Source organism: Primulina eburnea, chromosome 10 (assembly GCF_022965805.1).
Source record: "Primulina eburnea isolate SZY01 chromosome 10, ASM2296580v1, whole genome shotgun sequence".
Taxonomy (NCBI): domain Eukaryota; kingdom Viridiplantae; phylum Streptophyta; class Magnoliopsida; order Lamiales; family Gesneriaceae; genus Primulina; species Primulina eburnea.
In genome coordinates this window covers 19,099,120-19,171,208 of record NC_133110.1, presented here as the reverse complement: position 1 = coordinate 19,171,208, position 72,089 = coordinate 19,099,120, and the positions used below count along the sequence as shown (strand labels likewise).

Genomic DNA, 72,089 nt, shown 5'->3' with positions numbered 1-72,089 from the left:
CGAGCATACTCCAATTGCTCCATTCTTAATTATCATCTCCTTGATAACAAGAACATCAGAACTCAAGTCTGATAGTACCAAACCAATCATGTTAAACGCCTAGCAACATCGCTTACAAGATTCCCTAGGTATCAAAAGATAGTGCCTGCAAGAACCATTCAATTATGGTTAGCGTACACTATGGTCCCTTCAACTCATATATCCCGACCGATTCGACAACCATTGGTATATCGAGAGTTGTCAATGAATCGATACTATGTGCCATGTCGTAGTTGCATCGATGGTGTAATCTATGAAACCCCTTTCATAATTACCACCATACTCTGATAAGAGATTTCGAACTACACAGACATGTGATCACATAGGATATCCATACCCGAAGGTAAGGTGAATCCCCGAGTACAATGCATCGACTCCTATATGTTTCGACAAAACACCCAACCTTGCCACCTGATAACCCCATGAGAGTCGGTAAATAAGTCAAAGTGTAATGCAAGCACATAGAATCTCAATGTTGTCCCGGGTCATAAGGACTAATGGTGTACAATCATAAACCAGGACGTTTCCACTCGAAAAGTGAGAACCACTTGGAAAGTCCTTTATGGAGGGTTGTTCAATGCACTCTACAAGGAGCACCTATCTGCATGTTCGGACATCACAATGTCCCCTACCAATGAAACATGGTACTCACATCGTAGATACTAGTCTCAAACTCGAGCAGCCTATATCATTCTTAGCGGCGGCTGAATCGACTAGGAACTGTTTAGAATATACAATATTCCAAATATGAGTTTCATGATACTCATCATATGAGCATCTCATATTCTTTCTATTATTTGTATATTCAAGGACTTTATCTATGCAACTAGCATGGGTATACAGATAAAGAAATGCCAAAACAATAATTTCAAATATTATTAAAATAGAGACTGTTATACATAGAGTTTCATTGTGAACACTCGACCAACACTTGGCTCGACGTATACCTACTCTAACAGTAAAGGCATCTGATGTTGAGGAGATTCAAATCCTTCTATCTGCTGATTGTCGGAAAATATAAGTTTCCGATCCCAAGAAGGAGCTGAAGCCAGAGGTGCAACTGTTGGTAGATATAGTAGCCAAAGGGCTTTTAGCAAAGGTTGGATCCTTTGCTACACTTACTCTTGGAAAAATTTCAAGCCAGGACATCTATTATGGCTGGACAGAAACTAAACTGGCAAGACATGATTTTCAACATCGTGAGGAATATGTTTCAATCGTCCAAGCAATCAAAGGGTTATGCGGTGTAGCTCAGCTATTTGCTGAAATAAAAGGGCTGGTGACTGATGATTCTGAAAAATCATCAAAACTAAAAATCTTCAATGCTAAGAATGTCGGGCCACCAATGCAGAAACTGGACATGTCTCCTGAGCAGTTCTTGAAGGTAAAGAAGGAGATTGGGACACAAGAGGCTCCCAAGTCAGTTCAGGAAAATAAGACTCTTCAGAAGAAGACAATCAAGCGCAAGTTGATTGTCAGTGAAACTGACTCTAAGAAGACTCCATCTCCCAAGATTATCAAGAAGCCAAGAACCTTGAAGACAAAACCTGCTGTTGCAGTTGGGACAATCCCAACTAAAAGACTGATGCAGTCGGGGCTCAACAGCCTATCAAGGCTATCCTTCTAAAAGATATTCCAACTAAATCCTCAACTGAGGATCAGTTACATCTGTCTGTTGTTCTACCAAATAAGAAGGTCACTGAATCTTGTAAAAAGAAGAAACTTGCTGGAATTGAGGCTCCATTGATCACTATTGCTGGCTACACTTCTCTACCTCTTGCCAGACCAAAGGGGCTAGTGATCAGAAAACAAATTGATGCGACTACTTCAGTGTTGAGCATTCCTCATGCTCTGACTGACTCAAAAGGCAAGGGCAAAATGCAAGAAGAGCCCATGCCAACCAATGCAATCCAAACGCACATTGATCTCATTTGGCAAGAGATTAATTAACTTTCAGAAAACAAGCTCAAGGCTTATAATTAATGGGTAAAGTTCATAACTGAATTCTTTGCCAAGCAGCTTCAGAAGAAGTCAAAACTGATGAAATTTGTTTATTTGGAGAATGTTGTTATGAAGGTAGTCAAGGCATCTACCATTGTTCAAGCTCTGGAGCGAAAGAACTATTTCTTCAATCAACTGAGAGCAAAGAAGCTACAGCAGATAGTTGCTCAACTACAACTGAACTATGATCCTACCAGTCCAACTGCATACAATGACAAAGCTGTGCATGACCAACTGGACACAGATCTTCTCTCGTTGCAAATAGAGATCAAAAATTGGGAAATGGATCAAGAACTGATCTTTCCAGCAGCCTCTCGAGATTTTTCATCAGAAGAGACAGCTGAACCATCAGTTCAAGAGCCTTCCACATCAGTTGCTCAACCAACATCATCTTTTGTACCTCTCTCTTCAACTGCTGATCCAAAGCTTTATTCTCAAGCTGAATTATCATTGGCCAATCTTGACGAGGTCATCAAATCAGTCACTTCTGATATTCAGCTGGAAACATCAAAATCAGTTGAAGATGTTGTCTTGAATGAGGAACAGCAGATCGGTCGATTGTTACTGAAGAACCATTAGATCCAATTTTTGTTGAAAAACCAGCTGATCAAGCTATTATTTTTGAAGAACCGGTCGAAAAGGCTATTTTTGGAGTAGTTGAAGAGCCGGTTCAGTCAGTTATTATGACTGAACATGCAGTTTTTGAACAAACTGAAGAGGCTCAGCTGCACTCAGTTACAACTGAAAAAGTGCCAGCTGAAGAGCCAGTTAATCAACCAACTGAAGAACCAGTTTTGGAACCAACTGAAGAACCTTCTAGTACTTTGGTTCTTCCAACTGTCTCTTCTCCTCCCCAGCCTCCACAGGAGCTTAGAACTGCAAATACTTCAAAAATGGTGACGCATGAAACCGAAGCAACTGACGGCACTTCGGTTGTTTTTACTTAACAGGAAAGGGTGCATATTTCAGAAACTTCCGGAGCCATGTCTCCTGGTATTTCAGATACTGATGTCCCTATTTGAAGAAATTCAGATTGTTCAGTCCAACCTCGTCAATATGATGAATTCTATTTCTGAAATACAGTCAACCCAGCTTGCACACTCATTGGAGCTTAACTCTAACAAGGATTTTTGAAGGATCGTTTGCTCAACATATTTGGGATGCTAAAAACAAAATATTCTCCAATGAGCTGCAATAGCTCGTGTTCTAAGAATATTAACACCAATTAATTAAATCGAGTTTGGTTAAAAATCAAGCAGAAAAAACTCGAAATAATCCTTCGTGAAGAAGACTGTTAACTTAGAAAGCATTCTATCTTATGTAAACTGAATAATCGAGAGAAGACAGATTAGTTTTTGCATTCTTCAGTTCAGTTATGGTGTCAATTGAACTGACGAATTCTCCAACTGATCAAAAAAGTTTGAAAGCAATAGTTAATCAGTTAAATACACGAGATATTTTTATGGATGTTCGGAGACTTCAACTGCTCCTACGTCACCCCTTCTACCGCCTCGGGTAGGATCCACTAGAAAACTTTGATTTATACAACTACTTGAATAAACCCACTCAGCTACGACTTACCCACTGCCTAAACTGAACTCTTAGACTTAGACTGAATGCGGAACCTTCCAGTCAACACTTCTTTAATGTCTATGTGAGAAAGACTATATATACAAGCTTAACGTCTTTGTGCAAGACTGTATTTGAGTGGTTGATAGTGTTTGTGTTTGTGAGAACTGAACAAGGATGTTCCCACACACTGAAGGAAATAGGCTTCTATTCTAAGCTGATATATCTATAAAGAGTTCGCTCGACTGGGTTGAATGCTTCTCTTAAGCTGATATGACTTTGAAGCGTGCCCTTTTATTTTTCTCTCTTGAGTTTTATATGTTTTTTAGTCTTCACTGATATTCTGTTTATATAGGCGGGAAAAATGTTCGTACAGTGAGACTCATTTATTGTATCCATTGCATTTGAATAGGCTTCTTGAACTTTGTGTCTCGTCTTTTTGATTGCCCTTCTGAAGCATTGTCTTTAATGCACTGATGCAACGTCCATTATTGTCCTTTGACTGGATAATGGCTTTGTACCTTTACGTACACCTGGATTCCACTTGAAAGAGTTTGTCTTCATCCATAACTGAAATATTCTAACTGATGCTTCGAACTGGTCAGTTGAACTGATCTTTCAGTTGGGTTGGTGAAATCAGTTGACACGTCAGTTGAACTGATTTCACACTCGTTCAATTGCACTGATCAGCTGTGTTTCTTCATATGTTGAACACTCCTTTGGCTGGCCAGGCTTCTGATGTTTTCCTGCTGAATCACCTAACAACTGGACAATCAGCTGGACTGCTCAATTGACGTAAACAGTTAGACTGATTCCTTTTGTGCGATCAGTTGGGTCTTTAGTTTTGCGATGTAAACATCTTGTGAGTGATCCTAGATGTTGTACACTAAGGTAGATCATTAGTAACACAATTAACAAGTTTTTTTATCATCAAAATCAAGATTGAGAACTTGAAAAGTTCCAACAAGTTTACCTCGAACAAATTAAATCAAATCAATCAGAGTGTGACTTCTCTCTTTCTCCAGATGGAAGAAATCAAGAAATAGACTGTCGACTAAATCTCATTTCCAACCTAAACCATTAGTTGGCAGACGCTTTGATTTTCTGGAGAATACAGTCACCAAAAGGATTGATATGCTGCAAAACATTGTGATGAATGTTGTATCAAATATCGCAGCAGATGTTCGAATTCTATCCAATTAAATTGATGTGCTTGACAAAAAGAGGGAAATAAGAGAGATAGAAGAGTTAAAAATCAGAAAGAAGAAGACAAAGGAAAGAATAAGAAATGACGATCAACTGACTTCAGTTATTGATTAAAGACTATGGCAGAAAATCTTTATTCTTTTATTCTTTGTACGAATCTGTACATAGATTAGTTTATGATTTTCTTTCTTTGTACGAATATGTACATTAGAAAAATTATTTTATCTACAATAAGTTCGAAGAATATTTTTGAGTTCAGTTGATCAGTTCATACTTTACAAGTTTTGTCAACATCAAAAAGAAGGAAATTGTTGGAAACTTAATTTCGGTTGTTTGACAAACTAAATGTTGAATTTATTGGACTAACTGATCAAGTAGCTTGAAGTAACTGAACTACATAAATCAACTGACAGTTGCCTAACTGAAGATTAATACGCAGTTTATCGAAGGCAACTGAAACCAGCTGAATAGAACTTACGATGACAATTGACTGATCAGTTGGAAACAGATCAGTTGATATATTCAGTTGTGAACTTACCAGCGAATCAGTTTAGCATTCAGCTGTACACGTCATCAGTTGTTGAAAAGGACATTCAACCGACCACAGTACAAATCAGACTGCAACTCGTAGTGGAACGCCGCATTTCAGAGCTTACAATGTACGAATACCAGAGGAATATTGACGTGGCAATCAACGGGTATAAAATTCAAATTATATTTAATGTTATCGTTGAAGAGAAGCCTATAAATAGTTGAGAAGGGCAGTTGAGGAAACAATCAATCTGTCTAATTTCTTAAGCTTGTTGTTACCCTGATGAAATTATCGCTCTTACTCAAGAATCAAAAAGCTCACATTTATCATATTTATTTATAGCATTTGAGCCTACTTTTCGAGCATATAAGCACAAAATGCTTTATTGTTTATTTGATTTTTAACTAGATTAGTTGTGCTAATTTCAGTCGAAGAACTGTGAGATATTCAGTAAACTAAGAGTTTCATTTTTGGCAGTGTTAAGTCCAAACTGAAGTGGGTCTATACAAATTTTGTATCGATCAAAGTCTTTTAGTGCATATCCTATCCTTGTGATAGAAGGGGTGACATATGAGTAATTAAAATCTCCAAAAATCCATAAATCTTTGTGTTATTACTTCAGTTATTTATTATATCTTTCAGTCAGTTCATTTCCGCAAGTGTTATCAGCTAAACTGATTGTCATTGACTGACAAGATTCCTAGTTTCAGTTTATCACAAAACTGATACTTCATTCGAAAAGATTCTATAATCGTGTGTGTTTATTCAACCCTCCTTCTAAATACATCTCAACCAATCATTCGATCCTAACATATTTGTTTATGGATGTTCGGAGACTTTAAATGCTCATACGTCACCCTTCTTCCTCTTGGAAGGATTCACTAGAAGACTTTGATTTATACAACACTTTGTACAAACCCATTCAGCTAGGACTTACACTACTGCCTAAACTGAACTCCTGGCACTCAAGATTGCCGGCAGCACCTCACAATCAGCATGTTGTTTAATGTCTCATATGCAAAGACCACAAACACATTGTTTTACGTCTTTATGTAAAGACTCACTCAACTAATCTTTGAAGTTCACTCTCTTGTATATGTGTGAGTGATTGTGTGTGAAGAATTTATCTTTTACAGTGTACACCTCAAATGTATCCTCACACAAGAGCTTGTTCTCTCAACTAGCTTATTTCTTCATGCTAACTGCCCATGCTTTGAATCCTCTTAAAAAGATCTTGTTTGATCTTCAATATATTGTATGTATAGGCTCTAACAATGATATATACGTTAGACACAAGAATATGATGGTTTGGAAAGTTTTTTTTTACTGTTTCTGCAATTGCAACGGTCAAATTCGTCTTGCTAGACAGTTTCCCGACTGGTCAACTCAACTGGTCATTCAGTTCAACTGGTCAGCAACTGGTCCAATTCAGTTCAGTTGGTCAACTGCTGGTTCAGTTCAGCTGGTCAGCAGCTGGTTCAGTTCAATTTCAGCTGATGTGCTGAAATCAGCCTAGCTGATTTCAGTTTGTGCAGAACCAGTAGCTTCATCGTTTTTATCAGCATCTTAAGCTTCGATTCAGACTTTGACTTCTGAAGATGATTTGTAGATCATCATCTTATCTTTCAACTCATACTGAATCGCTTTATTCCAATAACCGAGCTGAGAGATATGACAAAAATACCGCAGCTGCTCAAACCCAAACAATTGTTGTCTTTGTGTGATCCGTTACGATCAGTTTGACCTAAATAACATCCGAATTTGCCCAAATGATGTGAAGTACGACTTGTTCCAAGTTGGGTTTTCTGATCAGTCTAATTGGCGGATTTTCATTTGAATCATCCGATTGAGAGATATCATTAAAATACCGAAGCTTTCCAAAAATTCAGTTTGTGCAGAATTCAGTTTCAGCTTGCTTCTTGTCTTAATAATTTCACACTTGAGTAAATATGTTAGAAACACAACAACAAGTTTTGTTAACATCAAAATCAAGATTGCGAACATGAATGTTCCAACAAACTTCTTATTGACTCTTGAGACGCATTCTAGTGGACACGTGCATATTGAACTTCTCTGTTTATGGAAACAATTCCAAGATGAGCGTCATCTTAATAATCTTGGGATATTACTAAGAAAGACCTTGTTTGCCAATTTATAAGAAAATTAAATGGGAAGCATATCCTCAACTCATATAAGGTGTTGAAGCCGTTTCTGGACGTAAAACCAGAGGAAAATTGTGAGCCACAATCACACTATTGCCTATATGCATGTGTGTCATTATTGTTTTTACTGTTTATTCTGCTTACATCTGTGACTCATAGTTTTGTCATGATAACATATTATCCCTATAAAATCTCTCATCTTTCTCTCTATTTTCGCAGACAAAAAAGAATTAAAAACATGGCTGGATCCTCTGAACAAACATTGAAAAATATTTGTGTATTTTGTGGGCCAAGTCCTGGAAAAAATGAAGTGTTTGTAGACAGCGAATAATCTTGAAAAGATATTGGTTGAGAGAAAAATTCACTTGGTATATGGGCGAGGTAATATTAGGTTAATGGAATATGTTTCAACATCTGCTCATCTTAGAGGTAGTCAGATTTTGGGTATTATCATACAGCTTTAGCTGAAGGAAATATTACAAGTGTTTCGATTGGGGATGAATTAAAAGTTTCTTCTATGTATGAAAGAATCACCATAATGATTGAAAATTATGATGCTTTTATCGCATTACCAGGTAGTTTTGGTACATTAGAAGAAATTTTCCATACTGTTTCTTGGGCATAACTTAATATCCATAATAAACATGTGGGTTTATTGAATATCAATAATTATTATGAAAGTTTGTTGATATTTCTTGATAAAACTGTGGAACAGAATTTCATTTCAGAAAATTCACGACGGATTCTTATCTCTGCTTCGACTGCTGACCAATTAATTGATGATATGGAAGCTTTTGTTCATAAGCCTGATCCGATGATAACAAAGATCAATTGATCGAAATCAAGCAGTAAGAAAAGAAAGTTAGATCATTGATTCAAAAGTCGTGGATTGGTTTCAGTTTGTTATCTTCAATAAAATTCCAGATGATATCCCTTTCATTATGTACTCTTTATTTATAGTTATTATGACATTAGGGACAATGTCATATTCTGACTGGGGGAAAACAAAATTATAAAAAAAACTTTAAAAAAATAATAAAAAGTATATGAATATATATCATGTTTATTATCTTAAAACCATGTTTATTGTTTGTATCTTAGTAATTTTTGTAAAAATATCACACATTACATGTTTGAAAGGTTTAATTTAGAAAATGTATTAATCTATCTAAGGATGTTTAAATTTTTATTTGAAAGAAAGTCAATTTTAATATTCTGATCACTATAAAAATATGATTTATGAAATCTTTTTGAGTGACAAATCATTGTGTTAAGACTAGTTATTAGAATATATGTCCCAAGATATACCTGATAAGAGTGCTTAAAAGTTTAGACTCACACATATTTTGTAAGTGAGTGGAGAGGATTGAGAAAACAACTTTCGAGCCTTTATTGATCATGAGAGAGGCTATCCATTGTTTAGATCTTGAATTCTTATTTTTAAAAAATAGATATTTCTTGGAAAAAAAGAGAAAAAAAGTTTGTTGAAAATCTATGTAATTTTAAAGTCATATGCTACGACCCGCTTATCTATCATTAAAAAAATAGAAAGAGAGAATATATTGTACAAATTAAATAAATATGTGTTCAAGAGCATAAACTTAGTCTAATTCCATGATTTTATGTAAAAAAATCAGGAAAAAATATATATATATAATAAGAATAACTAGATTTTGAATCAATGAATTTCCTATCTTTTAATTAATTTGACTCGTTTTTCTGTCTGCATTCTGTAAACCATTTTCTGGGCATTTTTCTGTATTCCAACTCAATGGGAGAAATCATTCCCATAAATTGAAACATTTATTAACCTATGAGGATATGGAGTGATACTCTTAGAAATTTCTGAAGGTCATGTACATTTAATTAACTGAAAATAAGATTTGAATTGATCAGTTCAGATTATTTCATAAATTATAATTATGATTTTGATATAACTTTGACAATTTTCAACTTTAATTTAAACACTTAGATAGTTCTGATTGCATTTCTATCTAAATTAATCAATATGTTTTGTGTTGTTAGTAACGCTTAAATTGCTAGAGACTAGCAATAAGCTGGTTGGGGTGTGATAAACATAAAAAATTGTACATTAATTAAATGTTTTATAATATAAATTTAGAGTTTTTGTTTTATTAAATGTTTAAATATTATATGTTTTATTATAAATTGTATAAAATATATGATATTCTGTAATTATAAGTTTTGACTATTTTAGAGGTTCGATAAAAAAGAATAACATTGACTTTGCAAATAAGATTAAGATGATTATTGGACCTGTAGAAAGTTGGTTTTAATATCTACAATATTGGTGCAATCATGAGATAAAAATCTTCTCACAATTGGGATCAAATTAAACAACAAATAAAGTTACCAAATGAGTTGCAGTTTTACCATGCTCTAGCATTTTGACTAAATCTCTCAAATTACTTGGTCAAATGATAAAAAAAAAATACCACAATTCAAACAACTCAATTATCTACATATTTTGTTTTACGTGGAAAAGCAAACTCGGATGGGAAGATTTTCAAAAATAATGTGTATGATGACATAATTTCTTGGAACACCAATGAAGACTTATGTGTACAAAATAATATTTTATTTATGGTTATCTCCTCAAATTTGACTATAAATAGGGGTGCATTGTAATTTATTGAGATATCTCTCATTTTATGAACAAACTCTTGAGTTAATAATATTTCTCTCATTGTTTTTCTTTTATTTATTCATTTAAATATATTTAGCATGTTAGTTTCATATTCAAAGTTTTATACTTTGAATAATGAGTAGCTAAATTTCCAAAGTTGAGATGAAAAGGTGAAACTCTTTGTCTGATAATAAAGTTATTAAAAGGTAATAATCTATGTTTTATATTATTTAATCATTATTTATTATTTATGTTATATTTATTTTTTTAAGTATTATTATACTCTACTTATAAGTGAGAGTTTTGATTTATTGTTCCTATATGTTACACTAAATTCTTGAAACCATTTAAATATTAGTTTGGTATTATCATCCATTTAAAGTGGATGTCTTGATTTATTATATATAAATATATCATAATATAAATTTCTTAGTACTATTTAAATGTTTGTTTGGTTTTACCAACAATTTAAAGTGAGAATCTTGATTTAGTGTTTATAAAAATATATATAGCACAATAAATACTTGAAAATATTTATAAGTTTTGGTATATATTATATACTTATAAGATAATAATATATAACATAATATAAATATGATTATTTAATATATTGGAACCATTTTATTAATAAGATTTCAATAATGTTCATTAATATTAACTTTATTAAACTACCAAAGAGTAGATCCTCTAATCTCAACTACTTGAATTAAAATTTGAATAATTAAAAATTATCAATTAAAGATATAAACAATAAAAAAAATACATTGTAGTGACTTGTAATTACCTTATCTTCCTTGTGAATACGATATTCGGACTCACCGAATTATACTACTTGTGGACAATCTGCTCTTGGGAGTATAACAATCAAAGTCGCATCACTTTCATACAATGTAATTTCGAATTTTCCATGGATTTATTTGGTTATGGCTTCGGCTATTGCTTTAAAAAAATCAGTAGCAGTAAAGCAGTAGATGTTTCACTAATGATCTACAACCATAATTGCGGACTATTCCACTTGATTAGTGATAATCACATGGACAATTTGAGATATGGTTATTCAGTGCATCATCAAATGATTCCCTATCTGTATGAATGAATATCTTTATTTTTTACCAATGAAACGTGAGATTTACATAGCAAACGCTAGTCTTAAACTCAAACGTCTTTATCCTTATTTTAGGCGGCTAATTAAACTAGAAACCAGTTTAAAATACACTCTACACTTCCTAATGAGTTTCATGATATTACGTTGAGATACAGACATCACAGTACCTTTAATATAGCAAGATCTTTATGTATACAGCTTGCATGAGTATACAGATAAAGTAAATGTCATATTTGGATAAAACAGTAAAATATTAATAAAATAAAGATTTTTTTTCAGATAAGTGTCAATAAAATCCGAACCACAAATTGGCTCGCTCGATATCTAATCTAACAGTGATGACATCGGGAGAACTCGTATGAATGGTGATAACCATTGGCAAAACATTAGCAACTTCCAACGAGAAATAAAGACAAAGACCTATAAACCAAAATAGGGAATTAAGATAAAAGCGACTACCCATTAAAAACCAGCACCTATGGAAAAAGCTTGTATCATTTCTCGGGCTTGGGCAAATGGATGGTCTCTTTAGCAAGTTCTGGCTCAGTAGGTTGGCCAACACTCGAAATGTCTACACAAACACCAAAACCACATCATTCAGCGAAGAAACCAAGAGACAAGCTTGAGATTCACAATCTGAGGCCAACTAATGGTAGAATGACAAAGTTCATCAAGTTTACATCGTCAGAGCTCCATACAACACAATAATCAAATTGAACCAGACTCTAGGTAACTAAACTATCCTCGAGGATTCCAATCACTTGACATATAAACATTTTGATAGTTCATAGATGGGTCCACTACTCTTGTCCATCCTTAGACCAAATGAAAGGCTGACTCATGACATGCCCAACTATTTTCCTACAAATACAAGGTTTGAGTGTTTAATTCATTCATTCAATATATTAATTTTTTCAGCAGCACCCTTAGCTGCTTCCCTTATAACCTCAGTCTCTGACTTGAGCGTCGGAGGGGCTACGTCAGGACACCCTCTTGGCCCTTCTATATGTCTTATTCGTGATTTCAGGCTCAGAGCAATCTCGAAACCTGCGTTTTGAACTAGAGATTTCCTGAAATCGGACCCTAAATTTCAAGTAAGTATTCCATTTAAACATGTAAACTAGCACAAGGACATAAAGTTCTACGAAAAAAGTGGTGGAATGTTTACCTGCGATGGTGGTTATAGAAGTTTTAATATAAGGAGTCCCTGGATGAACAATAGTATTAAGATGTAAATTGAGATTGGGTGATGGAGTGGAACGGTGAAAAGTTCACGACTCATGTTGGTGATGGAGCAAAACGGTGACAAGTTCACGACTCATGCCATCGTCCGTAGTAATAGATGGTTGGACCGTCGGTGACATAACCACAGAATTGGGGGAGTTGAGATTTCAGAAACTGGAGATAACAGAAGTTCTGGAATATGCGACTGAGGAATCATGGTCACGTACGATTAACTCGCAGAGGGAAGAATGGTTGGATGAGAAGCAGGAGCGAAGAGATTGGTGGCGGCTGCGTAATCGGTGAAGGTGACGGGTGAAACGGTGGAGAAAAAATTGTGTGAAGAAGTAGTTGGGAAAGGGAATTGCGTGTGGAAAATGGGTGACAGATTAAGGCTCACGAATGGTGAGAAATGATTTGAGACGAAGCTGGGAGTTCTCCGATGGGTGGCGATGGTGTCAGCCCCTGCAACATGGTGTGGAATGGTTCGTAAAGAGGAGATTGTGAAGGGATTTGTAGAAGATGTGGTGCAGAGATTTTGAATTAAGGATTTTAGAAGAGAAGATTTGGGGATTTAACGGTGAGATTTCTAAAAATGGAGAGAAATCTGGCGAACGATGGAGCAGATTTGTCAAATTTAAAATTTCTAGTGATTTTACAAATTTCTCTTGGGCCAGAGAGTTGGTTTGTATGGTTTTCATCTCCGTACAACCCACGTCACCAAATACAACTTCGAGTCTTATAAACAATTATCGGACCTCATAATTGTGTGGACGAGAGAACGAAAGGATTGAATTACATTCAAACATATAAATCTAATGAACCAATTTTCATCCCAATAAAATTTGTATAAAGCCCAATATCATAAGTTATATTAGCAGCCAACAGAATACTAAAAAATCCAAGAAGAACTTAGGTGTGAACATTGCAAGATCCAGGGCAGCGAGGAGAGTGAGGAAAACCGCTGAAACTAAGAATAAGGCAAGCAAGAATCGAAGAAAAAAAACACTCAATACATCAAAATCAAAAATGCTCCTGCAGGAAATCAGCATATTTTAGCTTTCAATTTTCATTGTTCAATTTCAAGCTTCATATTTTCTAGACTTTTCATTCCAATTTTCAGCATTTATTTTCATCAACTTTTTTTTATTTTATGTTTATGAATTCATACTGGTTATTGTAAATTCAAAATTAAGTTTATTTCTCATATTCAATGTCATTTCTGTTGTATTATATTGTTTTTAGAACATATTTGTCCAAAAGTTCATAACTAATTGTCAAATTTAATATCAATTTCGCTTGAAGTCTTAAAAGTTAGTTTATTAGTATTTTTCACTCAAATTGGTGTTTTTAATACTTAACACAGTCACATCATCTAAACAAATTGTGCAAACGCTTATATTAGAAGAAATTAAATTATTTTCTTATTTTCTCGAGGAGTGAGGGATAATGACTTTATATCTTCACAAGTTTATGCAACAGTCTTGATCCAACCGAGACGGACTTCTGGCTGGATAAGTTGTGTTACCAACTCACTTTTGACGTAATCATGACTAAGGATTTGTTAGAAAGTTGGTCTCTCATGATAGAATTCCAAGCCAAATTCCATTGAACCATAACATTTTTTTAAGAAAAATCAACACTGCTCGAGAGCTTTAAATTATTTCATTAAAATTAATGCATACAGATGATATAACTGTTGGATCTCGGTTTTCTTGTGCCCAAACGCGGCGGAGGTTTTAAAATTTTTATTTTATTTTGACAATCAAAATATATTTGTTTTGGGCATTCGTATGGTTTATATAATCAAACATTCATAGAGCGTTAGAATTTATACCTTTGATGAATTAATTCACTTGGCTCCAACTATTCCGGGTTTAGCGGATATAGCTCTTGATGGATTCTCTACGAACGTTATTTAGAAACTCCTTTCTTTATTCTTCTAATCAGGTCCACGACTAGATGATTTGTTCCTCTTTTAATTTGCACTAGAAAAATTAAAAGAGATTTTACGTTGGAGATCAAAGTTTGAGATCTGGCTCAAACATTTCCCCAAAGAGAAGTGGCCGAAATATTGAGTGTTATGGGAGAAGGGAATTTCGAAAATTCCAAGGTGATGGGGGCTAGGGTTATGGCTTGCTCACTCCTATTTATAATTAAGCCAAAAACTAATACACATAATTAACATTAATGAGCTCGATTAATTAATTGGGCTAGTCCAACTAGTTTAATTAATTAATCAAAATTCAATAAGAAATTTAATTATTTAGTATGTTGGACTTGTACTCCTACAAGTCTATTAAACATACTTCCAACCAATTTTAATTTAATATTTAATAAACTTAACTTTTGAGTTTAATAAATTAAATTCTCATTCTCTCAATGGGAACAAACGATCCAGTGTTTGTGTGACCCTCAATGGTTCAGGGATACAGCTAGCCATGGATTCACAACTCCTTGTGATTCAGGACATAATCCTTTATTCGGGCTTACCCTTATTTGCCTCATTTTATGTATCCATAATTGATCATGAGAACGTCAGAAATCATATTTCTGATTAAATCCATCGAACCATCGTAAGAGCGTCTAATAGCATCGTCCCATGATTCCCTAGGTATCACTGATAGTGCCTGCAAGAACCAATCGATTATGATTAGCGAACAGTACGGTCACTTCATCTCATATATCTTGATCGAATCTGCAATCATTGCTTCATCGTGGTTTGCATAATAATTCGATAACTATGTGATACATATAAATAGTGGTGAATTTCCGACTACAATGCACTGGCTCCTACATGTGTCGCAACTGTACCCAATCTCGCCACCTGATGACTCTCCTGGAGCCGGTAAACAATTCAAAGCACAGCCCTAGCATATAGAGCCTCAGTGTTGTCCCGGGTCGTAAGGACTAATGGTGTACAATCATAACCACAGACGTATCCTCTCGATGAATGATAACCACTTGGAAAGTCCAAGGGAGGGTTGTTCGGTATAATCATCATATGACTATCCATCTGCATGTTTGGACATCTCTATACCCTTACCAAGAAACGCATTACAACATCACAGATTCTAGTCTCGAGCTCAAGCGAGATTTATCCATGTTTTAGGTGGCTGAATCGACTAAGAACGAATTTAGATCATATAGTGTTTACAAACAAGTTTCAACATGAATTACGACTCATTTGTTATTAAAGTATAATCGAGATCTTTTCTATGTTTGATAACATGGGTATACAGATAAAAAAAATAACAAACCATGAAATAATAAATTATTTAAAATAAAGATTGTTTATTACAACTGAGTCAATAAAATAACTGGCCAACAGTTGGCTTGCAGGGCATCTACTCTAACAATCTCCCACTTGCCCTAGAGCCAACTACCCATAAACTTTAATCCCATTGCTTCGCGATGCTTTTCAAACGATGGTCCTAGCAAGGTCATTGTAAGTGGATCAACAACATTATCTGCAGAGGGGACTCTTTCGACCGATATATATCCTCTTCCCACAATCTCCCGGATGATGTGGAACTTCCTCAGTACATGTTTAGATCGCTGATGAGACATTGGTTCATTTGCTTGCGCAACGGCACCAATGTTGTCGCAGTATACCGGGACTGGATCAACTCCATTAGGAATAACGCCCAACTCTTGGACAAAATTCCTCATCCAAACTGCCTCTTTGGCTGCAGCAGATGCAGCAATGTATTCAGCTTCAGTGGTGGAATCCGCAACGGTGTCTTGCTTTGAACTTTTCCAAGAGACAGCCGCACCATTAAGCATGAATACAAAACCAGAGGTAGATTTTGAATCATCTACATCATATTGGAAGCTAAAATCAGTGTAGCATTTCAATTTTAATTCTCCACCTCCATAGACCATGAACAAGTTCTTAGTCCTTCTCAAGTACTTAAGAATATCTTTCACGGCCTTCCAATGCATTGGACCAGGGTTCGCCTGATATCTGCTTGTAACACTCAGAGCGTAAGCAACATCGGATGTGTCGATATCATACCATACATGATACTACCAATGGCTGACGCATATGTAATACATGTCATCATCTCTATCTCTTCATCAGTTTTGGGACACATAGCTTTATATAGAGTAACAACATGACACATTGGTAAGTATCATCTCTTGGACTCTTCCATAAAGAATCGCTTCAGAATAGTATCGATATCAGTGGCTTGGGTGAGTCCTAGCATCATTTTTTATCTATCTCTATAGATTTGTATTCACAATACAAAGGATGCTTCACCCATGTCTTTCATGGAGAATTTACTTGCTAACCATACTTTAGTTGATTGCAGTAATCCTACATCATTCCCAATAAGTAGGATGTCATCAACATAAAGTATTAGGAATGTCACTGCACTCCCAATAACTTTCTTATACACGCATGGTTCCTCAGGATTCTTAGCAAAACCAAACTCTTTGATAGTGCTATCAAATCTGATGTACCAACTCCTTGACGCCTGCTTGAGACAATATATCGATATCTGAAGTTTTCATATCTTATGCTCACTTCCTACTGACGTGTTTCCCTCAGGTTGAGACATATAAATTTCTTCTTTGATGTCTCCATTGAGAAATGCAGCATTTACATCCATTTGTCATATCTCATAGTTATAGCATGCTGCTATGACTAGTAGTATTCTAATGGACTTAAACATAGCAACTGGTAAAAAAATTTCCTCGTAGGCAATTCCTTGCCTTTGAGTATAACTTTTTGCAACCAGCCTTGCTTTGAAGGTCACTACATTCTCATCCGCCCCAAGCTTTCTTTTGTAGATCCATTTGCTTCCTATTAGAACAATTCCCTCAGGTGGATCCACCAATGTCCAGACTTGGTTTGAATACAGAGTCCATTTCAGACTGCATAGCTTCAAGCCATTTGGCTGAATCAATATCAGATATTGCTTCTTTGAAATTCATTGGATCACATCCAACACAATACTCATCACGACTTTGTTCATGAAGAAGAGTATATCTTGCAGGTGGTATAATAACCCTATCAGTCCTTCTAGGAGCTTGTACTTCAACTACTGGTTGTTGGAAAAAATTTGTTCAACTTCTATAGTTGAGGGAGTATCTTGAATTTCTTCAAGTTCTATCATCTTGTCTTTTCTATCTAATAAAAATTTCTTTTCCAAAAAGGTGGGATTTCTTGAAACAAACACTTTTGCTTCATTGGGATGATAGAAATAATATCCAACATAATTATTTGGATATCCTATAAAGTAGCACAAAGTGGATCTACTATCCAATTTGTCTCCCACTGTCTGTTTCACGTAAGCAGGACATCCCCATATTCTCATGTAAGAATATTTGGGAGTTTTTCCCATCCATATCTCATATGGTGTTTTATCGACTGTTTTAGTATGGACATTATTCAACAACATTGCCACAGTTTCAAGCGCAAAGCCCCAAAACGATATAGGCAATTCAGTGAATCCCATCATGGATCGAACCATGTCCATTAAGGTTCCATTTCGACGTTCAGAAACACCATTCAATTGTGGTGTTGCTGGTGCAGTCCACTGTGAGAGAATCTCATTCTCTTCTAGATAACCCAAAATTCAGCACTTAAATATTCTCCACCTCGATCAGATCGAGTTGCCTTAATACTTCTTTCTAGTTGGTTTTCTACTTCAGATCTGAATTCTTTGAACTTTTCAAATGCTTCAGATTTGTTTTTCGTCAAATAAACGTACACATACGTCAAATGGTCATCAGTAAAGGTAATGAAGTAGGAATTGCTAACACTTAGTGGGCCACAAACGTCCGTGTGGATCAAATCCAGTAGATCATGTGCACGTTCCACGTTTCCATTGAATGGAGTCTCAGTCATCTTTCCTTTTAGACAGGACTTACAAGTAGGTAGAGAATTTATGTCATACAAGTCAAACATGTCTTCTCCCTGTAGCTTGTGCATTCTTCTTTGGGAAATCTGACCTAGTCTAGCATGTCATATTTGTGCGAGATTTTGATCTTCTATTTTTCTTTTGTTTGTTGTTGTTTTTGTATGCCTTGGACATTGTTTAACAGAATATCCTTTAATTTTAAGTTATAGAGATTATTTGTTAATTCTCCAGTTCCAATCAAACATTCATTCTTGTATAAATTGCTTACACCATTAGCACAAACACAAGAATAATCATCCATATCAAGCACAAAAATAAAAATAATGTTTTTAACCAATTCAGGAACAAATAAAACGTCTCACAACAACAACTTAAAATTATTGTCCAAAATTAAAGTAACGTCTCCAATGGCAGTGACAACAACTCTTGCTCCATTTGCTAGTCTTAGAAAGATCTCACCATCTCTAAGCCTCTTGCTTCTTCCCATCACCTGCAAATCATTGCATAGATGAAAACCACATCCGGTATCCAATACCCAAGAAGAGGAATTAATAGAAACATTAACTTCAATATAAAACATACCATGGCCAGAACGCTTCTGGACAAGATACTCCTCGCAATTACGCCTCCAATGCCCAGGCTTGTTGCAATGTAAACATACTTGTTCTGACTTGTCAGACATTGTGGGCATCGGATTTGGTTTCTTGTATGACTTCTTGTTGGGCTTGTTCTTCTTCATAGGGGCAGAACGATTCTTGCCTTTATTTGGGGCTCCCTTTTTCGTACCGGACGAAGAACCCACTAGAATAACATGCTTTTCTTTTTTAATCGTGATCTTATAATTAGTAAGCATATTGAACAACTCTTCAAGGGTGGCCTGAAGCTTGTTTATATTAAAATTAACCACAAATCCATCGAACGAGACAGACAATGATAGCAATATAATATTAGTCGAGAGCTCACTATGAATAACCACGTCGAGTCCCACCAATTTCTCGATGAGCCTAATCATCCTAACACCATGCTCATGGACCGAAAACCCCTCTCGCAAGCGTGCAGTCATGAGTTCTTTAACAGTAGCATCTCTCTGAACGAGCTTGTACGAAATACAATTCTTTCAGATGAAGGTGAATGTCAGTAGCATTCAACGCCCCCTCGAACCTCCTCTGAAGTTCATTCGACATAAAAGCCAAAATGTAGCTCTTAGCTTGAAGATCATGGTCCCACCATTTCTCAAGCATAGCTAACTCAGTCCTACTAATATCAGGAACTGCCTCCTTTGGTGGCTTCTTATCAAACACATACGCAATCCTTTCAGAGTTCAGACAATATTTAAATTTCGAAACTAGTAATGATAGTTAGGGCCAGTGAATTTGTTTTGATCGAGAATGATTGAAAACGAGTTACGAGTAGACATCGTAAATATACTGAAAATGAAAACAAATAATAATTAGTGATAGTTTTAAAATAATTCTAAGATATATAAAATATGGATTTCATTTTATAAATTTCCCTCCCGTTATTTTGACATTTCCACCACCTTCTGATGAAAAAGAGAAATCGTATTTCTTTAATGAGCACGTAGAGTTCAATTAACCAATTATAATCATTAGCCAACAATTGGCTTGCAAGACATCTACTCTAACAATAAGTTATCTTTTTCCTAGACAAAAAGGGTTCATGCCAGGTTGGTCAGTTCACTTTTCAGTATCGCACAACAATATTCGTTCCCAGAGGCAAAATCTTTTGCTAACCAACCGTTACCTCTGAATTTCTGTGGACTGTAAATATACAAAGTGACATTCGATTTACAGGCATATGGTAACCATCTAAACTTGCTAGCCAAGGGAAGGCAAGTTATGGCTGCCCACCACTAACTTGACTCGTTAGTTGCAGAACATTTGTCGCTGTTAACCTTTCTATAGAATAGAACATAGGCAGCAACTGACTTCACGTCTTCTTCGTTGATCGGTGATAAGTGACTATCGTCAAAATTGTACCACTTGTTTTCATCTAGAAGCTGCACATAAAGTTTACAAATTAGAAGAATCGTCCTCACTCAGGTTATTTAAGATGAAAAACTAAAATCAGCTTCAGTGTGTCAAGTCGATACTTGACATACAATTAAGCATTCGAGGATGTTGCATGAACTGTTGAAAACACACAAAGGAGATGTGATGTTAAATAAAAAGGAATCTGCAAATTAATGTGCCAAGCTACGATGATCAAGGAAGGATAAACATAGAAGGAACATCACGAACCTTAATGTGTGCAGTGTAATGCCCACTTCCCATGCCACCATAGTGGTTTGTCAAGGCATAGAGTTCATAAATCTGTCTCTGAGTGTTGCTCTTGCTTGCCACATAGTTTGTCAAATCAAAGTCATGAATGGGAAAATTGACAAATGTGTCTAGCTTATGCTTCACAGATCGACTGTAAGAGAACCTTTTTAAATGAATGACAAGAACTTTTGGAAGCCTCCAAAGATCGAGCTTCTTGCTCGCCTGGCGCCTCTCCTTGCATTGAGGGCAATACCTACACCAGAACAAATGCAAATGTTGCAAGTTTGAGAGAAAGGCTACTTTTCGAATATCTACCAATAAGTTGAGAGAGAGGAAGACAGAGAAGAAACACAATCTAATATAATTTTGGGGTCTTAGTAGAAACGATTTCAATCTTTGAACAAACATGGAGAGATGCTTTTATAAAAATTTGCATCCGCATGGCTGTTAAACCACAAATAACTAGTTCATTAAAAGTGAAAGGAAATTGTAGTGAAGGAAAGGATGAGGTTACCACATGTCCTCCGGGACCAATGGCTCTTCCCGTAGAAAAGATTCCAAGCAAGCATACAATGAGAGAGGTTCATTACGAGCTTTCTTACCTAAATGTCCATATTTACAAACTTCTGGTAGGTTTTCTATATGGCTGGTATCATAGCTTCCCAGAAGCTTCTGCGACCAGTCAACAAATACAAGTATTGACATAGAGGATGACGACAACTTAACGACCTTATCATCACCCAAAGTTAAATCTATGCAAGCATTGTTTTCATCAACCAACTGCAAAGGAAGTTTCTGTAAGGTCACTGGTTTCGAACTGCTACCATTTCCTTTTCTTAGATCAGCAGTATCAGCATCTGTACAAGCTTCCGAAATTCTGGTTGAACGGGATTCATCGGATGTTGTCACTGATGCAGTTCTAGAAGTAATAGCACCTGGATTTGTTGTTCTTAACATAGGTGAAAGCATTGTACGAACTATCAACTGTATATCACTTCTAGTAATAGTATCGTCACACGAGATTGGTGAAACAAGAGGTGTTCCATAAGGCTTCCATCCAAGAGTAGTCTGAGCATTTCCCGAACCCCTATAAATATTCAGACCAAAGAAGCAATATTAAAGAGATGTAAAGTAATGATGGATTCTACGAGAATGAAATGCATAAAAAAATTTCTTCAACGTAGACTTTATATTGAGTTTCACATACTGTTCTTCCCGCCTGTGAATCAATTGTAGGAATTTTGTGTTCTTCAACACTTTTGAGATCTTGTAGGCTGTAAGGTGATCGTCATCTTTTATGGAAGATAATGATATCAATGGATCCTCCAGGAACCGGTAAATCAAGTGACCTCTTATCTAGAAAAACACAACAGCTAAATATTCATGCAAAAAATCCATGTAGAAATATGAGATTACCACAGAATTTATACTCTAACAACCTCTGCAAGCAGGAGCTTCTCATTGAGTTGCAAGGAACACGCATTAGTTAGTGCTTGGATCAAATCCCGGCAACGTCCCTGCTTTGGAACAGTAACAGAGCAAGCTGCTGGCAATGCACTTCCATCACAGGTAAAAACAGTTACTGTCATACTACGGGTGGTTGCGGGCTGAAGAGGCAGGGATAGATACATGAAAGGATCAAATGTAACTGATACTTTATTACATACAGGACAGACTAGAGTTGACTTGAATTGACCCTGCACAACAAAAGTGAGCATGTGATTCTAATGACATTTTATTTTGAAATAAACTCAAGAGACCAGAATCTATAATGAGGTAACAAATTAAAAGGCTGGTAAAAAGTTTGTCAGAGAAAATTACAGGATTCAAATATCAGAAGCAACAATAATCAATAGGAGCCATAATTTTCTAGTAACAAATTGTGTTATGAAGATCTGACATACCAAAAGAATGGGGTATCGATCTAATTGACCAGGAATATGATTTACTTACTTGGCACACATCTACAATGATTGAATCATTTCGAGCAATATGATTTGCCCAATACTCATCAGCAACTTCCTCATCAGGCCGGCCATCTGCATCTTTGGATTTTATATATGGCTTATGTTTAACACGATTCAGATCTTCATGAAGTCCATCTAGCAAAAATGCAAGAAGTTCCTGCACCGAAAATACAGCAAATATACTGGTTGACTGCCTTCATTCAATATCAATATAAATTCCTTAAAGCTTTACATAATGCACCGAACCTGTGAATCATGTTGACTGCATCCACTAAACTGTGGTGCAAAGCGAGCAAGCTTTGCTTTAAATTGCCTGGGTGCAACAGGAGCTCGTCCTGGTGCCCACAATTTTCTAAGTAAATCGCCGAAAGCTAAAGCAAGCTCACCCTGCAAAATATCAAAATTCACAAAAATGACCATGCAAAAGAAATCAATCAGAACACCGCTTAATGCTAGAAACCCGTTATACGCACAGATTAGCAATAGCAGACAAATCATATTAGTTTACTGTAAGCACCGTCAACATCACAAAATATAAATTTAAATGCACTCAAGATGTCGAGATTTAAGATACCCTGGATTAGTATCCATTATTAAAAAATTAGTTAAAAAATTGATCTTGAATGACAAACTTACATATGAACTATGTCACAAATGCATAGCAGAAGATGTGTCACTTTCAAAATTTATTAAATTCAATCCCATAAAACTAAAATATATATTTTCATTTTGCGACCAAAAAAAAACTCAATGATTTCATCTGAATTTCGTACATATTTCAAATTAAAGCTTTGAGAATACGAGCATGTGTATTAAGTCTTATCATTGCTTTTGAAACTTACAACCATGCCCAGAGGATTCTGTCTGTTGATTTCTTGATGGTAATCTTCACGAAAATACCGAGCAAATTCTGGTGTATGAACAAGGCACTGTATTGCACTATTCATAAAACAAGTGTTTCCAAGATTCAACAGTCCAGTGAGACCACAAGAAGATCCCCTTGTACTCACCCCACTTGGTCCATATGCCTTCTCCGAACTTAGGTTTTGAGCTTGAGGCAATTCTGCATTGCCATTTGTTGATGAATATTTACTTGAAGATACAGCTTCGGAAATTGGTACACTTGACTGTGAAGGTACCACAAGAGCCACACTCCCATTATCCACAGATCCGTTCTCCTGAATGGAATTTGTGCCATCCTCATTATTACTGTTTACAACCTCCACCAAAATCTGTAGCAGTCATGGGAAAAAAATCGAACATCAGAATATTGTGCCTATGTTACACGAAAAAGGCCACAGGTCAGGCAAAGTTCTCAGCAAATAAAGAAATAGTAGACAAACATGAGTATATACTCAATTTTGAATACAATGTTGAATTATTCAAGTTCCTATCATCCCAAAAAAGAACCAAAAGACAAATAACTATGCTGAATCAAGGGAAACCAAGAAAAGTCATTTGCCAAAGCATACCATACATGAATTTACACAATTATATTCAAAGGAAAGGGGGGAACATAAGCAAATCAGGCACAAAAAGCACAAGAACCTTAAGGGCAATATAAAAATCCTGAGAATCGTAAAAAGCAAATCAGACACAATAAAGTATTTTACTAAAGCACTTGGTTTTTTTTTTCAAAAATAAAATAAATCTACTACAAAAACAGAAAAAAATAAAGGCTTATAATTTTTATACTTAAAATCAATCAAAACTCATGCATCAAGAAAGGAATTCTTGAAACTCCTATGAGTCGTCAGGAAGTAGTCGTCAGGAAGTATTAAGAATGTCTACTGTAATATTTCTTTCGATAAAATAACATTGCATTCAATAAAGTGCTCTTCAGATTTAGACAATAGTCTATTTCTTTGACACTAAAAGAAATTTAACAATCATATAAATAAGAATATGAAAAAAGAAAAACAAAATTGTTAACCAATAAATTTGTAAAATTACCTTCAAAATAAAAACCCAAAACTCCACCCCGGACCCCAAATGTCCTACATGACTACATCGGCCAGCCAACAAGGAAAATATAAAAATGGTAATCCATTTCTATGATTGCTTAATTGAAAGAACATAAGATGCGATGCAAACATTGTGTCAAAGGTAAAAATTAGTAAACATTTCATTTACCAATAACAGGTGATCTGTAAGAAACTTCATTGATTGTCGAAACACTGTGATTTATGACAGAAAAAATTATGACATGAGCAGACGATCTGAGCATTGATTTTTTAATGGGAAATGTGCATATCACACAGTTCAGCTTATGGTCCAACAAGAAGCACTTTCACATAAACATGATTTTGTCAGACATAGCAGTTGCATATAATAGGAAGTGAAACATAGACACCCACATCCTGATCCATTTGGATATTCGCATCATCAAGCGTCTTTTCCATGTCACTCATCAATGCATGCTTTCTGAGACTGAAGTAATCCCAAATACACACCTGCGCAAGGAAATTTATTTGAGTAAATTTATCGTCGTGAGTTTAGGAAAACTAAACAATTGAGAACAGAGTAACAGAGAGGGACAAGGTCTTACTTGCTTCGAGGTAAGATAAAAAATCTCACAAGCTCTTTGGTGAAGTTTGCCAATCGTTTCCTGCCAGAAGAAATTCAGTGTAGCAGATGCTAGAAAATAGGCAGCCATGGGGAAAGGTGAATACATAAAGTGTCTTATTCCCTTCGGGAGCAGGCCACAGGGAACACATTTGTCGTACCTTTTTGCTTATTCTTATGACAGAACTGACACCTTTTGGCATCAAATGCAACTGAAGCCGTAGAGGATAAACTTCTACAGACAATTCTGTTTGCGAAAGGCCAGTGCTGATAACTTTTCGCGCCAATACAGGACCACCTCCATACCTAAATTCGGCAAAGACTTATATTAAATCCCTTTCTATTAATTCATTGATCTTCCCATGGTTTACAATCTATGACATAATACAACTCACTAGCATGATAATGACAAAAGAGCATACGTTTAATTATATTTTATGAGAAACAAATCTAGCCTATTTTACAGCTTATAGCCACCACGAAAGAACATTTAGTTATTTCCACTTCTGAATTATACATACATAATGAGTCATGGTCATGCAGGGATGTTGCTCTACATTTACATACATCGAATTTTATTTATGAACCTCTCCAATTAAACAGCTCAAGAGAAACCATATATCAGCAGTTTAATTTCAGCTTAGCAATAAAACAGTATGGGCTGTGTAGACACAAGAATCCGACCGGTTTTACATAGAATGTAAAAACAATGAATCGGGCATAAAGAATTACCAAAAGAAGAAACAAGCAGACAACATTTTTTCAGATCAAGGCTCTCCCAATCAGTTGTTCACACTTAAGAAGAAGCAAAAGAAAATCAATAAGTTACTAGTTTTTTTTTTCATTTTACCCTTCTCTCCATCAAGCTCTCTTCCAATTTTATTCAAAAAGGGACTGACAAAATCGAGACCATCACGTAGGTCGAGATACCCAAATTTAAAAATCGAGCAAACCAACCTAGGATCTTAACATGTTGACATATTTAAGAGAATCCTTAATAAATATAACATGACCGGAAAAATAGCTTTCGGAGAAATATTTCTTTTTAACGGTCACTCATGCTGCATCATAAACAGGAAATGGTCAACTTAGAACAAACACAATTGAAATTTGAACATTAAAGCTTGAATGATTAAAGCTCCAAATTCACGTAGTTTCTCAATACACTTTTCCTACAATGTACAGCCAAAAGAATTTAATGTTCACTGTCTAATGATAACTGAACCTAAATAGGCTTGTGGACCAGCACCCCATACTGCTCCGTCATGTCATATTTCACTAAGAATAAACCCTATATGTTGCTTGTCTCTCAAGACAAGATGCAGTCGAAGGGGTTAATAAATATGAGACAAAGAGAAATGGGACAAGTGAGAAACCACAAAGGAGGTACATTGCCACCAAAAATGAACTGATTGCTTAAAGACGACTCAAACAGCTGATTTTTTTCAAGAAAACAAGACAAATTGCTAACAGTTGTCTCCAACCTTTGGGTGCATTGATTTTTCTTTTTTCTATTCTTTTCTTTAGGACCCTTTTCTCCTTTGTATATTTTACTGAGTGATAGAACTAAAAATGAAAATTTAAAGTTGGTGAGACTCTGGTGTCAGGGTTCTACGCTCTTCATTACCTCCTCAAAACCATAAAGACTGTGATGGCAATTGAAAGTTAAAAAATTTGGGAATTTTTTGCATTTTTATACGTCGATGCAGTTTAAGATATATAAATCGATAAATAAAAAATCAACTGTAAGTCTCCATATAAGGAGCCAGGAGGAGAATCCTAGTTAGTATAACTTGGATAATATATTTTCAAATAAGTAAAATATACCTTCAAGCAGGTATTCAGTGTGCTTAGATATGCAAAATGAAAATTCAGAGTTGAGATAGAAACTTATAGAGAATGAAAATTCAGATTTGAGATAGAAACTTATAGAGAGCTACAAATACTGGCTAACATTATGGACACAACTAGACAAGTACCTTAAAGGAACAAAATTTAGTTAATTACACTGAGAAACACAGGTATACCAATTGCAAACCACAAGTTTAAATAGGGACGATATCTTATCCTTTGAATGTATCCTTCTATCCTCGGTAGAAACATAACAAATACATGTTAACAACCCACATTTCAAAACTTGAAGTTGGTGGTCATGGGCTTATTTAATCGGCCTCTGCAAACTTTAGTGTTCACGCTCATATAATCACAAGGAAGCCTGTCAGTAGGTCTTATGATAAAGACATCTGATCACAACAACACCAAAATAGTGCGGATGTATACTAGAGAAAGAGATCTAATTTTGAAGTTAAATATTTGTTTTCTCTCATAAATGTTCAGGTAACTGTTTTAGATACATGAATAAAGTATCATAGATGTGTGTGCGTGTGTGAACGCATGTAAGTATAAAATGTTATGGAATGTCAGATTAAGTGAAAGTAAAGTAATGACTACTCACCACATGTACAATTGATTCCAAACTTCTTGGGGGAGCAATATATAGTCGGTACCTTCAACCAAGGTATCATGAAGTTCAATGTCCATATCAGAATCCTCAGACATAGTTTCATCTACTAAGTCTGAATTGTCAATGCTAGATGGCCTCTTTAACTGCACTCGAGCCAACTGACTCGTGATTCTCAGAAGAAGATCCATCATTGACAATACTGGATTGGTTTTGATTCACATATTCAAGCCAATGATGCCACCATCTACCAGTAACCAAAATTAAACTAGTCAAAGAAATAGATTATTCCACCCAAAAGAAAGGATGTATGATCAGACTACCTAATGAATGGAAACAACAAAATGAAACTTGTGATTTAGTTGATACCAAACTAGGAAAACTGTAGCAAACTTGAGAATATCCATCAACCCCATTCAGTTGTCATTCAATGGTTAGATACAAGAGTTGACACAATAATGATGATTGATTTCCCTTTCTGATAGATTCCCACATCTAACTCAGACTTTTTAAATGCGTTCAACGTGATTGTTATTACTGCAAAGTGTAAGATAATGCTTGACACAATAATGGTTCACTCTCGCAGCCATGAAACGGCCAAAACAGAGATGATCACCAAAGTGACAAAGTTCCTTGGCTGAAACAGTGCGTGAAAACACCATTTTCTGAAGGAATATTGCCAACTGCTCGGCCGTTGCGGAACAGAACGGCCATCCTGGCCATTGCAGAATGTTTGTTGAATTCTTTCCAAATTTTGAAAAAATTTCCGTTAAATATCATTCCAAATTTCTAGGTCTTCGTTTTTGTTTTTAAAAAAAATCAGTGACTGTTATTGCGACCGTTACGTGAATGCCTATGTAACATGTACACAATCCATTTAGTTGATGACCATTAGTGACTACCGCAACCGTTTCGGGCTAACCATGGATACAATCCATTTAGTTGATGAGTCTGGAGGCCCATTGAAATTGATTTTAGATGTTCCTATATTAAAGTGGTGTTAGCGCATCCGATATCTAAGTCCTCAATGTGTAGATAAAAGCAAAGCAAAACTAATCCGACATCTAAATCCTTATTGTATAGATAAACTAAAGCAAAGCAAAAACTAACTCCATTCCTTTCAGTTTGCAGATATTTGGAAAACCGCAAGTTCAGCCTAAGTACATCATTTAACATTCAGTGTCGCCGTAATTAACCACATTTTAGCCCAAGATTGACAGTATAAACTCCTCCAAGTAAAATGCTAACAAACAAATAACCTACACTATTAAGCACTAATAAACCCAAAGCATTTTTATTTGAACGCAACCGAAGTTAAAAGCTTAAAACACAGATTCAAAGACACCACAGACTAGCAATGAACAATAATGAATGAAAAAGACAAAATAAAAAGAAAAGGCTAGATTTTTTTAATAGATCTCATACACTACTAGTTTCAAACTAATACCTTTGAGTGATTAAATAAAAAGTATCACCGGATTTGGATTGGGCTTCGGCGGCAACAGAAATATCTCTAATGCTTTGTTTCTCTTCCTCGGGCGTCAGCTTCTGCGCCACCTCCGCCATTTCTCAATCTTTTCACCACCAGGCAGATAAATTTCAGAAAAAACTCGTTTTTTCTCGTGAAGAAATTGAACTTTACATGGAGGGTTTTTTATCCACGAATTGAATTATATCCCATAGTGAACAAGTTTTATCTTTCCAATGGTGAGGAAAGGGTTTTGGCTTTGGCTTTTATATAAAAATCAAATAATATGGTTATAGTGGACTTTTCTAAAAATAATTTGGCAAAAATTCGTGTGAGACGGTTTCACAGGTCATATTTGTGAGACGGATCTCTTATTTGGGTCATCCATTAAAAAGTATTACATCTTATGCTAAAATTATTAATTTATATTGTGAATATGAGTAGGGTTGCATGAAACCCACTCAAATAATTAAATATTGACTGGGTATATGTTAATGTTGTCTTCCTTAAAAAATAAACATTAATTAAACATTGATATTTACCTTCATTAAGCCAAATTTGATTCTCTAAATGATAAAAATAATATCTCTTATTCTTTGATTCGTAATGAAGAATCAAAAGTATTTACAATATGAGATTTTTAATAAGAAGATTGTGACAATTTCTCACCTGATTTAAAAGGAAAAATTGTAAATATATAATCTAATCGGAAAGTTTATTGTCGTGAGTAAAGAATTGAAAAAAATATGGAGAGATAAATATTATTTTATTAATGACATAAAGTGAAAGTTACCATGTAGATTTACAATAATCCTACCAAACTTCTTAAATAAATGAAATCCAATCTAATTTAATTAAATTCGAAATTAAAATAAAGATAAGAACAAATAATTAAGATAAAAATCTAATATTCAACGATCTCCTCAAATTGAGTTGTTTATGTTAATCATATCATGCTTAGAGCTCAAGTCTTCTAATATTGGCTGATGAAGTATTTCGGTCAAAGATAATTGCAAGCTGTAATTGAGTAATTGTAGATGTTGCACATTAACTCTATTAGATGGTGTATTTCAAGAGTAGTTTTCTTGTGAGACGGTCTCATAAATCTTTAGCTGTGAGACGGGTCAACCCTATCGATATTCATAATAAAAAGTAGTATTATTAGCATAAAAATAGTATTTTTTCATGGATGATCCAAATAAGATATTCGTCTCACAAAACGACCTATGAGACCGTCTCACACAAATTTTTGCCGTCTCTCAACTTCGATTTGCTCAGTAATCTCTTATGATACATCCCCTCACAAATTCAAGAGCTAGTCAAGTATGTTATAAATAAATTAATTTGCCTCACAACTCGTCAACCAAAGAGAAAACCTTCCTCATCCAAATTTCGCATTTGGATTCGTAAGTGTATCAATCCATCTACATCCCAACATAATTGTTTTCTTTTAGAGGAGAGATTGATATTCCAAGAGATGATCTGGCTATTTTCTGAAACGTCTACCTCTTAAAATACTGATGATTTTGTGGGGACCCGGATGCTAATTCATTTCTTAATCGTCTTTGGGAATAATTGGATCAATTAAATAAACTGATTCTAATTTTTTTTTCCCTAAAATACAAGTGCGGAACGTATTATAATCAATCTGATATAAATATCAAAAGTAAAAGTACAAGTCTCATACAAAATATATTAACGTCAAACTAGGGTTCAATCACTATACATCAAGTGCTGAAACACATTCTACTTCTGGGTCCGAATCTCCACGCTAAACTGTTATCTCTCATCCTCTTCTCGACCCTGATCCTATCCCACCTGTTGTCATGCACACGTACAAACACAACAACAACCGAATAACTCCGGTGAGAATAATATTCCCAATATAAAAAACGTATACATGCAATCATATAAACATATACAAAAATATATAACAGTTATCAATCACATGTATCAAATCTGAAAACATGAAATGAGATAAAACTGTAAATCAACTCATATCTCTGATTTGACTCTGATCTACTCTAGTCTAGGGATCCCGGTTCCCGGACGTTGGCATACGATATCGAATCTCAGCAATAGAAGTCGATCTACTCCTAAGCAACATCGATATAAATCGAACATCCAGTGTCTTGGCACCTCCGTAAAAAACTAGGCACATCCCCCTATGACTCTTTCTCGATATCTATCTTCTATTCTCTGCTTTTCTATAAATCAATAGAATAAGCATACACAATCAATGAATTCAAAGGTATTAAACAATACAAATAAGTATGTGGTTTTGGGAAACTCAAGTAAAATTTAACTCGAGTCGTATCTCCCGGTTAACATTGATTTATACCTTTCTTTCGTCGGGTTTCGGCTCTGTTCTGTCTTTGAAATCTTCAATACCAATCTGGCATAACATATTCAAGGAGTACAATATCAACATATATCCCAATCAATACCAGATATAATCAGAACTCAATCTAATTCTGTTTCGACGGCATAACATCGCAATCTTGAAATACCGGTGATACAAAATCAGTATATATCGATCCCAATAACTCATAATTAATCGAAAAACACAATCTGATACCAAATTTGTATAATCTCAATCAAATTAAATCTAAAAAATCATAACAATTTCATACGGTATTCGTTCTTCAATCCGATTTCGATTATACACTGTCTAATATCTCAAGAACACCATATATTAATCATATCTGATTTTTTCAATATCATATTTTCAAATCATTTCAAAACACAAGAAAACTTACGTCCGTGTGAAGCCTTTGTCGGGAGTATCACGGTACTAAACTCGGATCGAAAATCAGACGGTCGGATCTTGCAACAAAATTCAAATTCTATTATATGAAGAAACTTTCCCCAGAGCTTTCTTCGTTCTTTTTCTTTTGCTGCATTCTGAAGACTAAAGGCTTGATATATATATATATATATATATATATATATATATATATATATATATATATATATATATATTTATATATATATATATATATATTCATGCATGGGAGAGACCATGTGGCTTAATATTCTTGCTGCACGTCTCGCGCATATGCGCGACTCTCATCGGCGCATATGCGCGAGACATTCTGTCTCGGTGCTTAACCATCACAGCAGCTCGCACATATGCGCGTCCTGTCTCACGCATATGCGCGAGACCTACTGTCTCGGCACTTGTCACTTGCACATGCTCGCGCACATGCACACACTCTCTTCGCGCATATGCGCGAGGTTCTCTGCCCATCTCGCGCATATGCACGGATCGTGTCGCGCATATACGCGAGACCTTCTGTCCTCTCACATACGATATCACATGCTATCTCAATGCGTGTCTCGAAATGGTCCTTCATAATCATATCAATTCATAATCAACAATCTCAGATTAACAACATAAAATCTCGGGCATTACAGATTTTTTAAAAAAAAACTATGACATTATACACACGCACGCATAAACATATAAATAAGTTAATCATGCATTTTAAAAGTCATCTAGTCACTGAATAAAAATAACTGCAGTTAAAAATCTCAAACATGACTACAACTTAGAAGTTACTATTTAGAAATAAGCACCAAAAAATATCTAGAAATCTGACAATCACCAAAGCCTGAAAATCAAGAACATTTTCAAATACAGTTTAAAACTTATGATCAAAATCGTATTCAGCGCTTCCAGTCTCCACATTCTCATGATCACCTACATCAATCACACCTAGTGAGTCTAAAGACTCCACACACCTGAACTGTAATAACAAGTACATATACTTATCATGCAACAGTGAAAAGTACTGTAATTAAAATATGTTTCATGATCTTTAAAAAGCATGAACTTAAACATTACATAAATATCTTCAAATCATGTCTTATCATGAAACGTCTACTCGTTTTAAAATGCGGATTTTTTTAGCTCTCATTTTTAAAATAAACATTTAAATGAATCACATTCATGCAATCCTACGTAAAAGCAGTAAAATCGTATAAGTGCGGAAAAATCCTCATATCATCTCCAAAACGTAAAATCGTATGTGCGGAAAAATCATAGGTCCTCGGGTCATGTCACCACATCAGGTCTGCCTACTCAGAGTTCGGCACCTCCAGTTCCCTCATTATTAAGCTCACCTGTATCACAAACGCCTAGTGATTCTAAAGACTCAACAACCTGCACCGTTAATAGAAAATACATATACATCACAAATCAGTGAAAAATACCATAATCAACATATCTTTCATGAACTTTAAAAAGAACGTAACATAAACATGTCGTGTAAAATCAGGACGTGTCAAAACAGCTCATCATTAATCATTGTTCATCATTCATCGTTTATCATTTATCTTTCATCATTCATCATTAATCATTCATCATTTATCATTGGTTAATTCTGTTCATTAGAGGTGACTATCGTACATCATCATTTACGATGGATCCATCATATATAGAACTGCGGTACCCGGCGGCTGTTGGACATAAGTGACAGGATCACCCATCCACTGTGCCTAGGCCGCATCATAACATTTACATATACATCTTAAGCATTTTCATATATTTCGATAGCCACAACTAATTCCCGTCATTCAAAACATTATCATTTTCATCACTTATAAAAAATCATGCACCAATGCAATTTTTCTTAAATCCAAGCATGCGACGTATAACTTCATAAAATTTTAAAAATCGTGATCATGATGCATATAAATTTAAAATATCATAAATTTGTGCTCAGGGCACTGCCAGGACCAAAATCTCACCCTGGGTGCAAAATGGTCATTTCTCCCCTAGAAACCTAAAAATTATCATTTCACCTCTGGACCTCTAAAAATGACCCGAAGTTTACCAAACTCCTTAAAATGTCCCAAAACATGTTAAAAGCATTCCTAGGCATAAACTCGAACCAAAAATCCAAACTTAACCGAATCATTTTAAAACTTGGACCGGGGTCCCGGTTTTAACCCGAATCAAACTGAAAATTAAGTAAAACTTTCCCAACTTTTTACCATAATTTACAAACACTAGAATATTCCTAAAACAATTTCATTAAGCCTCTAAATTCGCTGTTGAAGCTTCCAGCACCGAACAAAAACTCCCGGTCCTCTCACAAGTCACCACCTCGTGCACACCTTTTCCAAATTTCTCTCCATCAGCTAATCCCCGATGCACCAGCTCTGAACCCACCTAACATTGACCAAGATTAGACCCTAAGGTACCTACCAGACCCACAAACCCGCCCCCATTCATGCTGGAAACCTCTAAGAACCGTGAATCACCAAGGATCTCCTACCGTAGTAACCCATCTCACCCTTATTCGATTGCTCGTTCCCTCCTTTACAGCGTGGCTCGAGCCATTCCAGACCCTGACTCAGACCCACCAGGGTCTGGTCCAAGGCTGGAGAAAGCCCTCGCTCACCTGGCATGGCAGAAACAAGGACCGAACCCCTGCACCATCGTCCCGATCTGCACAGCCCTTCACGCTATCAACCAAACCCGATCACTTCCCATTCCAGCGCCTACACCTCACACTCCTAATCTGTACAGGACCTTGACAACCTTATACAACAGCCCCCTTGCACCACATATCAGAAAACGTAAGCAAATATGCAAGAAAGAAACCGAAAATCTCATGCAAACCGAAAATGTATCATGCTTGAAACTTGATCGAACTATTCACATAACAAATAACACACATCAGTATGTATATGGCATGTAAGATGCAAAACATAGATACATGGCATGCCTGAGGTTTCTTGTGAACGAAAATTGCAAGGAGACTATTGGAAACTTAATTCCGGTGTTTGACAAAAGATTACCAACTGAATCCAGCAACTGAATCCGACTAACTGATCATCAACTAAACACGTCATCAGCTGAATTCAGTTAACTGATCGATACAACTGAAGTTCATTCTCGTCAACTGATTCTTTACCAGCTGATCTCTCAGCTGTACACGTCATTAGTTGAAAGCGACAACCGAGATAGTACAAATACCTGCAACTAGTAGTGGAACGCCGCATTTCAGAATGATCAGTGTACGACTGTCAGAGTATATCGACGTGACAATCAACGGTTAGAATATTCAAATATTCTTTAATGTTACCGTTGAGAGGAGAGTCTATAAATAGTCGAAGGCAGCAACTGAAGAAACACCAACTTTCAGTTATCTCATTTTACGTGCTGTCACGCTGCAAAAATATCTACTTGCATTTAGAAATCAAAGCTCACACTTATCAGTTATATCAGTAGTATTCAAGACTACATTCTCGAGCTTACATAGCACTTTGTAAACGTTGATAGATTTTCTAAGTTGTGCTAAGATCAGTTACGATTTGTTAAAGTGTTGTATAGTAAGAGTTTCAGTTTTGGCAAAGTGATAAGTCCAAACTGAAGTGGGTCAGTTCAGTATTTTGTATTTGATCAAAATCTTTTAGTGAATATCCTATCTTCCTGATAGAAGGGGTGACGTAGGAGTTATTCAAGTCTCCGAACATCCAGAAACAAATTGTGGTGTCATTACTTCAGTTGTCATTTTCAGTTAAATACTCTATCTTTCAGTCAGTTTATTTTCCGCAACTGTTTTATTCAGTTTAACTGATTGCTATTGACCGACGGGATATCTAGTTTCAGTTTGTAGCAAAACTGAACTCATATTGTCGAAGAATATTTAAATTTGAGCAGTGTTTATTCAACCCCCCCTTCTAAGCACTCTTTATTCGATTAATAGATCTTTTCAAGTGGTATCAGAGCGAGTTATATCCTATCAAAGATTATCTATACTCAAATTGTTCACTATGTCTTCATTCAACAAGATTCCTATGTTCTCCAGAGAAGACTTCGACGATTGGAAAATCAGGATGCAGGCTCACTTAGCTGCACAAGATGACGATATGTGGTACGTTATAACTGATGGACCAATGAAGATTTTGAAAGCCAATACATCAGTTGCAATCACAGAAGGGGCACCTCAAATAATTGAAAAGCCCAGAGATGAGTGGACTACTGAGGACAAGAGGAAAGCAAATCTAGACAATGTAGCAAAGGACATATTGTATAAAACACTGGACAAAGTAACGTTCAATAAAATCAAGATGAGCAAGACATCCAAAGAGATTTGAGAGAAGTTAATTCAGCTTTGCGAAGGCAACGAACAAACCAAAGAAAACAAACTTTCTGTTGCTGTTCAGAAGTTTGACAATGTCAAAATGAGAGTTGGTGAAACGATGCATGATTATGATGAAAGAACCAGCTGCATCATCAATGAATTAAATGCACTTGGAAAAATGTAGACAAACAAAGAAGTTGCATTGAAGATAATCAGAGGTCTTCCCAAGGAGTGGGATGTGAAGACCATGGAAATGAGAGAATCCAAGGATCTGAACAAAGTTGAGCTTCATGATCTATTTGCTGATTTGAAAGCCCACGAGTTTGAGTTGCAAACTCGAGAAGGAGAATCGTCTACTCCAGCAGCCACGACTGCCTTAGCTGCTGTTAGAACAGAACCAACTAGTTCAGTTGAAAAAGCTGCTGATCAACTAAGCAATGATGTCATGTCATTGTTCATCAAAAAGTTTGGAAGATTTATGAGGAAAAATCAAGGAAACTTTCAAAATAAATATCAAAGAAGCAATTCAAAGGAAGAATCAAATGCATGCTACAACTGTGGCAAACCAGGTCATTTTATTGCTGACTGTACCAAACCAAAGAAAGACAGTCAAGGCTCAACTGAAAGAAGAAAGAAACCATATGAGCACAAAAAGAGATCCAAAGATGATAAGAAGTTCTCCAGGAAGAAGCATGAAGTGCTCTTGGCTGAAGAGAGCAAATCAAAGTGGGTAGACACTGACAGCGAGGAGTCAGAACCAGAAACTTCATGCAGTTCTAGTGACAATGAAGAGGAAGTGAAATGTCTGATGGCTGGTGATACAGAACTGGAGTCAAGCATCCAACATGTATTTGACTTTACCTCAACTGATTTCACAAGAGAAGAACTTATTTCGACTCTTCATGACATGGTTAGTGAGTATCAAAAGCTTGCTTTATCTTTTGAAAAAGCCAGAGCAAAGCAAACTGATCCCAAAGACGATAAAACAAAAACTGATGAATCAGTTGATATGTTGAGTCTGAGAAGGGAGATTTCTGAGCTCAGAAATGAAAGAAGCAATGATCAATTAATGATTCAAAAGTTGTTGCTTGAAAATTCAAAGCACACTGAGCTTATTCAGGCTTGGAACAAATCGTCTGATGCTTTAACTGATATACAGAATTCTCATAAATCAGTTACTGATAAAACTGGTTTAGGATTCTGTATTAAAGATGATTCGTCTTCCAAAGATACTCGACCAAAACTGAATATGGATAAAGGGAAATACATTCACTTTATCAAATCAGTTATGGTACAAGAACAAGCTGAGCCAAGTAAACTGATTGAACAGTCAACTTAAAGTATGAACAAGGGCAAAAAATGTGGTATTGGTTATAGCCCAAAAGTTGTGACTGACTCACGAAGTCAGCCACCAAAAATTTTCAGCAAAAATTACTCAAATGGCTACTCAAATTACTATAACAGTAAGCCAGTTCAAAAAAGATACTGGCTGGACAATCAGTTGAAAAAGGACAAATCACATGTTGTATCTCCTGCACACCATACACCAAGCACACACAGACCGGGAAAAACCATCCGGAATACAGCAACTGGACGGTCAGTTAGACTGATCCAAGTCTGGATTCCTAAAGGACTAATCAACTTTGGACCCAAATAGAAAAAAGGGTACCAGAATCTTATATTTTGTGTGATTGCAGGTAACAGGTACAAGCATTGAATCTATATGGTACTTGGATAGTGGATGTTCACGCCACATGACAGGAGATTCATAATTATTATCTCAACTGGTTAAGTACACTGGACCAAACATCAGTTTTGGAGATAATTCTAAAGATAAAACTGTGGGTAAGGGTAAGCTTATCCATGGTAACTTCACCATTAATGACGTATTATTAGTTGAGAATCTCAAGTATAATTTGATCAGCATCAGTCAATTATGCGATAATGGATTCTCAGTTCAGTTTGACAAACATTCTTGTTCAGTCAAAAGCTCAACTGAAGAGATCATACTAACTGGCAAAAGGTGTGGAAACACTTATAAAGTCAGCTGGAATGATCAACCTTATGCACCAGTATGTTTTATTGCTTCAAAATCCTCTAAAAACTGGTTGTGGCATAAGAGATTAAACCACCTGAACTTCAAGTCTATTGCATATTTGAGTAACCACGATCTTGTTACTAGATTGCCCAAAATGGATTTTATCAAAGACAAAATTTGCTCAGCATGTCAGTTTGATAAACAAATCAAATCTTCTTTTAAGAACAAGGGTTGTAAATCTTCTTCCCGATGCTTAGAGCTGTTACATATGGATCTATTTGGTCCAATACCAGTCATGAGCTTAGGGGGAATGAAATACACCTTGGTGGTTGTAGATGACTTTTCAAGATTCACTTGGGGTTATATTTCTCAAGTCCAAAGACCAAACTGCTGCTCAACTGATTAAGCTTTTCAAAAGATTATTAAATGAAAAATAAGTTGGAATTGACAGAATCAGATCCGATCAAGTAACTGAATTTATCAATCAAATTCTTTCAAATTATTTAGAGAATACCGGAATCAAGCATGAGCTTTCAGCAGCTAGAACTCCTCAGCAAAATGGTGTAGCTGAAAGGAAAAATCGGACCCTCAAAGAGGCTGCTAGAACAATGCTTGCTGATTCTAGTATTTGTCAAAGGTTTTGGCAGAGGCAGTGAACACTGCGTGTTACACTCAAAACAGATCAATGATTAATAAGAATCATATGAAAACACCTTATGAGATCTGGCATGGAAGAAAAAGTGTGGTTTCCTACTTCAAAATATTCAGCTGTAGATGCTTTATACTTGTCAATGGTAAAACTCATTTAAAAGCCTTTGATGTTAAATCTGCAGAAGGAATATTTCTTGGTTATTCTTCAGTGAGTAAAGCTTATACGGTCTTCAACAAAAATACTTTGAACGTTGAGGAATCTATTCATGTTGTGTTCGATGAATCTGCACTAACTATTAAGCCAACTGATCAAGTTGAGCTAGCTGATAGATTTACAAATATAAGCTTGGATGATGATGATGAATAAGACATCCATATTAATCAAAGCAACCTCCAAACACCTGAACCTGAGATATTGGATCAATCAGCTGAATTGGAATCAAATCTTGACAATCAGTTAGTGGAGCAAACAAATGTGAATCAGTTGCCAACTGAATCAGCTCCAACTGAAACTGAGAACACTCAATTACCTATCGAAGAAATTTCTGATAGAGAAGCAACAAATGATGAACTTAGATGGAAGAAATCACATCCTCCAGAACTGGTGATAGGTAATCCATCTGATCCAGTAAGAACCAGAAATCAGATGCCCAATCTATTTATTCATTCAGCCTTCGTATCACAACTAGAACCCAAGAAGACCGATGAAGCTCTTGCTGATCCAAACTGGATAAATGCAATGCAAGAGGAGCTAAATAAGTTTATCCATAACAATGTCTGGAACTTAGTTCCAAGACCAATTTCAAAAACTGTTATAGGTACAAAATGGGTGTACAGGAACAAACTGAACGAAGATGGTTCAGTTGTGCGTAACAAAACAAGGCTAGTAGCACAAGGATATAGGCAGGAAGAAGGAATTGATTATGATGAGACATATGCACCAGTTGCAAGACTGGAGGCAATCAGGATATTCCTTGCCTATGCTTCGTTCAAAAACTTCAAAGTTTATCAAATGGATGTAAAGAGTGCATTTCTGAATGGCCAGTTGCAAGAAGAAGTCTATGTTGAATAACCTCCAGGTTTTATCAATCATCACCTTCCTGATCATGTCTACCATTTGAACAAAGACTTATATGGTCTTAAACAAGCTCCAAGAGCTTGGTATGAAACTCTTTCAAAATTTCTAACTGATCACGATTTTTCTGTTGGATCAGTTGATAAGACATTGTTCAAAATTTCCAAGAATGATCGTATTCTACTCGTTCAAATTTATGTTGATGACATTATTTTTGGGTCAACTAACCCCAAATTATACGAGAAATTTGCTAAGTTAATGCAGGAGAAATTTGAAATGAGCATGATGGGTGAACAACTGACATTCTTTCTTGGATTACAAGTGAAGCAACTGGAGTCGGGTACCATCATTAGTCAAACTAAATACACGAAGGAACTACTGAAGAAGTTTGGAATGGATCATGTTCAGCTGCAAGTACTCCCATGAGCTCATCAGTAAAACTGGACACTGATCAAGGGGGAATATCAGTTGAGACGACACTTTACAGAGGTTTAATAGGTCCATTATTGTACCTAACTGCTAGTCGTCCTGATATTGTATTTGCTGTATGCATGTGTGCTAGATTTCAAGCAAATCCTATGCAATCACATTTTACAGCTGCCAAGCGTATTTTGAAATATCTTAAGGGCACACAAAGTGTTGGGTTATGGTATTCTAAAGACTCATCTTTCAATTTAGTTGGATATTCAGATGTAGATTATGCATGATGTAAGCTTGATCGTAAAAGTACTAGTGGATCATGTCAGTTTCTAGGGGACAGACTGATCTCATGGTTCAGCAAGAAGCAAACATCCATAGCAACTTCCACAACTGAAGCAGAATATCTTGCTGCTGGAAGCTGATGTGCTCAACTGTTCTGGATTCAGTAAAAACTGAGAGATTATGGAATTGATGCTAAAGAATGACCAATATTTTGTCATAATACAAGTACAATTGCTATCACCTATAATCCAGTTCTTCACTCCAGAACCAAGCACATAGATGTCAGACATCACTTCATCAGAGATCATGCCTTGAAGAAGGACATCAGACTGGAATATGTCTCAACTGAGCAGCAAGCAGCTGATATCTTCACCAAACCACTGGCTGAGACTAAGTTTTCTCATTTTCGCAATATACTTGGATTAATTGATTTATCCTAATCAGTTGTTATTGTTGTCTTGGTTCTTAATTCATCTTTCAGCTTTACTGTCATTTACTGATTCTTCAGCTAGTTGCTTATTCATATGACTCTCAACTGATGTCGGTTAATCTTTTATCAGTTAGTTTTTCATCAGTTCATCTGTTTATGTAATAACTATTGAAACTTATTACTTGCAGGAAAAAAAAACAAAGTTACACCAAAATAAATATTTCATTCAACAATAAATATTCGCTTGGATTACATTTTCATATTTTTCCTCTACATCGTCTATCCACATTCTCAACCAAACTGATAGAGCTGAGGAAGATGTCTTGCAAAAGCTGTGAGAAGAAGCTATGCGATTAAGAATCTCCAGTTCCTTTTGAAGCATCAGCTGATAGATATGACCATCTTTAAAGACGTCCACCCACACAGCTATATTCAAGTGCTCTCGCACTTCTGTCAACTGTGCCACCAGTCTGGGAGTGGTAGCCTCTCCAGAATTATACGGGAACGCAAGCTCCTGTAACTTTTCCCAGTAGGGAAGACTAGTGTAGAAGACTTCATCTTCGATAGCAGCTTTCCTAGCTTCCAGAGAAAATGGCGAAACACTCGAGCAACTCGCATCTGCCATTTTTTTTGTCTTGTATATTTTCTCTTTCTTTCACCAATATGACTGAAATTAACAATGTTATTTCTATTTATAGCAGACTATCAAGGAAGCTGAAGGGTCGTCAACGTTTCAGCAACAAATAATATCTCTGATATTTATTTATTCGCTTTAATTATTTTATGCACCAATTAAGGGGGAATAATGGTTTTAAGAGGTTAACCGAGAAGACAATTGTTAGTCAATTCTCAACTGAAAGGACACAGTTTTACAAACTGATCGTTCAGTTGAATATTTCACTAATCTTCTCATATAAGTTAACTAATTAATCATATTATATTCTAAATCTAGTGACGTGACTGACTGATATCTCATGATGAATCTCATTTTAAAACGTGGACACATATTAACCATTTAAATTGTACACACGCTTATAGCACACGTGCACACATTGTCATTCAACATTTCTATGGACTAAAACGTGTCCAGAATTTGAATCGTCACGTACATATGTACCATTCCCCGCTTCATTTCAGTTTTCTTTTCATCTACAAACTCCTGAGCGCAAAAACAAATTTCATCCTGCTATCTTATTTCCAGGAAATCATTCAGTTCCAAATGGCGAATCAAACTCCCGCTATATGCTGAATGCAATGGCTATCAGTTTCGGATCAATTCTATCCTTCGGTGATGCTGATGTCAAGAAAGTTTTTCAAAAACTTGAAACTGCTGGATTAAGGACATTCTTGGGAAAATCATCACAAGAGATCTACTCCAAAGAGCTTCAAGAATTCTACTCAAGCGGTATGATCGATTCTGATGGAAATATCACTTCTACTATCAATGGTCAGTTGCTGACCATCACTGAAGATTCCTTTGGAGAAATATTTTCTTTACCTTCTGATGGATTGGCACACCTCTCGGATGTTAAAGCTTCTGATATTGAAGAAATGCAAACCTCACTTTCTGCTGATGGACGGAAAATCAAAGTTTCCGATCCAAAGAAGAAGCTGAAGCACGAGGTTCAGTTACTTGCTGACGTAGTCGCCAAAGGGATTTTGGCGAAGGTTGGATCTTTTGCTGCACTCACATTGGAGAAATTTCAAGCCATTTCTATCATTTTGGCTGAGCGTAAACTCAATTGGAAGCATCTTACATTCAATATTTTGAAGAATATGTTCGTGTCTTCCAAACAGTCCAAAGGCTTCGCAGTGCAACTGAGCAATCTGCTGAAAATAAAGGGGTTAGTGGCTGATGATTCAGAAAGATCATCAAAGTTTAAAGTCTTTAATGCGAAGAATACAATGCCACTCAAGACTAAATTGGACATTTCTTCTGCTCAGTTTGTCAAGATCAAACCGGAGATTGGGACTCAACAAGCGGCCCCAAAATCAGTGAAAAAGCCAAGACATTGGCTCAACTGAAGGTAGCAAAGAGGAAACTCATTTTGGATGCGTCCGATACAGAGACAACTCCATCCCCAAAGATCGCCAAGAAACCAAGAACCCAACGGGTTAAACCAACGTCTGCCGAGGAATCCATCACCTCTGAGAAGATAACGTCCTCACCTGCTCAGCAGCCTATTGAAGCAATTCTTCTGTCAGTCATTCCACCAGATGTCTCAGCTGGTGCAAGGAAGAAATCAGTTAGAACCAAAGCTCCGCTAATTCATATCAATCCTCCTACTGGTGTGGCACCTGCTCGACCCAAAGGTATAAAATTTATAGAGCTGGTGGAATCCACTCGAACAGGATTGGAAATTCCTCACATCATGAGTACTGATAAAGGTAAGGGCAAGTTGATTGAAGAGGCCAGACCATCCAACCCTATTCAAACTCACATTGACCTTGTTTGGGCAAAGGTTAATAGTTTTGCAGCTTCAAAAATTCAGTCCTATGATGCTTGGACAGCTTATCGTACACCAGATTTTGCCAAGAAACTGAAGAAGAAATCACAGCTGAACACTTTTATCAAACTGGAAGCTTTTGTTCTAAGAACGGTGAAAGCTGCCACAGTTGCTCAGGCTATGGAAAGAAAAACTTACTTGTTTGATCAGATGAGAGCCAAGAAGTTGGCTCAAATTATTGGCAAACTGAAGGCCAACTACGTTCCAACAAATCCTATTGCCTATGCTGATCAAGAAGTAATTACTCAGCTAGACACCGATTTTTTTGGGTTGCAATATCAGATAAAATTTTGGGAAATAGATCAAGAGTTAGTTCTTCATCAAGGAGATTCAGACGATGATGAAGAGGAAATAGTTGAAGAACCGTCTTCTGAGCAGCAAAAACTATCCTCAGAACAGGTTCTTGTTCCAACTGAAAAGCCAGTTCAAGATATGCTTCAATCACCTCCTGCTGAACATCAAATGTACACTGAAGCAGAATTATCCTTTGCAAACATTGAGGAAATTATTCAAGAAGTGGTACAAGAATCCCAGATAAGTGAACCCATTTTTGATAAAGTTGATCACTCTACTGATCAAATCAATCCAGAGGTTACTATCTCTTCAGAAGAACCAGTTCAGCCAGATTCATCTGCTGACCGAGTTATCCCAACTGATGTGCCACTTGACTCAATAGATCATCCTTTAGAGGCACCAGTTTTGGTTTCATCACCATCTGTTATTCATCAAGCCAGCTCATCTGCTGATCAGAATCCACCCTCAACGCCTCCAGTTCAAGGAGAAATCAATGTAACTGATATTCCAGTTCAGAATGTTGCTGATACAGTCTCCACTGACCAAGCTTTAGTCATTTCTGAACACACCACAAGAGAACCAGGAACCTCTCATCAGTCTCCTCCTCTATCTTCATCAGATTTTGATCTTATTTTTGAAAAGTTCAGAATATGCAGGATAGTATGAATCAAATGCTTACTGCCATCTCAAAGATTCAGAATACGCAACTGTCACACACTCTGAAGTTGGACCATTCTCATCAGTTCAACTTAGAAAAACTGAACTCCATACAAACTGCTGTTACCTCTCTGTCATTTGCAGTTGAAGATATACAGAAAAACAGAGGGATATTTTCGAGTCTCACTGCCACTTAAGACTCTATTAACAAACGAGTCGACAGTGTGGAGACACTTGTCTCAAGAAAAATCGAACTGCTACAAGTCACAATGTCTACTGCCATCAATAACATTTCATCCTCTGTCCAGCTCCTTTCAACTGACGTTCGGAAATTATCTCTCAAGATGGAGATGTTTGACAAAAAGGGGGAAGAGATCAATGAGATCTTAGAACAGCAGAAGAAACCTTCGAAGCAGTCTCTCTTGTATTTGTTTGAAGAAATATTAATTCAGTTGATTCAATTAATCTACATCTTATTTTATCTACTATGAATTCAATTATTCAGTTTCTTTTATCTAGTTTTTTCAAACACCATAAAAGGGGAAATCGTTGGAAACTTAATTCTGGCGTTTGACAAAAGATTTACCAACTGAATCCAGCAACTGAATCCGACTAACTGACTGTCAACTGAACACGTCATCAGCTGAATTCAGTTAACTGATCGATACAACTGAAGTTCATTCTCGTCAACTGATTCTTTACCAGCTGATCTCTCAGCTGTACACGTCATCAGTTGAAAGCGACAACCGACAGATAGTACAAATACCTGCAACTAGTAGTGGAACGCCGCATTTCAGAATGAGCAGTGTACGCCTGTCAGAGTATATCGACGTGGCAATCAATGGTTAGAATATTCAAATATTCTTTAATGTTACCGTTGAGAGGAGAGTCTATAAATAGTCGAAGGCAGCAACTGAAGAAACACCAACTTTCAGTTATCTCATTTTACGTGCTGTCACGCTGCAAAAATATCTACTTGAATTCAGAAATCAAAGCTCACACTTATCAGTTATATCAGTAGTACTCAAGACTACATTTTCGAGCTTACATAGCACTTTGTAAACGTTGATAGATTTTCTAAGTTGTGCTAAGATCAGTTACGATCTGTCAAAGTGTTGTATACTAAGAGTTTCAGTTTTGGCAAAGTGATAAGTCCAAACTGAAGTGAGTCAGTACAGTATTTTGTATTTGATCAAAGTCTTTTAGTGAATATCATATCTTCGTGATAGAAGGGGTGACGTAGGAGTTATTCAAGTCTCCGAACATCCAGAAAAAAATTTTGGTGTCATTACTTCAGTTGTCATTTTCAGTTAGATACTCTATCTTTCAGTCAGTTTATTTTCCGCAACTGTTTTATTCAGTTTAACTGATTGCTATTGACCGACGGGATATCCAGTTTTAGTTTGTAGCAAAACTGAATCATATTGTCGAAAAATATTTAAATTTGAGCAGTGTTTATTCAACCCCCCATTCTAAACACTTTTTATTCGATTAACCGATCCTTTCAGAGACACATGGTCGAATCGAGAATGGAGGCACCGAATTTGTTGTGCTGCAAATCACGAAGGAGATGGCCAATTGGAGGGGGTGGGAGGCTGAGTGGAGTGATTAGGTCTAGCAGGAATGATTAGGGCATAATCAAGTGTTAATTATATAGATGATAATACTAAGTTGATGGGACACAATTGTATTTTAAAAGTTTTTAAAAGATTTAAGCCCAATAATTCTAAAATTGGGCCCATTAAATCCAAACGCACTCTCGAAAATTATTTCGTGTTGGAAAGATTTTGAAAATATTAGCCGAACCACTAAAAAGTCCCCCGATTCGATAAAATTTACATACCGATAAAAATAAAGTCTTGCGGGTAAAAATCCCCAAAAATTCTCATTTTCAAAAAAAAAAAACACACTTAAAAACATTTTAAATTAATTTATAAAAAATAAATCATGAAATAAAATAATTTTCCTGAAAATTCTCCGGTCTCCGTTCCTCGTTCGACGTGAAATGCACCTAGAAACCTTAATGCATGAACTTAAAAAAATTTCATGAATTAAATCCTACCATGCGATATTTATGCATTAAAATAAATAATCATATTATAACGGCCCGAAAATTCGTGTTTGAATATTTGCGAAAAAATTAAAAATTTTCTTTGTAAAGTAAGTAAAATGCCTCATTCATAAAATAGACCGTTAAATAAAGTTTAAATGTTAAAAATAGCAACGGAAGAAATTATTTGTTTGCAAAAGAACAATATAAGAATAATCCAACGGATAAATTGTTTGAGCATAAAAATGGTAAATGCTAAAATGAGGTCCTCGGGTTCCACTACTGCCGACCCAAGCTAGCTCACTGGTCCCCGCCTCGGCCTCGGCATCATCAGTACCTACAACAATCAAGTCTAGTGAGTCTAAAGACTCAACATGCATATATCGTAATTAACGAGTAAATAATATAGTAAAATTTGCATGGGATAAAAATATCAGGTCATGAGACATAAAGTGAAATTAACTTGTCATGAGAAATCATAATACGTGCATAACTGAACTGAAAATTATAGTGAAAATGTTTGCTCCTTGGAGCCCTGTAATAAAATAGCATGTCATAAATTTCTGTCGAGATTATGGTCTACGCAAGTGGCCCCTGCACTGAAACTGACCGGTAACTGGCGACCGGATAATAAAATGCTCCCATGACCGGTAACTGGCGACCGGGTAAAATAATAAACGTCTGATCAGACTATGCCACAGTATACTGGGTGGTACAAATTAAACTGACCGGAAACTGTCGATCGGACCGGTAACTGTCGATCGGATTTAGCAAAAATCCCATGATAGTGAAATGGCCACAAGTAATATCGCATAATCTCAAAAATGAACATTTTATATTTTTATGCTCGTAATATAATTAAATGACACAATTAAATATCATGTAATAATTTACTGCTTGGATTGGATCGCTCCCACGCTCGCTGCAACCTAAATATGCCATGAAAAATATGCAATAGATTTATGGGACCAAACTATGCAATAACATTCGAAAATGTGACATTTACACCGAACGACTTCGTATTTAATCATGACTCCGAACCAACCCGAGCCAACAATGAAACATCATATAGTCATGATTAAATTATGCGTAAAATGATGAATTAATGCTCCTAAAACGATGCAAGTCGAATTTTAGGTGAATGGAGGCCAAAACATGAAACGCTCTTTCGAGAGTCAATTTGGCACATCGCACCGTAAATTCTCGTACGACCTAAAAAATGATCCGAATCACGAACGGCCAAAAACATGACCTTCCTAACTCGATGAGGCACTGTCCAGTCTAAGGCCATGGGCTAAAAGCCAACCAAGAACTCAAACGATGCCTGAGAACAACAGCACACTTGCCGTCAAAATTACAGTAGCTGCACATTTTTTTTTTCTTGTGTCGTTTTCGAGACTACCGGCCATTGGGGCTTGAACCACCGACAAGAGACTCTTACCAACATCCCAAGGAATGGTTTGAACCATGGCTAAGGGCCCTAGGCCAGCCACAATCCGAACCACACCAGAAACAAGACCACACTCCTAGCCGAGAACATAATCTGCGCGCTTGGGGAGTTTTGCTTCGTTTGCTGTCATGGACCTTTCCATTGGCCATTTGGTTGACCATGGCACGATCTAGACATCTTGGGATATGGTATGAACTGTGGCTAAGGGCCATAGGCCAACCAAGATCCACACCAATCCACCAAAATTCGAAACACACATGCTGTACAAATGAAGAGCCGAAATGGGGAAGGGACTGTTCTTGAGTTATTTTGTAAAAACCGATTCACCATGGACCAAGCCACCAAAAGGACGACTTAGTCATATCTTATACATGCTAGGTAAGTTATCTAACCATGGCTATATGCCTTGTGGCAGCCCAGATCAGATCCATCCTCTTGACAGCACACAACAGATTTTTCGAAAACTCAAATGGCCAAGATTGAAGAGTTGCTGTCAAATTCGAATTCTATCAAGCATGGGGCTTGTTTGAATGGACCAACATAGTCTTGACACATCCTAGTATGTGTCTAGATGTAGCCTAGTGAGCCTGGAGTCGAACCATCCACCTGAAAAATCAAAACAAGAGAACCCGTGAAGAGCATCATGAAAGTCGAAATCTGCATGTGTGATTTTTCTGAAATTTTCTTGCTATGTTTCGGTTTTTGCATAAAATGATGATCATGAAACATAAAAATAATGATAGTAGAACTTGATTGAAGAGTCAAGGAAGAATATATGCATGCCTGGTTTCGTTTGAAAGAAAAACGAAAGAATGAGACGATCCGGCGCGGAGGAGGTGGAGCACTTTCTTATTTTGCTTCTTGCTCGATTTTTCTCTCTTATTTCTAGCTATGAGGGTCACAATTTTTCTACTATAAATGCTCTGAATTTCTGTCATGGGGGGTGGAGAATGATGGTTAGGAGGGTGAGGGGAAGATCCACTAATAAAGGGATGCAAAGGTATGACCAAATCTTCTCTTTTTGAAATTTGAATTGGTTGATATCAAATGGCTTCTTGGATGGATCTAGAATGAGTGGCCGATTCTCTCATGCAAATCTAGACTAGGATAAAGCTTAATAATTAATTAATTAAGGTTGATTAATAATTTAACAGGTATGCTAAAATAACAAAGAATGGGTCAAAGGGTGAGTTGGCATATCAATGCTTAATATTCTAATGTGGCCGAAATTTATAGATTAATTGGAGGGGAAATGTTGATTATTTAGTAAATTTATAACCCTTAAAAGCCTTACCTATATTTTTAAATAATTTGGTGAACTAACCCCTTAATTATGGAACTTAAATGAATTTATTTTCTACTCACCTCAAGTTGCTTAAATATATCCTCAAACCTCCTTTTAACTTAAATTAACTTACTTGCTAGCAAAAATAAATTCTGGAAATGTTTTCTAAATCTTAAATTTTATCCCTAAACTCCAACTCCAGTCCGGCCTCACTGAATTAACTGAAATGATAAAAATCAAACTACTGCATAAAATAATCAACTTAAGGAAAATCATTTAAATACTCATGCAATAAAAATCAATTTAATTTATACACAGTCCAATTTACGGATTCTACACATATAATCATGAAATAAACATGCAATCATGGACCTTCAGATTTTCTGGACGTTACAATCTTCCCCCTTAAATTGAATTTCGTCCCCGAAATTCGCTTGTCCTTGATAATCAAAAAAAAATTTTAGACTCTTAATTCTAATATCCCAATAACCACGCTTCCGCTGCGCTACTTTGGTAAAATAAGTGATAAGTTGTCCTTACGTCTCCTCAATCCTAATTAAATTTGCCTACTAAAATCCTCGTCTATGAATCGCAACTTCAAATGACTTATGATGACTTACTTGTATTCAACTATGACCTCGAATTTTGACTTATCTCGAAATTCCTCATACTAGAGATAGATGTCTAAACTTATCGCCCTTTATTTTTCTTATACTATAACCGTAATGTTCATGGACCTATTACATTAGCATTTATGTAGTTCTACTTATGAAACCTTAACACCAAAATTTACTGACCGATTTCTATCCTCGATAATACACTTAAAATTTAAACCTTATCTAAACCCCATAATAATATTAGCCAAAGATCATTGAATCGAATTTTTATCCTACGACATCAAACTTATGTAACTTAACTATTTACAAGTATATTCCAAATATAAAATTGTTGCAAATCTTAAATTCGGGTATCGTTAATCTATAAAACCCAAGATAAGCAATATCAATCTACTACCTTAATAATAAAATCATTCTAGTATCAATTATATGCTTAAACAATTTCTTTTCCAATTACAATATAGTTGAGGCCTAAGACCCTTGAACTTCCCTCATTGGAACGAATATCGCATTCTTACCTATTCTTAATGCTTAAGCGTATAAAACTTAATAAGTTATCTCATGGTAGCCTTAGACTAACTCTAATAAATCAACTTCGCGTATAGCCCAGTGTAAGGCTCGAGAATTATCGGTTGTCATTGATGTTGACTCGAAGCTATGGTAATGCATGACATTTAGAGTGGAATTTTTGAAGCATGGCCGAAGCCACACCGCCCCCGCGGTGCTAAGACTACCGCACCCGCGGTGTAGGTGACAGAAAGTTGGGAGATTTTGCGAAGCAACACCGCACCCGCGGCGATGCAAGAGCCGCACCCGCGGTGGTGAGACCGCACACGCGGTCATGAAGGGACCGCACCCGCGGTCTAAGTGTTGCAATTTTTGATGAACTCGCCGTGAGCACAGCGCACCCGCGCTCTTGAGCCACCGCACCCGCGGTTTGCATGCGAAAATGCCACCTTCGATTTTTATGTTGACACATGGCATGTTATATATAAACTGTACAATGACACTTCATTCTCCAACATTTCTTCATGCAAGAACCGAGAGAATATCTAGAGAGGAGCAAGCTTCTTCATTTCTTAGGATTTGTATTGTGCAAGATTTACATATCCAAATTAAAAACCGAGTTGAGATTATTGATCCTTGTAGCATTGGCAACGAAAGGACGTAAGTTTCTTATATTTCCAGCATGTTTCGAAATTCATATGTTGGAGAAGTTATGATTTGCTTGAAGATATGTGTTCTTGATATATTGAGCTTGATATAGTTGCTATCGAATCGGATTTCGGACATCGTATGCCATTATTTCGAATTTCAGCCTATATGTGTATGATGGGTACCGATTTTGAAAGGATAATGAGATTATTGTGATGTTAATGAGGTTATGATATTGTTGTGGTGAGATTGTATTATCGGTATCGAAGAAATACGTCGTTATGCCGTCGATTTGATACCAAATGTGATTCTTGAGTTGTACAAGATGGTTGAGTTGTGTTTTGATATATACAGCCCATTCATTATCCCATTTCAGATTAATCTTGGCAGAGTTGACATTCCGACTTTGAGACTTTGATCGACGATTCGACAAGAAAGGTATAATTCATGTGGTCACGGGATTGCACAACTCGATTCAGATTTGATACGAGTTTCCCTAAATCACATACTAGATTGTTATTACATTTGATTATGTAATGTTTTGTTTATCGATTTAGATTCGAGTCCTGAGATAGGAGATATTGGCAGACTTGCCAAAACTAGACGTTTCGGTGTATCGACGCATAGGAGCAGATTTGCTATATGTGTAGACCCTCGATACAGAGTTGACCGAAGTCTAGGAATAAGACGTACCGTTGCCCCGATTGGTTGAGTAGGTGACAGACCGTCTTATTCACACCGGGATCCCTAGATTAGAAATGAGTCGAGTCAAGATTTAAATGTTGAGTACAGATTTGTATTCTTCTACATGTTTAGATTTTATTCATGTTAATTGATATATGCTATGCTTTTGTACATGATTTATGACATTGCATGCATCCATGTTTTATACTGGGATATGTTCTCACCGGAGTTATCCGGCTGTTGTCGTGTCTGTATGTGTGCATGGCAACAGGTGGGGCAGGATCTGGGTCACGAGGCAGATGAGAGACAGATGATAGCGTGGAGATCTCGGGCGTCGAAGATTTGTAGTGTTTCCTACTAGATTTGTATCACTGATGTTGTAGTTGGTACTTGAACACTAGAGTATGGTTGTACTGGACAGACTTATATGTACACTATGTTGTTTATTTATTTTAAAAAGACATGTTACGCTTTAGATATACATTTGAAATAATGTTAAAAGCAAAATTTTGACCCACATTTTCGAACAAAGATCCAATTAAATCCCAAAAGAATTGAGTTAGAGCCCGGATCCCCACAACAGGTGGTATCAGAGCAGTAGGTTCTGCAGACTGAGATAGAATAGAATGAGCGGGGTAGATCGAGTCATCTTCCTTGCTTTTGAGATGCTAGCATGATTATTGCTTTCCCTATTATATGTTGTGTTGTATTATCTGAATTGATTTACAGCATTTCAAGCCTGAATCAGAACCGATTCTCGATCAGAGTCTATGATCAGAGGAGGGCTGAGACAGATGATATTAATTGTGTACTAATCAGTGTGATAATCAGATTTATGCCGCCTAGACGTATACCACAGCCAGAGCAGGGTAGCACATCCGGTGCACAGATGGATGTTACCGCTACGCCGACGGAGACCTTATTGAAGAGATTTCAGTCTTTCCATCCGCCTACCCTGAAGGGCACAGAGAGTGCAGTAGAGTGCGAGAGTTGGCTTGATGATATCGAGATGTTGTTTGAGTCTTTGGCATATACTGATGAGCGACGTGTGAAACTAATAGGGCATCAGATGCAGGAGGTTGCCAAGAGCTGGTGGTTGACTACGAAGAGAGCCTTGGAGCACCGAGGCATTGACATTACGTGGAAAGTCTTTAAGGATGAGTTCTATCAGCGCTTCTTTCCCGTTTCCTACCGAAAAGATAAAGGAGCTGAATTTGCGAATCTGAAGCAGGGACAGTGGAACATCGAGGAGTATGTTGCTAAATTTTCTGCATTGTTATGATTTGCACCGCATGTGGCCGGGAACGACGAGGCAGTGGCCGATCAGTTCATCAACGGATTGAATCCCGATGTCTTTACTTTGGTGAACACGGGACGACCTAACACTTTTTCAGAGGCACTGAACAGAGCTAAGGGAGCAGAGGCTGGCTTGATCAGGCAGCGAGGGGCTTCCTACAGTGTTCAGGGGCAGAGACCGCCACAGCCTACTACAGTACAGTTTCCACCACCTCTTCCTCGTTTCGATAGTGGATCTAGTGGTAGTGGCAAGAAGGAATTTCTGAAGGCTAAGGGCAAACAGTTTAAGAAATCTGGGAGTAGTTCATCGAGTTCGAGTGGATCTCGACAGAGAGGTCAGGGTTCAGATTACAGTGGCGTATACTGTGGTTCATGCGGAGGGCGACATGCTACGGAGCAGTGTCAAGGAGTTCTGGGACGCTGCAACATCTGTAGGCAACAGGGACACTTCGCCAGAGTTTGTCCCCAGAGAGGTGCACAACGATTCCAGAGCACAGGATCATCAGCACCAGCGCCACAGATGGAGAGACAGGCATCCTCTGTGCACTCCTTTCAGCCACCCTCTACACAGACCCAGCAGAGACCAGGAGGTAGTCAGACAGTGAGTCAGCCTCCCAGACAGCAGGCACGTGTTTTTGCCCTGACAGAGGAGCAGGCGCAGGAGGCGCCAGATGACGTCATTGCAGGTAACTGTTTTCTTTGCGGTTATCCTGCATATGTGTTGATAGACACAGGTGCATCTCATACATTCATCTCTGAACATTTTGCATTGAGACATTCATTGCCTGTTGAGTCGATGTCTACGGTAGTGTCTATAGCTTCTCCGTTGGGAAGTGGGTTGATATCTGTGACTACTGTTAGACACTGTATGCTTCAGTTTGAGGGGCATGAGATTGATCTTGATTGTGTAGTACTTGGTTTAGCTGATTTTGACTGTATAGTTGGTATAGACATGTTGACCAAGTACAGGGCCACTGTAGATTGTTTCCACAAGATTGTCAGATTCAGACCCGAGATGACAGATGAGTGGAAATTCTACGGCAAGGGTTCCAGATCTCGGATTCCCTTAGTATCTGCTCTGACTATGAGTAGATTGCTTCAGAGAGGAGCAGAGGGCTTTCTCGTATATTCAGTAGATCTACTGAAGTCAAGCCCAGCATTGGCAGATTTGCCAGTGGTTTGCGAGTTTGCAGATATTTTTCCTGATGAGATTCCAGGGTTGCCTCCGGTTCGAGAGGTTGATTTTAGCATAGATCTTATGCCCGGTTCTGTTCCTATTTCGAGAGCTCCGTATAGGATGGCACCGATAGAGCTGAAAGAGTTGAAAGCACAGTTGGAGGATCTTCTGTCCAAGGGATATATCAGACCTAGTGTATCTCCTTGGGGTGCTCCGGTGCTTTTTGTCAGAAAGAAAGATGGTTCGATGCGACTGTGCATTGATTATAGGCAGTTGAATAAGGCGACCGTGAAGAACAAGTATCCTTTGCCTCGCATCGACGATCTGTTTGATCAGCTACAGGGATCTTTGGTATATTCGAAGAGTTTGACTGAGCATGCAGATCATCTGAGGATGGTATTGAAGACTTTGAGAAAAGAGCAGTTGTATGCCAAACTGTCCAAGTGTGAATTCTGGTTGCGACAGGTTGTCTTCTTGGGGCATATTATATCTGGAGATGGTATTGCGGTAGATCCGAGTAAAGTTGAGGCTGTTATCAGTTGGCCGAGACCGACTTCTGTGCCTGAGATACGCAGTTTCATGGGTCTAGCCGGGTATTATCGTCGTTTTAACCGAGATTTCTCCAGTATAGCGAAGCCTATCACCCAGTCGACACAGAAGAACATGCCATTTGTGTGGTCGGAGGATTGTGAGGCCAGTTTTGTAGAGTTGAAGAAGAGGCTGACTAGTGCGCCTGTCTTGACGATTCCTTCAGGTACAGGTGAGTTCGTTGTATATTGTGATGCATCTCACAGAGGGCTAGGGTGTGTTCTTATGCAGCGAGGGCACGTGATAGCGTACGCCTCTAGACAGTTGAAGCCACATGAGACTCGCTATCCGATTCATGATCTTGAGTTGGCAGCGATCGTATTTGCACTCAAGATCTGGCGCCATTATTTTTATGGCGAGAAATTTGAGATCTATTCCGATCATAAGAGCCTGAAGTACCTCTTTTCTCAGTCAGAGTTGAACATGAGGCAGCGACGATGGCTTGATCTGCTGAAAGATTTTGATTGCGAGATCAAATACCATCCAGGAAAGTCGAATGCAGCGGCAGACGCCTTAAGTCGAAAGGTATGTTCTTTGTCCTTGTCGACTATAGGTGTATCGAGTTTAGTAGAAGATTATTGCTTGTCTGGGTTGACATTTGATACAGAAAGTAGACCGTTGCGACTTGCTGCGATTCAGATTGAGCCAGATTTGATGTTGAGGATCAAAGAAGCGCAGAGAACTGATCCGAGCGTGCAGAGATCGATTGATATGGTCAGAGCTGGTCATATATCAGAGTATCAGGTTAGAGATTCTGTTCTGTATGTGAATAACCGCTTAGTAGTGCCAGAGATTTCAGATTTGAGACGACAGATCATGTCGGAGGCACACTGTAGTCGGTTCAGCATTCATCCTGGTGGCAGGAAGATGTATAACGACTTGAAGACACAATTCTGGTGGAAGCAGATGAAGACAGACATTGCAGAATTTGTGTCTAAGTGCCTGAATTGCCAGCAGGTGAAGGCAGAGAGGAAGAAGCCCGGATGTTTACTTCAGAGTTTGTCTGTTCCTGAATGGAAATGGGACCACATTTCCATGGACTTCGTGACGAAGTTACCTCGATCTTCGCGGGGCTGTGACGCGATTTGGGTTGTGATAGACAGACTGACCAAATCAGCGTGCTTTATTCCGTACAGAATGACCTATCGACACGATCAGATGGCAGAGTTGTATGTCAGAGAGGTCGTCAGATTACATGGTGTGCCGAAGTCGATCGTATCAGATCGTGATCCACGATTCACTTCTCACTTTTGGCACAGCCTGCAGCAGGCTTTGGGTACGACTTTACACCTGAGCACTGCTTATCATCCTCAGACAGACGGACAGTCAGAGCGGACTATCCAGACTTTAGAGGACATGCTGAGAGCTGTAGTACTAGATTTTGGTACTAGTTGGCAAGATTCATTGCCGTTGTGTGAGTTTTCATACAACAACAGCTATCAGACTAGCATTGAGATGGCACCGTTCGAAGCTTTATACGGAAAGAAGTGCAGATCTCCGTTGTACTGGGATGATATCTCCGAGGTACCAGAGTTGGGACCTGATATGATTCGTGAGATGACCGAGAAAGTGAAGATCATTCAGAAGAGAATGAAGACAGCACAGGATAGACAGGCGAAGTACGCCAATATCAGACGCAGACCGTTAGTATTCGAGCAGGGAGACAGAGTATTTTTGAAGATTTCACCTTTCAGAGGCGTTGTCAGATTTGGCAAGCGAGGAAAGTTGTCTCCTAGATACGTCGGTCCGTATGAGATTCTTGAGAAGATTGGTGATCGAGCTTATAAACTTGCTCTTCCTCCTTCATTGTCCGGTATACATGATATTTTTCATGTATCGATGTTGCGCAAATACATGCCGGATGATTCTCATGTCATTCAGCCTGACGAAGCCGAGTTAGATCATACTCTAAGCTATGTGGAAAGACCAATACAGATTCTTGATCGGAAGGAGAAACAGCTTAGAACCAAAACTATTCCGCTTGTGAAGGTTCAGTGGAGTCGTCATGGCATCGAGGAAGCAACTTGGGAGACAGAGTCTGAGATGAGACAGAGGCATCCCGAGCTATTCAGTTGATGTAAGTATTTTGTTAGTTTGATTTTACTGCCTTTGTATATACTTGCATAATTACCTGCGCACGAGTTCGAGGACGAACTCGTGTCTGAGAGGGGGGGAAATGTAAGGCTCGAGAATTATCGGTTGTCATTGATGTTGACTCGAAGCTATGGTAATGCATGACATTTAGAGTGGAATTTTTGAAGCATGGCCGAAGCCACACCGCCCCCGCGGTGCTAAGACTACCGCACCCGCGGTGTAGGTGACAGAAAGTTGGGAGATTTTGCGAAGCAACACCGCACCCGCGGCGATGCAAGAGCCGCACCCGTGGTGGTGAGACCGCACCCGCGGTCATGAAGGGACCGCACCCGCGGTCTAAGTGTTGCAATTTTTGATGAACTCGCCGTGAGCACAGCGCACCCGCGCTCTTGAGCCACCGCACCCGCGGTTTGCATGCGAAAATGCCACCTTCGATTTTTATGTTGACACATGGCATGTTATATATAAACTGTACAATGACACTTCATTCTCCAACATTTCTTCATGCAAGAACCGAGAGAATATCTAGAGAGGAGCAAGCTTCTTCATTTCTTAGGATTTGTATTGTGCAAGATTTACATATCCAAATTAAAAACCGAGTTGAGATTATTGATCCTTGCAGCATTGGCAACGAAAGGACGTAAGTTTCTTATATTTCCAGCATGTTTCGAAATTCATATGTTGGAGAAGTTATGATTTGCTTGAAGATATGTGTTCTTGATATATTGAGCTTGATATAGTTGCTATCGAATCGATTTTCGGACATCGTATGCCATTATTTCGAATTTCAGCCTATATGTGTATGATGGGTACCGATTTTGAAAGGATAATGAGATTATTGTGATGTTAATGAGGTTATGATATTGTTGTGGTGAGATTGTATTATCGGTATCGAAGAAATACGTCGTTATGCCGTCGATTTGATACCAAATGTGATTCTTGAGTTGTACAAGATGGTTGAGTTGTGTTTTGATATATACAGCCCATTCATTATCCCATTTCAGATTAATCTTGGCAGAGTTGACATTCCGACTTTGAGACCTCGATCGACGATTCGACAAGAAAGGTATAATTCATGTGGTCACGGGATTGCACAACTCGATTCAGATTTGATACGAGTTTCCCTAAATCACATACTAGATTGTTATTACATTTGATTATGTAATGTTTTGTTTATTGATTTAGATTCGAGTCCTGAGATAGGAGATATTGGCAGACTTGCCAAAACTAGACGTTTCGGTGTATCGACGCATAGGAGCAGATTTGCTATATGTGTAGACCCTCGATACAGAGTTGACCGAAGTCTAGGAATAAGATGTACCGTTGCCCCGATTGGTTGAGTAGGTGACAGACCGTCTTATTCACACCGGGATCCCTAGATTAGAAATGAGTCGAGTCAAGATTTAAATGTTGAGTACAGATTTGTATTCTTCTACATGTTTAGATTTTATTCATGTTAATTGATATATGCTATGCTTTTGTACATGATTTATGACATTGCATGCATCCATGTTTTATACTGGGATATGTTCTCACCGGAGTTATCCGGCTGTTGTCGTGTCTGTATGTGTGCATGGCAACAGGTGGGGCAGGATCTGGGTCACGAGGCAGATGAGAGACTGATGATAGCGTGGAGATCTCGGGCGTCGAAGATTTGTAGTGTTTCCTACTAGATTTGTATCACTGATGTTGTAGTTGGTACTTGAACACTAGAGTATGGTTGTACTGGACAGACTTATATGTACACTATGTTGTTTATTTATTTTAAAAAGACATGTTATGCTTTAGATATACATTTGAAATAATGTTAAAAGCAAAATTTTGACCCACATTTTCGAACAAAGATCCAATTAAATCCCAAAAGAATTGAGTTAGAGCCCGGGTCCCCACACCCAGAGAGTTCTAGAATCCCCATATCACGATTTTAGATTTCTTACTTGATAAAAATCTTAACATTCGTTCCTTGGTAACCTATGCTGAAAATAACTAATTCCCTTTTGTTTTTATTTCACCTAAAACTTTCATATGAACACCTATCTTCTAAACCTGAAATTCAAGCTTACACAACCGAAATGGTATTAGATGACATAATTCTCACACACATAATCACTTATTCCCAATTTTTTTAATGACTTTCAAAAATTTCTCAAAACATATTGTCTATCTCAATTCTAGAAAAGTTATATTCCAACAAAGGTGTAGTCCTAACTGTTAAGATCATGACTAAAACTTATGACACATCAAACTTAAGTTCCCAAAAATTTGCTAACTCAATGTTTATTGTTATAACTTAACTAATTGATCAACTTGGTCTTGAATTGTTATCACTCTATATTCTTAATTTGCCACAGCATTATTTTACTTACGCTAAAATATTTAAGCCCAATATCATTTGTCCTACAGTGCCCTTGATTACCATTCCTTATAACCTTACAATCCAGATATAACAAGGTTCTAAATATCACTTCAATGCTACATCATTGGAAATTCTTATTACTTAAACCATTCGTTTCTCGCTTACGGCTAAATTTGTCACGTCCGAAGCCCAGGCCCGCGACTGCGTGACTGCACAATAGGCCCCTATAACAACTAATTCGTATTCGTCCTCGCTTCACGAAAATGAAAATCAAGTTGCTATAAAAGTCCATCGTAAGCCATTAGAAACTCATTTTAAATCTTTCATTTTTAAGATACGGGACAAGGGTATCACAATCACCCCTTCTTCAGAATGCGACGTCCTCGTTGCGACCTGACCACTCGATCCACCAAAGCCGAGAATCTAGAGGTGGCTCCTACAGGTTCATGAGGTGGCTCCTGTCATGTAGCACTTTGCCCCGCAGGTCCAAGAGGTGGTTCCCATGCACGTAGCACTTTGCCCCACATAGCACTTATTTCTCGGTGTTCCTTGCCAGTGACCGGCTTTGATACCATTCTGTCACGTCCCGAGCCCAGGCCCGCGGTCCATATAGCAACTAATTCGTATTTGTCCTTACTTTACGAAAATGATTAACCCAAGTTGCTATATAAGTCCATTATAAGCCATTAGAAACTCATTTTAAATTTTTCATTTTTAAGATGTGGAACAAGGATATCACAAAATTAGTCCCCAAATTTCTTAAAAATTGCAAATTTAATTCTTCCTTTCCTCGAATATTATCCAATTTATCCCTAATCTCGAAAATTCCACAATTAAAAATAAGTTCTCGGCGTTCCTAATTCCATTTTATAGGTTTCTCGGAATGTAAATTTCAATAATTTTAAGCTTATTAAACCCAAAATCAATTTTCATAACCTCGAAAAATTGCTAATTTAACCCAAGTATCCCTCAAAAGTTATAATTTAATCCTAAAAAATTTTGGAACTTGCAATTTGATCCTTAAAGTTCTCAAAAATTACAATTTTGGCCCTACAACTTTTCGAAATTTGCATTTTTTCCCCATAAAATTTTCGACTTTGCCTCATTAAACCTTAAAATTCTCGAAATTCATAATTTAATCCAAAATTCGGTAAATTCGAAAATAGTCTCTATGATTTTATTTTGCACTTAAGTCCTCAATTTATTGATTATTACAATCAGATCCTTAAAGTTCGCAACTAATGCAATTCAATCCTTAAATCCAATTAGTTAGAGCATGCATCCTAAACAAATTTGATACTTCCAAAGATCGTCGTAGTCTTCCAATCATTATTCCTTACATGAAATCCTCAAAATTTAACTCAACTTGCAACCAGGTAACATCAGTAATTTCTTTAAAAAATCGATATGTCCCAAATGCATTCATAATTTTTCAAGTTTAACTTATGACCCACAATTAGAATATCAGTACTACTAACCAAAAATTAATATAGTCAAATTATTTCCAACCATTCCTAATACCCAATAGAAAATTTTTTAATCATGTCCAATTCCACCACAAAGCCAGCATGTATGAAAATCATTTGATTTCTCAACTCATGTCGTAATATGCATAAAATTTTTAAGGCACATAATCTCAAAACATCACGACATATAAACATGTACTGTAAAACATATATCATGTTAACATGCAGGTGATAACAGTAAATCATTTAACACATTGAAATCATAAAGGCTTACAGACTTGAGGTTTCGAAGACTGAGCAGCAGAAGCTGACGACGACACAACCCTATACAGGACCGTTGCTCTGATACTAACTGAAACGTCTACTCGTTTTAAAATGTAGAAATAATTTTTTTTAGCTCTCATTTTTGAAAATAAACATTTAAATGAATCACATTCATGAATCCTACGTAAAAGCATCTTTTAAAAATTATCATCAACAATTACCAATGAAAATATAATGGATTAAAGAAGTGAGTAAAACCCTAACATCCAACAGTAACATAGAACAATGTATAAAATCCTTATATCATCTCCAAAACGTAAAATCGTATAAGTATGGAAAAATCATAGGTCCTCGGGTCGTGTCACCACAGCAGGTCTGCCTACTCAGAGTTCGGCACCTCAAGTCCCCTCATTATTAAGCTCACCTGCATCACACACACACCTAGTGAGTCTAAATACTCAACACACCTGCACCGTTAATAGCAAATACATATACATAGCACACAGCATTGAAAAATACCATACTCAACATACCTTTCATGAACTTAAAAAAAAACGTAACATAAACATGTCGTGTAAAATCATGACGTGTCAAAACAGCTCATCATTAATCATCGTTCATCATTCATCGTTTATCATTTATCGTTTATCATTCATCATTAATCATTAATCATTTATCATTTATCATTGGTTAATTCAGTTCATTAGAGGTGACTATCGTACATCATCATTTACGATGGATCCATCATACATAGAACCGCGGTACCCGGCGGCTGTCGGACATCAATGACAGGATCACCCATCCACTGTGCCTAGGCATCATCATCAGCATTTAATTATACGTCTTACACATTTACATATACTTCGATAGCCACAACTAATTCCTGTCATTCAAAACATTATCATTTTCATCACTTATAAAAAAATCATGCATCAATGCAATTTTTCTTAAATCAAGCATGCGACATATATCTTCAAAAAATCTTAAAAATCGTGATCATGATGCATAAAAATTTAAATTATCATAAATTTGTGCTCAGGTCGCTGCCAGGATCAAAATCTCACACCGGGTGCAAAAATGACCATTTTGCCCCCGGAAACCTAAAAATTATCATTTCACCCCTGTACCTATAAAATTGACCCGAAGCTTATCAAACTCCTTGAAATGTCCCAAAACATTTTAAAAGCATTCCTAGAAGTAAACTCGAGCCAAAATCCGAACTTAACCGATTCGTTTTTAAACTTGGACCGGTGTCCCGGTTTTAACCCGAATCGATCTGAAAAATAAGTAAAACTCTCCCAACTTTTTACCATAATTTATAAACACTAGAATAATCCTAAAACAATGTCATTAAGACTCTAAATTCACGGTTGAAGCTTCCAGCACTGAGCAAAAACTCTCGGTCCTCTCACAAGTCACCACCTCGTGCATACCTTTTCCAAATTTCACTCCATCAGCTAATCCCCGATGCACCAGCTCTGAACCCACCTAACATGGACCTAGACCAGATCCTAAGGTACCTACCAGACCCACAAACCTGCCCCCATGCACACTGGAAACCTCTAAGAACTGTGAATCACCAAGGATCTCCTACCGCGGTAACCCATCTCACCCTTATTCGATTGCTCGTTCCCTCCTTTCCAGCGTGGCTTGAGCCATTACAGACCCTGACTCAGACCCACCAGGGTCTGGTCCAGGGCTGGAGAAAGCCCTCGCTCACCTGGCGTGGCAGAAACAAGGACCGAACCCCTGCACCATCGTCCCGATCTTCACAGCCCTTCACGCTATCAACCAAACCAGATCACTTCCCATTCCAGCGCCTATGCCTCGCAGTCCCGATATGTAAAGGACCTTGAAAACCTTATACAATAGCCCCCTTGCACCACATATCAGAAAACGTAAGCAACTATGCAAAAAAGAAACCAAAAATCTCATGCAAACCGAAAATGTATCATGCTTGAAACTTGATCAAACTTTTCACATAACAAATAGCGCACATCAGTATGTATATGGCGTGTAAGATGCAAAACAAAGATACATGGCATGCCTGAGGTTTCTTGTGAACGAAAATTGCAAGGAGACACACGGCCGAATCGAGAATGGAGGCACCAATTTTTTTGTACTGCAAATCACGAAGGAAATGGCCAATTGGAGGGGTGGGCGGCTGAGTGGAGTGATTAGGTTTAGTGGGATTATATAGGTGATAATACTAAGTTAATGGGCCACAATTGTATTTTAAAAGTTTTTAAAAGAGTTTAAGCCCAATAAGTCTAAAAGTGGGTCCATTAAATACAAACGCACTACCGAAAAATATTTCGTGTTGGAAAGATTTTGGAAATATTAACCGAACCATTAAAAAATTCCCCGATTTGATAAAATTTGCGTACCGATAAAAATAAAGTCACGCGGATAAAAATACCCAAAAATTCCCATTTTCAAAAAAATACACTTAAAATGTTTTAAATTAATTTATAAAAAATAAATCGTGAAATAAAATAATTTTCCTGAAAATTATCTGGTTTCCGTTCTTCGTTCGGGCGTGAAATGCATTTAGAAACCTTAATGCATGAACTTAAAAAAATTTCACTAATTAAATCCTATCATGCAATATTTAAGCATTAAATGCATTAAAATAATTAATCATATATTCATGAAATAAACATATATTTAATGCATTAAAACAATTTAAATAAAATACCAGACTGCTGTTCAGAAGTGGATTTTGGACAAGGAGTGATCACGCCTTGTGACTGCTGTTCGGCTGCCTAGTGAGATAAATAATTTTTATATCAAAGAAGAAATACAAGATAGAGTTGTTTCCATAAAAAACTCTATATTCTTGGAGGATATTTTCTTGTATCTTTTAATTTTTAAGGATTAGGTTTATGTTTTTTGGGCCCATTTTTCATCATTTTGATAACCTACAAAACATGAAGAAAGAGAGAGGCCGCAGCAGAAGATTCAACACTCAAGGGAAAAGAATTCTTCCTCCACAACTTATGTGAAGAGAAGGAAAAAAAGCGCAGGATTTTCTGTCAACTTCTCTCCACAACTCTAGGATAAGTTTTATTTCTGATACAAGGGATAATTATACTATTTCAATTTTATCATTGTGAGGCTTTTTATGCTTTATTTTAATATTCGTGTTTTGTTCAAGTATTTGTTGATTTATATTTAATTCTATGAAAGTTGTATCTCGGTTAATCTGACAATTTAATTCGATATATAATTTTTTATTGCTATCCATGAATTCAGTGATCCGTAATTGTCATGAACGATTGGTACATGAATAGCGATAGATTAGGTGTGTTGTGTTATCATAGAATATTTAATATAAATAAATCAACGAAATTAGATCTATCAATTGCAGCTATCTCGGTTGTTAGATTTTAGGATTAACTGTTTTCACAAAACGAAAATGTTATTTTTAATTAATATGGAACGCTATCGTGCCCAGTTAATTATTGATAAATTTTGACTGGATGCTGGGTTTGGTAAATTAAGTTAGGAAAACACAAGGATTTTAGCGGCTATCCCTATAATTCTAAGGTTAATTACTTGTAACTGCACGCATGAATAAATAATATGTTAGCCGATGAACAGTGACACACTTGAATAGTGAAAATCCCCTTGAATCAGAGTTTGGTAATTTAATTCTCGTTTAGATTTATTTATTTTTATTGCTTTCTAATTTAGTTTTAATATTTTATTTTGTTCTTATCCAACAAAAATCCCTTTTTATTTGCATTTTACTCGAAAGGAATCATCCCCCGTTTTCTGTGGATTCGACCTTGCTCACCATCACACTAATTTTACTTAGAGAGTGTTTTACTTAGAGAGTAGGAATTTAAGTTTGGTGGCTCAACGACAGCACACCAAATTTTGGCGCCGTTGCCGAGGAACGATGCAAGGTTAATTTTTTTTTTCTAGTTTTGTTATTATTATTTTTTATGTCTTATTATTCTTGTACAGGTGACTCATCAAGAAAATAAGAATTTGAGAACTTTTTGTTGTGAAATACTTCGAGGTGTTTCATCGACAAGTATTCTCAAGTTTTGCTCAACAAAACGGAGAGTCATTCTACGCAGTATGGAAGAGATTCAATAATTTAGCAACAATATTCAAGAATCATGATTTTTCTAACTATGTTCTTATTCGACTTTTCCTTAAAGGTTTGGATGTAGTTACACAAAGATGGGTATTTAATGGAGCACTAACAACTGGTAGTCCACTACTTGGAACCACCAATACACTCCAGAAATTAGCCAATCTGATTTTACAGACCAACCTTTCGAGCATCATGAGGATAAGGGAAATAGTCTTGAAATAATCATAAGTCGACAGAATGATATGGTAAACAAGCGCGTGTCATTGAATGAGGAAACTGTTGAGCCTCAATCTGAATAAGTTTTGGAAGAAATATCAAACGAAGATGAGCCACCGATGAAGTTGATAGATGAACAAGCTCCTGAGACTATCGATTTGTGCTCGTTGATAATATTATCATACATACATCTAGGAGATCCTTGTCTTTCTTCTTTGCAAATTTCAGCAGCTTTTGTTCTTCAAGATCGAACGATGATATTCTCATCCCACGCCTATTATTTAAAGTCACGTTTTGTTGAGGAGACGAGCTTACATTGCTTACATCAAGCCAAACTTGAGGTCACATGGAACCAAGACCCATATATGGTGTCATATGACACGTCATACCAACCAATCCACTTCTAAACCTAGAGCTTACATCATCAACCAGACGTGATTTGAGTCCTCTAACCCTCGATCCTTGCAGCCCCTTGCAAGACATGTCAAAAAATGAGATATACATGAAAACAACAATATATACAGGAAGAAAAAAAGTTAAAAACCGATACAAAACATTTGATCCGACATTTATCATGCATAATCACTCCAATAACAATGGTGTGAAAGATGAGAAAGTAAAGGAATCGGGCGTGCCTTGATATAAAAAAGCTAAAAAATTCGAACCGACGAAGCTAGAGACGAGCACCAGAGAGATTGGACAAGCTTCTACTGAAATTTTCTTGCAAAAAGAAAACCAAAGCTGCTGCTAATTCTGATAGGTGGGCGGCTGAGAGAGGGGAGGTGGGGGTAGGGTTTTGGGAGTGAAATTTTTGCATAATAATTAATTAGGATAATGGGCGTAAGTTTAAAATATTAAAGTGTAGATATCTTGGCCCAAAGGCCCAGTAACAACCTCATTAGGCTCAATAACACGTACGTAAAATGTTAGAATTAAAGGTTTCAGAGTTTGACAAATTTACAGAACTGATTAGCTGAACTGAAGCCAACTGAATTGAGTTCATATAACTGAACCTACTCAAACTGAAGTAATTCAAACTGAAGTCATCTGAACTAAAGATTAATAAATTAAAAGATCGAATGAAATCGAACTTAACAAAGATAACTGAATCAGTAAAGTCAACTGTTATATCAGTTAGAACTGAACAAGATGCATTAAGTCAGTTCAACTGATAAGTCATAAATCAAACAACTGATATCAGTTTGACAAGTTATCAGCTAGCTCAGCCAAAAACCGAAAAATCGTACACAACAGGCTGTAACTAATAGTAGGAGCGCCGCATAACATACTACAACATCGTACTATTGTAAGAATAATGTTGACACACTAAGATAGAACAATTCAAATGGATATGAATCATTTAATGCATTCATTATTACCGTTGGAATGGAAGCCTATATGAAAGGTCCAAATTAAGACGACATAATCCAACTACATGTAAATCTAGGAAATATGAAAAATGACTATAATTGCTTATTTTTTTATGTGACATGCATGATTATATATTAAATAAGATTTTATTACCTTTATGCATAAAAATTTATTTCAAGGATTATTCGAGCTGCGATCGAGGAACGGAGATCGAGGGCTAAAAAATAGAAAAAAAATGTTTTACTAAATAATTATTTTTAATTATTTAATATATGGTTGATGGTTTTTCATATTTTTTAAAATAAAGAGTTTTGATGTGATTTTATACGCCGGGACAAAAATTTTATCAGTGTTGGTTTTTCAAAATATAAACGTTTTGGTAACCCGACTATTAAATTCACAAACCTTACTAAACAAAGTATTTTTATAATTTTAATAGAGATTAATGGGCCTAAATTGTGTGCTTATTAGGCCTAAGCCTTGTTAGTTGATTTTGTTATATTTAAAATGTTAAATCCTACCCTAAACCATCACAAAAACACATGCTTCTTTTTCTGAAAAATCTCCTCATCATACACGATTGCACACACATATTACTTGGAAGAAATTTTCGAAGAGAGCTTCAAGGATTCAGCCCAAGGTCTTCCTTGTCGTCGTTCCTCAATCGCCATCGAATATTCGTGCGTTTAAAACGCAAAGGCACGCCATAAATATCCTTTTCTCGTCTATCATATCGTAGTATCGTTTTAATTATCGTTTGTATGAAAATCATGGTATGCATATTATTATTTTCTAAATATTGATCACTCATCCGTTAATCTCATGTTTTCATGTCCAAACTCATGTTTTGAAGCTATTCTAGAGACCATGGTTCGCCGGAACGGTTGCGGTGCTTGGAACGGCAACGACCGTTCCAGTTCCAATGTTATGTTGCGGAACGGTTGTATAAAAAAATTAATAAATTCAAAAAATTGGTAAAAAAATGTAAATATAAATTACATCATACTAAAAAAATAAAATATATAAAGTTATTACAAATTAATAGATGAATACAAAACTATTTTACAATAATAGCACTATAAGAAAATACACACTAAAAATTATAACATACCACAGCTAATACCATGAAGAATGACGCGGAGGAGCGAGATCATTGTTATATTCTTCATCACTATCTCGTAGATTAAATTGATTTCGAACATTTGGATATTGACGTGATTGTCCATAGGGATATTGATTAGATTGAGATGACGAAATATCATTAGAATGGGATGATTGATTTTGTAATAGTGTTTCGTCACGACGATTATAGTATCCGAATCCACGATACACAGTAGAACTATCAGCTGTAGTTGAAGATCTATACTCGGGACCATGACGTCCAACACCATGCCATATAGATGATGAAAACAAACATTTCTATAGAAAAGTACCTGTAAATGTTATATCATCGAGACTAATACCATGAGAAATGACGTGGAGGAACAAAATCATTAGTGTATTCTTCTTCGGGATTCGGTGGAGAAAATTGATTTCCACCCTATGGTTCCTATATTAGCGACGGTTTTAATAAAACCGTCGCTATATTAGCGACGGTTTATTAAAACCGTCGCCGATCTCAGCGACAGTTAAATAAAACCGTCGCTATATACATTAAACCGTCGCTAGTAACGACGGTTCAAGACAAAACCGTCGCGAATTTTGTTCCCATTCCGTTCCACCGTTCCTTCTCCGTTTTCCACCGTTATATCGCCGTTTTCGGTATACGAAACGCCGTTACAAGACATCTACCCACCCACCCCGAAACTGTGGAACGGCAAAGGCCGTTCCCGTTCCGGCGAACCATGCTAGAGACTGCTATGATTAGGAAAAAGATAAAAGGGATTGTTACAAGTCTTATAGAGTCCAAAGACACACCATATACGATGCAAGAATAAGGGAAACAACTTGGTTCGAAAATATGTCACATGGGTTTGAGGGCTCGTTTTGGGAAGTAAGTGTTTTGCTTGGTCACAGCTTGAGTCCAGGGGTTAGCTAGGGCTAGGATGTTAGAGTAGATGCCCTGCAAGCCAACGGTTGGCTAGGGAATTTATTGACTCAAGTAAAATAAACAATCTTTATTTTAATATAATTCACTTTTTAATGGTTTCGTTATACTTTATCTGTATACCCATGCAAGCAGCATAGATAAAGTCCTTGATTATGCTTTAATACAAATGAATCGTAATTCGATGTTGAAACTCATTTGTAAACACTGCATATTCTAAATTCGTTCCTATTCGATTCAGCCGCCTAAAACATGGATAAAGGTCGCTTGAGCTCGAGACTAGCATCTGTGATGTTGTGTACTGCGTTTCTTGGTAAGGGCATAGAGATGTCCAAACATACAGATGGGTAGTCATATGATGATTATACCGAACAACCCTCTCTCGGACTTTCCAAGTGGTTATCATTCATCTAGAGGATAAGTTCGTGGTTATGATTGTACACCATTAGTCCTTACGACCCGGAACAACACTGAGGCTCTATATGCTAGGGATGTGCTTTGACTCGTTTACCGGCTCCAGGAGAATCATCAGGTGGCGAGGTTGGGTACAGATACGACACATATAGGAGCCAGTGCATTGTAGTCGGGAATTCACCGCTCACCTACGGGTGTTGATATCCTATGTGATATAATGAAATAATAGTGCATGGAATCTCTGGCCAGAGTACGAGATGTACGTTGGAGAAGGAGTTCTCCAAATAGTACACGCGATGCCACTATTATAGTTATCACATAGTTATCGAATTAATATGCAACCCTCGATGAACCAATGGTTGCAGATTCTATCGGGATATATGAGATGAAGGGACCGTACTGTACGTTAATCATAATCGACTGGTTCTTGCAGGCACTATCAGTAATACCTAGGGGATCATGGGGCGATGCTACTAGACGCTCTTACCATGATCCGATGGGTGCAATCAGAAATGAGTTCTGACATTCTTGATCAATGTGTTGATGAAAAGAATGGGGCTAACTAGGGTAAGCCCGAATAAAGGATTATGTTCTGAATCACAACGAGTTGTGAACCCACGGCTAGCTGTTCCCTGAACCATTGAGGGTCACACAATTACTGGATTGTTTGTTCCCGTTGAGGGAATAAATTCAAGAAGTTGAATTTATATTATATAGTAAATTCAAGGAGTTGAATTTATGATAATTAAATTTTGAGAGAATAAATTCAAGTAGTTGAATTTATGAAATTTGAGAATTTAATTTATTAAACTCAAATGTTGGGTTTATTAAATATTAAATTTTGGAGGTGCTGTAAATTCAAGTAGTTGAATTTATAATTTAAATAATAAATTCAAATGTTGAATTTATAATGCATTTAATTTATTAAGCTCAAAAGTTTAGTTGATTAATTAATAAATTAAATATGGTGGATAATATGTTTAATGGGCTTGTAGGGGTACAAATCCAACATATTAAATAATTAAAGTTTTAATGGACTTTGATTAAATTAATTAAACTAGTTGGACTAGCCCAATTAATCAAATCAAGCCCATTAATGTTAATTATGTAATTAGGGTTTAATTGAATTATAAATAACACATGTAAACAAAAACCCTAGCCACCCACCACCTAGGTTTCGAGAATGGCATCCTCCAAAAGAAAAAAATTGGCCACCTCCTTTTGAGGAAAAAAAACCTTTGAGCCGTCTCTCAATTTTTCTTCTCCTACGTGAAACATCTTCTATATTTTCTAGTGAAAATTAGAAGAGGAACACTCTATCTAGACGTGGACTTGATAGGAGGATTTCATCGAAAAAAGTTCGTAGGGAATCAACAAGAGCTAATCCGTTTATACCGGATTAGTTGGAGTCCAGTGAAATCATTCACCAAAGGTATAATCCTAACGCCCTATGAATGTTTATGATAAAATCATACGAGCGCCCAAAATATATTTTGATTGTCAAAATAAATTTTTTTTTAAAACTTCCGCTGCGTTTGGGCGTGTAGAAAACCGGGATCCAACAGTGGTATCAGAGCCAGGTTCTCTATATCGTATGATTTTAAATCATATAGAATAATTTTTTTCTAACCACACAAGAAAATTTTTCAGAAAATTTAGCACCAAGAAAATTTTATTTTCTAGAAAACAAAAAAAAAATATATATTTTTGTTTCTGCCCGGAACTGTTCCGGGAAGCCCGTGCGCGCAGGGTCGCGCACGGGGCGCGCATCGTGCGTGCACGGCCAGCGCGCAGCGTGCGCGCAGAGACCCGCAACGCGCGCGCAAATTGCACGCACCGGGCGGCGCACTACGCAGCGTGGCGTGCAGAACGTCCGCACGCTGCGCGCGGCGCCGCGCTCGCCTGTGCGCCTGTGCGCACAGGAGTGCCGCCCCTGCCCGAAACGTTGGGGCAGCGGGCGGGCAGCGAGGGCGGCTGCCCGGGATCGTCTCGGGAACCGTGCTGGATGTTGGGCCTGAATTGTTTGGTCCCAGGGTGCAATTTTCTGAATTTTAAAATTTTTGGGTGAAATTGACATTTTTGAAATTGGTTCAATTTTTATTTAGAAAAATTGATTTTTAGAAAATTAATAATTTTCTTGTGAAATAAATAATTAGAATATGATTTTAATTATTTATGGTAAAAATGAGCTTTTACAAGTGTGGGGACCCGGACGCTAATCAAATTCTTAATCATCATTGGGACTAATTAATCAATTATAAAACATGCTCTAATTTTTTTTTTTAAATGCGGAACGTAGTGAAATTAAATTCATATACATATCAGTATAAAATACAATACAAGTCCTGTACTGCACGTATTCAACTAAACTAAGGTTTAACAACTAATGTCAAGTGTTTTAACCCTATTATACATCATAATCAAAGTCCGGAGCCTCAACTCTAATCCTGATCTCTCCTCATCTCCTGGACCCTGATCATGTCCCACCTGTTGTCATGTACACATACAAACAAGACAACAGCCGGATAATTCTGGTGAGAATATAATCCCAGTATAAATCAACGAAACATGCAATCATATGATAAACATAAAAGCATGGGCAGATAACAGCAATATATATCAAAAGCTGAAATATAATCAATGTCAAACTGTCGACAATGCTCGTGACTCCACGACTCAGACTAGACTCAATCCTAGCCTAGGGATCCCGGTTTCCAGACATTGGCATTCCATATCGACCAACAGTAATAGAAAAGACTTCAGTTCTATCCACGTCGATATAGTATCGATCACCAGTAATAGAAGAAGCTCTGTTTCTATCCACATCGGTATAGTATCGATCACCAGTAATAGAAGAAATTCCGATTCTATCCACATCGATATGACATCGATCAACAGTAATAGA

The 72,089-nt window shown here is 36.9% G+C and overlaps 1 protein-coding gene across 1 annotated transcript; it reads right to left on the bottom strand.

Annotated features, from left to right (window-relative positions):
- Nucleotides 1-19,989: 19,989 nt before the first annotated feature.
- Nucleotides 19,990-29,358, bottom strand: LOC140803189 (ubiquitin carboxyl-terminal hydrolase 5-like). Its single transcript, XM_073158915.1, is given in 14 exon segments — nt 19,990-20,372; nt 20,614-20,887; nt 21,149-21,721; nt 21,842-21,990; nt 22,074-22,331; nt 22,588-22,758; nt 22,848-22,988; nt 23,444-23,833; nt 24,959-25,054; nt 25,150-25,209; nt 25,328-25,472; nt 27,622-27,773; nt 27,775-27,874; nt 29,075-29,358. Coding segments are annotated over 14 exon segments (2,775 nt in total). The 5' UTR covers nt 29,194-29,358; the 3' UTR covers nt 19,990-20,225.
- Between the last annotated feature and the right edge of the window lie 42,731 nt (nt 29,359-72,089).